General features: G+C 35.8%; 3 protein-coding genes and 2 long non-coding RNA genes across 6 annotated transcripts in view; 2 read left to right on the forward strand and 3 right to left on the reverse strand.

The window, feature by feature from the left end:
- LOC132270257 (flagellar radial spoke protein 5) overlaps window positions 1–4,026 on the reverse strand; it is a 5,757-nt gene extending 1,731 nt beyond the window's left edge. Inside the window, exons 1-5 of one of the 2 annotated variants that reach the window (XM_059771445.1) lie at window positions 3,631–4,026; window positions 1,708–1,792; window positions 1,347–1,463; window positions 175–239; window positions 1–85 (exon numbers count right to left, since the gene is read on the reverse strand). The exon at window positions 1–85 is cut by the window's left edge and continues 4 nt beyond it. In XM_059771445.1, the coding sequence (XP_059627428.1) occupies window positions 1–85; window positions 175–239; window positions 1,347–1,463; window positions 1,708–1,792; window positions 3,631–3,931 (653 nt within the window). In that variant the 5' untranslated portion in view covers window positions 3,932–4,026. Of the gene's footprint in view, window positions 86–174; window positions 240–1,346; window positions 1,464–1,707; window positions 1,793–2,100; window positions 2,542–3,630 lie in introns of those variants that run through there. The other variant, XM_059771446.1, reaches the window with a different exon arrangement.
- Window positions 4,027–5,442: 1,416 nt separating this feature from the next.
- On the reverse strand, window positions 5,443–9,962 carry LOC132268462 (uncharacterized). Its single transcript, XR_009469299.1, has 3 exons — window positions 9,891–9,962; window positions 8,264–8,336; window positions 5,443–5,776 (listed from the first exon to the last, which is right to left on the reverse strand). It is a non-coding gene; the product is annotated as an uncharacterized LOC132268462 (long non-coding RNA).
- A 9,707-nt stretch (window positions 9,963–19,669) lies between these two features.
- On the forward strand, window positions 19,670–21,529 carry LOC132270269 (uncharacterized). The gene is made up of 3 exons (XR_009469549.1): window positions 19,670–19,842; window positions 20,753–20,815; window positions 21,263–21,529. It is a non-coding gene; the product is annotated as an uncharacterized LOC132270269 (long non-coding RNA).
- A 28,159-nt stretch (window positions 21,530–49,688) lies between these two features.
- LOC132269802 (uncharacterized) lies at window positions 49,689–57,743 on the forward strand. The gene is made up of 3 exons (XM_059771044.1): window positions 49,689–50,023; window positions 50,126–50,405; window positions 57,709–57,743. The coding sequence occupies exons 1-3, from the start codon at window positions 49,898–49,900 to the stop codon at window positions 57,741–57,743; spliced, it is 441 nt and encodes a 146-aa protein (XP_059627027.1). The 5' UTR covers window positions 49,689–49,897.
- Window positions 57,744–60,304: 2,561 nt separating this feature from the next.
- Window positions 60,305–62,154, reverse strand: LOC132270304 (cytochrome P450 94C1). Its single transcript, XM_059771487.1, has one exon. The coding sequence runs from the start codon at window positions 62,010–62,012 to the stop codon at window positions 60,498–60,500; it is 1,515 nt and encodes a 504-aa protein (XP_059627470.1). The 5' UTR covers window positions 62,013–62,154; the 3' UTR covers window positions 60,305–60,497.
- Window positions 62,155–72,089: the final 9,935 nt, after the last annotated feature.

The following is a 72,089-nucleotide window of genomic DNA, read 5'->3' on the forward strand; positions in this document are numbered from 1 at the left end:
TTGCTAACAACTGGAATTTCATTCTCCAGGATTATCTGTAACCTCTCCGTATCAAAGTTAGTCAAAGCGATGGTTTTAATCTTACCTGCATGCCATAAAATGAAGTAATTGAGGGTTATCAAGAAACCTGGGATTGAATATGATGGCTGAACGGCAATTGGAAATAAAATCAACCTTCTTCTTTGAGATCTGTAAGGTGCTTTAGTGCATCAAGGTAGCCAGAATTTGCATAGTCCCACCTGTTTCAAGTAGAAAAATGAAAGAAAGATTAGTAAGGAAAGGAAACATAGCTGTGCTTGGGTTCAAATCTTGTCTAACCAAAAAAAAAAAAAAGAGAGACAGTTACAGGATTAGAGAATATGATCCGGCCTAGAAATCACTGAAGGGTAAAAAGAGATTAAATTCCTTGAAGTTTGCCGCTAAGGGATTTTGGAGTTGCCTTCAGACTTTCAAATAAAATGATCAATTCATCTATTACATAGAATTGGCAACTTCATACATAAAAAATAAGCACTAAACAATAACAGAGATTTTTTAAACTCTTTGAGTGAACTGATCAAGGATTGAACTAAATTAAAAAAAAAAAAAACAAAAACAAAAACAAAATTTACTCAGCATTATTGAGGTATAGTGACTTACCCCACCCCAATAGGACAGGTCTAGGTAGGGAATAAACAGGGCAGAAGCAGGGCAATACCTGACCCAGCTTTAGGATGCATCGAAATAAGGGTGAACCCACCCTGTCCTACACTCCTTCCTCATTATATGTAGAATTCATAAAAATTGTTCCAGATCTTTAAGAATTCACTAATCATTCTCTTTATGTACAGGCTATAATTCATTACTCTGTCATCCATTTGCTGACTATTTTCTTCTACGCCAGAGAGGCTCATCACCATTTCTCACTTATTATTGGACACGTGCTGAGATAAAAATACCTCTCCGTCTCTCATTGTTCCACACACACCAACAAGAAAGCACTTCAATCTGAGGCCTTTGTGTTCTAGCACCTATAAAGATGGTAAGGATTTTGATTTAGCTAGGATTCAGATCGATCTCAAGAAGAGTTCAAAGTTTTCTTTGAGCTCAATAAGGTATTGATAATTCAATTCTCACAGAAATCCAGAATGTGTTTATGGAGAGGGCTTAGAGAATGGACTTGGGGTCGAGGATGTGGTAAAATTGAGAAACTCATCTTGGTTTGGGGCAGAGAGACCAGACACTGCCATCTCTGTGCACTGGGGTTTGAGCACACACGTTACATATCTTGCATAAGAAACTGTCTTAGCAAGTTGTGAGAATCTCCCCTTTACCACAAAAAACATAAGCGAGAAGAAATTTAATACCAATGAAATTGAAGCATGTCCAAGGATGCAACATCCATCCTCTTCAGTGAAACATTGATGTTCCCACGGACATAGCTACTTGTCATCTTAACAGGTGGTGGAACCCATTTAGTAAGGCTGCAGTACACAAAACAAACAGTAAGACCAATTATTCGGACAAATCACCAGTCTCCATGCTAACAAAAATTCTCATCATATATTTTCCTTGTGCATGTTACAATGAGCCAGAGGTTCTAGTTTCCTAATCATGTGAACTAAGATGCATTATAAACTAGTTTTCTGTCCAAAAGAACCAGAAACAAACAACAAATAGCCAATGAAGCACCATCTCAACATCAAAGTCTCTGTGAGTGTAATTTACCCTCTGACGTTTTCCAATAACTCTGGTGAGCGTTCTCTACGGACTCGATTAATGAAGATTCCATAAAGATCTTCTGCAGGCCCATCTGTGAAATCAAACTAATCAATGAAGGTCACTCATGATAGGCAGAAAAAAGTTGTAGTAAAAACTGAAAATGATTAACAGAGAAAATTTAAATGCAAGGGTGTGCAGAGTACGCTAAAACTGTCCCTCAATATTACTCTCTTTAGATTCACCTTAAAAACAAATTATGTTGTAGCGATGTATTAGCAAAATAAGCAATGACAATAAAATCTTTTTAACAAAGTTGAGAACATGCTATAACCACGTGTTCTTGATCACATATATAGACTAGTAATTAAGTCATATCCCTGAGGTGCCTCAATGCCTTACATATATCAGCCATATCAAAAGTAGTGAGCCCAGAATCAGCATATCGAAGCATAGCATCAACTGCATTGTCCTGGTCAATTCTTCCCCAACCACCACTTGTCTGCCACATCCCGTTAACAACTCGGCAGATGTTCAATGAATCTTTTCCATTCTTAACAACAGTCCACCGTTTATCTTCAGTTACCGCATATCGGATTGGTCTTAAATGCAGTTTTTGTATCATAGTCCCCCTTTCAGATTTTATTTTGATTGAATTGAGGGTAAATTTGCTAAAAAATTGGTTCAGGAACTCTGCCATTGAGAGATGGAAGAGCTAGAATATAGATAGAGAGAGAGAGAGAGAAAGAGAGAGAGAAGGGAAATTAAGTCCTATAGGCTAGTATGTATGCATATGTAGATATATAGAGAGAGAGCTTAAGTCCTCAAGGGTGGGTTGTTACACACTTATGTTATGAACAAATAGCAGAAAGAAAAATAGTGACTGGTCCAGTTTAGAAGCAGTTTTATCCTATCTGCTTCCAATTCCGTGTCTCAGCCCACCACCATTTTCTTTCTTTTATTACTGTATTATTATTTGAGAATCTTGTTTAAATGCATCTTGTGTTTTTGTATCCTTGTGGTACCAAACTTCAGCTTGACTAAAATACCCTAAAGGGTTGTTACACACCTGTGTTATTGAACAAATAGTAGAAAGAAAAATAGTGACTGGTCGAGTTTAGAAGCAGTTTTATCCTATCTGCTTCCAATTCCGTGTCTCAGCCCACCACCATTTTCTTTCTTTTATTACTGTATTATTATTTGAGAATCTTGTTTAAATGCATCATGTGTTTTCGTATCCTTGTGGTACCAAACTTCAGCTTGACTAAAATACCCTAAAGGGTTGTTACACACTTGTGTTATTGAACAAATAGTAGAAAGAAAAATAGTGACTGGTCCAGTTTAGAAGCAGTTTTATCCTATCTGCTTCCAATTCCGTGTCTCAGCCCACCACCATTTTCTTTCTTTTATTACTGTATTATTATTTGAGAATCTTGTTTAAATGCATCAAGTGTTGTTGTATCCTTGTGTACCAAACTTCAGCTTGACTAAAATACCCTAGTCAATAAATTTTGTTATACTGTTTTTTTCTTTTTCCCAACTTCCAACATTCAATTTTTACACTTCAAGTTCACTTGTTTTTTCTTTTTATAAGAAAAGAAGGAAATTATACCATTGCATATTAGGGGTTAGTTATTAGAGGGGGAAGGGGAGCGTGCAAAGCTGGAACACTGGCTCCAAGGGGAATCCAAGGGGAGCAACCCAATTGCTACAATTGGAAACATTGACGTCTCACTCCATAATTATTAAAAAAAGGAGAAAAATAAAATAAAATAAAAAAACTCCAATGCACACTTAATTTTTAAAGGTAATTTGAAATTTCATTCACTAAAAAAATTAGAGCGCCTGTGGAGAAATGTGGAGTGGCAATATCAAATTCAGAAGAAAAGCAAATAATTAGGGTTTATACAAAAAGAGAAGTATTGAATTTACAGTGATCGGCCATGTCGAAGGTGGAGAGACCGGCGTCGACATAGCGGAGCATGGCCTCGACGGCGTCGTCTCGGTCGATTCTGCCCCACCCGCCACTGGTCTGCCACATCCCGTTCAGAACTCTGCAGATATCGAGCGAATCTTTCCCGTTTTTCACAGTGACTCGCCGGCTCTCGCCGACTGCCACCTCGCACCGGACCTGACTAGCGACGAGTCTCCGCGACTGGGGACTGATCCGAGTTTTGGTCTTTTTTAAGTGATTGAGAGTGCAAAAGGCATGATGGTGTAGGGTCGCTGCCATTTTTATGTTTGATGAAGTAACGGTGAGCTAGAACCACCGGAGAGAGAAGAGGATAAGGTCACCCAATATCTACTCCATTTGGCGCCCTGGTTGGTTATAATTTATATATTTATGTAAGTGTACGTATTATATGTAATTGAGTTGCTTGATTGACGGTTGTAACCCTGTTAGTCATAATTTTGCTAAACTCAATTAGGGTCAGACAATTATTAATAAATGAAAAAAAATGGTTTATAGTGGCTCCAAGAAGGTTCCAATTTTACTTCAATAGCGTTAAAATAATAAATAAATAAATAAATAAAAATTTACTTCAAAATAATTCTTTTAACATTTATTACATGATTTCACACAAAGATTTTTTAAAAGATTAATGCTAATACGGTCATTAGGGTATTATCTTTTCCAAAAGAGTGTACCCGAGTCCTAGTTTAAAAAAAAAATCCTTTTTATAAACTCTCTTTTAAATTGTCATATTTTTTATAACAAAAATAATACATAAATTATATCTTCACCTTAAAGTGATCTCAGAGTTAAATTTTTTTGTTATATATATATATATATATATATATATATATATATATATATATATATTTATAACTTTGACTGAATCATGTGACTCACTATAAATGAATTTTGATACGAAATTTTAATTACATAATCTTTCAATAAATAACTCATAAGAAATGCCATTATAACATTACTTAAGTATGGTGATAACATTACTCAGGAACTTCAGGAAAAAAGAATATATATATATTCATGTCGACAAATCCTGAAAAATCAACCACATATCTTAAAAACTTTTTGCTAAGAAACAAACATGAATAAAGTTTTTTTTTTTTTTAATGGAAGTTCTCTATGGTTATTAAATGCGTTGTCACGTACAATGTCAAATGAAAAATACCTTTCTAAGAATCAATGTGAAATTTTGAAGAAGCGTCTCAGCTGATTAGGACCATGATGTTAATAAAAATGTGACCCATACCGGGGTAACCTTGGCTAGTGATACATGCATGTGCCTATATATATATATGATGGCCCATTCATTTTCTATCCCCAGTCGATGTGGGATGAGCCCAGAGGAATTTGAAAGAAATTTAAGTGCCTAGGGGAACAAAGTGAGTTGATGTCAGCAAGATGATTTTAATAAGAAGTAGATAACGGATGAAACAGCTAGTTTATTTGATCGAACAAATATATGGAAAACTTTCATATATTCAAAAGGTGAAAAATTGTAATCAATTCTAAGACAACATCGAGCCTAGTTTATCCTACACAAGTTCAGCTACTGATACTCCATGCTCCTCTAAAGACCATGCCTAAAACACAAATATAAGAAATAATCCCCTAAGATGGTATTCCGCAGGAATATGGTATGTTCAGAATGTTCTTGAAAAGCGAAAAAAAAAAAATAATTGCTAAGCATTTAACCCATAAGATGCAAATGTCATGCAACAGGGTGTTGCAACATCTTTGGTAGAACTCCATCACTGTCATTTATGAGGATCCATCATCAATGTTGTCTGTCATCATCATAATAACAACAACAATCATTATCATAATACCAATATATTTTTATAAAGAAGTTTCAGGTTTCCACTTTTAGGAGTGAGTATGCAAGCGAGCAACAAGCGCTACACAGACGTTCATAACAAAGTGAAAACATGCAGCTGGGCAAATGAAGTTGTCCGCCAGAAGAACAAAGCTAAATATGGTTTCAGTTTGGATCATTTCCATATGCACAACACTACATCCTTGTGAACTCTCTCATACACCAGGAGGATACGACAGCAGTTAACCTCTATTCTGCTGCTTGTCCTTAAGTCTGATAATCTTTCGCTCCATCTGCAAGTGTCCCGTGGAATAAATTAGCTAAAACAAGTGGATGAACTTCCGTAAGCATTGAGAATAATGTTAGCTACGTAACAGGGACTATTGCACAACATTAATATATCTATATATATAAGCAGCTGATTCATTCCAGCAGGTATTGAAGCTGTAAATTTAAGTATCAGGATCCACAAGATTAACTTAATCTATAACCTAAAGGGTTGAGAGGGATGCACAAGTTTAAACTTGAGCAATTACTTTCTGGCACATTATTTTCAAATTTTATTTCATACAATAATCAGATCACACCCTGTGGATGGAGCCAGGAAAATTCTCAACTTCTTCAAACGTGAACAGTTTGGTTGTTATTTTCTTTGTTTGACCTATTTATAATTTTATATGGTAACTTCCATCCCCGTGCATGTGCATCATAAGTGACCCACCCATGAAATTTAAACAGCGTTAATGTCATCATATAAATTATCGTTTAACCTCAAATAAGTTCCATTTGGAGGGCCATTGTTTGGTTCAGCAATAAGATGCTCGACCATTGGATCCACTGGCTCTAGTTCAAGCCCCTATAGCAGGCACTGAAAGAATATTAAATATTCGGTTTCTTTCGATTTATCCCTCCACAGAATCCTGTCACGGTAAGACTAGCGCTAGGTAATATTCCAATAATAAGTTCCATTTAGTACAGGAAATAACCACACATGGTGGAAGAGTTAATAAAACCCCATTATCTTATCATTATATAAACCACCGACCAGTACACATCAACTAAAAAAAAAAAAAGAAAGGTTTATTTTTTATTTTTTATTTTCTGTTGAGGACCCAATTTTCTTCATTTTCAACAATCCATCCTTAACTCACTCTCTTCTTTGAGATTCTAGTCCTTATCAAACAAGAGGCTGCAGCTTGGTCTTTTTACTTCTAAACTCTGTTAGATACTGTCCAAACAAAAATGGCCTTCCTTCTAAAGTATAACCCACTTAATAGTGGCAGTTTTACCACTAGGCAATTTAATCAAAATCTAGAGTCCCACTTGGAAAAGGCCAATCATATTTCAATTAATCCCATTGCAGATTTTCTATATAATATATTCTACAATTCCTTGACGTGGACCCATAAAAATTTTAAATTTAAAAAATAAAATACTACTTCAATTGCATCCCTTTTCTCATACCTTTCCTTGTAATTCTAAAATTCATCAAACTTGTTATTATCTTTTATTCTTCTAAACTTTTTACTTACCCTGTGTCTATTGTTGTGGAAAATTTAAAAGTGAGTTTTGTAGTTGAAAATTCATCAAATTATCAAAAGGAACCAGATGAAATAAGCCTAAGAATGAAAAAATAATTGGGTAATAGCAATGCTAATTTCACCCCCGGCAACCACATCATTTTTCAACTATTTTTTAAAAACATAGCTGAAACGGTAAGACTGGCATACATTATCTGAACTTTTCAAGGTTTGCTGTTTTTTGCCAAAAATTTCATGGGACCTTAGAAATTCAGTTGGAAGCTCAAAAACTTCGCCTTGGACATCGAGTTGTATTTAGCTGGCCTGCCAATTAACAGGGGGTCATTTATGTAAAAATCATTTGATTAAATAAACATAAACTTCACTGATTGTGGCCCTATCCAAGGGACTTGTCTACATGATGCCTTAGCCAACTCGCCACGCTTGGGGGTGGTCCAAAGCGCTAAGAGCAGACATCACCAAGCCTAAGCGCCTAGGTAACTTGAGTGTCCCAGTACTTCAACTAAATTGGTCAGTTGTACTAATAGCTCTACAACATTTTCTTTCATAAGACACAAAAATGTTGAGAAATAAAGTTTAACACATTATAAACAACAAAAGAAGAACATCCAGCAGAAGGAACCCTCTCTCCTCCTTGCGCATAAACCATATTTCAGAAATCTACTGTCCAAACACTTCTTAGACTTGAGTGAGTCCATAAGTAAAAAAATAAATAAATAAATAAAAAATCTTAATTTGGAGACATTTCAGAGAAGTGGCTGATACTTATTGAATGCTTGAGATATGACTTTCTTTCGGCGTGAAAAAAGCAATTTGTAAAGAAAAATTAAACTAATTTCTAAATAAAAATAAAATAAAGGTTTATACAAATCTTATTAAAAAGTTCGACCACGTATTCTTTATAGCAAAATTTGATAAAAGAAGGTTTTATTAAAGAAGTGGATGTGGACTTGTGAGACTAAAACTCGTCATAGCTGTGTATCTGTGCAAAAACTTATACGTACATACATAAACATATGCATGCACATATATACCCTTGTTAAGTCATTGTCCATGAGACATGATTAAATTTCATGTACAGTCCCAAAATATTAGATTAATTTAGCATAAAGTAATTTTTCCATATATAATACAATTCTACATAAAAGTATGATAGTATATTGCTATATCCATCATGACCAAGTTTAGTGTCGGTGTTCATGCTTCATATAGTAAGACTAAATTTGTTGTTTTAAGTACCTGAGCAAAGGTTTCCAACTCTTTCCGAGTTTCTGAAAATTCTTTCCTCAACCAACTTATCGCTTGGGAGAATCTGAAATGATGATATTTCCCACAAAAGAAGAAAACCGAATATATTTTAAAAGTGTAAAGAGTTGCATACAAAGAAGTATAATTATGAAAGAAGAGAATAGAGAAGAAAATAATGGCATGTTCTTGTAAAATAAAAGGCAAATACTTGATTCATGTAAGATCTGGATAACATTGTAAAATCAGAAGTGAAAAAAAAGAAGAAAAAATATATGAATAAGAAACACGTGATGGAAACAATGATATATTCTTTGACATGGTGGACGGGATCCATCAGGAATCAAAATGTGTGTTCTTTGAGATCTGCAAAGGCAACATGACTTAAATATATATTATATTAGCCAAATTCAAACTGAAATTTAAATTATAAACCCCGCCAACCTTGTTAGACATCACATGTAAATTTCTGATTGGTTTGATCTACAGTGTCAACACAATGATGTAGTCAAACTGGAACATAGAATAGTGTCCCTTTAAAACTAGATCCACAGAGATTAAAATGAATACAGATGGTATTGTATCCACATAGCTATAATGGAATCGGTCAAAAGTTGATTTGCAAAACTATTTATTACAAGAAAATCGAATTTATTAGGAGTTAGTGTCATTTTATTTTGGCAATTTTAGTGTCAAAAAAGCTTTGAGCCCAAATTTTCCGTTTAATTTAAGTCATTAGTAATTTGAAGTTTGTTCGTAAGAGGAGCAAATGGTTGTAGGTCATCAAAGTAGAAGACATTTATAGGACCATGTACGTTTCCATATCTCACACAACAAGATCATGATAAAATTTGCAGTTAGATGACTTGACCCTCAAATATTTTGTTTGGGAATGTTCGTATATGTTTTTAAAATTTCTGAATTTGTTTTACAAATAGTTTAAAATGTTTTTGAGCAAGTTAAAAAAAAAAATGTTTCTGAGATTAACTACATATTGCCAATCATTACTCAAAAAGAAATGAACAACTATGAAAAGCCAACCAAGCAAAAGTGGGAGTTGGTAAAGGGAAAAACAAAATATTGCTCCAGTCCAGATCCCAAAAGAATACTTATTAATTCTTCACAATAGTGGTTTTTATATTTGGACCAGTAATTCTGATTCATGGACCAAAGTGTAGAACCACACAGTTATAAAATTATAAAGATAATAAAATTTGACTGAAAAAGAAGTGAAAAAAAAAAAAAAAAAAAAAAAAAAAAAAAATTTATTCAACTCAATAATTTGTGGGCCTTTGGATTAATTAAGTTTAGATCTTTAAATTATCCTCCATTACCATTACTATGGGCGGCAGCTAGGTTATCAAAGTTGTTCTTAAAAAAAGGGGAAAAGGACCAGTTAACAGTTCAACACTCTTAATTTCAGTCCAACAGTATATGTGGACAAGGACAAGGTTCATGCAGGTCATTTAGTTCATAAGTTATTAGCAACTTTTTGAAATCACAAGAGTCTATGGAGTACTATGATTAACTAATATCGAAAGAAAATTATTAAAAAGAAAGAGAAAAAAAAAAAAAAAAAAAAAGTATGATTGCTAATTGTGTGAGAGAAGTCTTTTCTTACTTTCTCATATGACTCTGCTCACAAGCACGAAGAGATCACCGCATGCGAGTCTCACATGCTCAGCACCAAAACTGTAAAATCATATAAGAAATTAAGATCGAATACTTAATCACTAAATGATGAGAGAAAGAGAGGGGGGGGGGGGGTGTGGGGGGAAGAAGAGAAGAGATTATGCTTTCACCTGACTCCATGGTGCAAATGTACAATACATGCAATTTCCTATTTGGCACCACAATTTATGATTACGATGGACAAAAAGCAATTCAGTATAATACTAATATACCATGTAAAGGAGGGTGAGCCATGGCACAACGTCAAGGTTGCTCCATTGTGACCTGCAGGTCACGGGTTCGAAACAAGGAAACAACCTCTCCACATGTGAAGGTAGGGCTTACATCTATCCCTTCCCAGACCCCACAATGGTGGGAGCCTCATGCACTGGGTTTGCCCTTTACTAATATACCATGTAAAGCAGGTAAAACATAGATGAACAATTCATATAGACACAATGAAAGAGAACAATGAAGTGTAATACTAATTTATCGTGTAAACTGGGTAAACTTTAGATCAACCGTTCATCTAGACACAATGAAAGATAATCTTGCAGATCACCTAATTCCTTCATGACCCTTACTAAAAGTAATATTAGTAATCAGCAAGGCATGGTTCCTGTCTTAAATGAACAAACAGTTGACCATTTAGAAAGAAATCTGTTACCTTGACTAAAATGAACAAATAATTAGCTTGAAAAAGGCAACTTGATTAAAATGGAGGGAAAAAATTTAAGTTTGAATCAGCAAAGCTGCAACTTCAGGACTTCTTGACCCTGCCAAACTAATGGCACATGGATTATGCACATATTTAGACTCTGATGGTCCGATTACCTTTTAAACGATATTTGAACTTGTGAGTATATTATATCTTTAAGACAGTTCAGAACTTCCTTTTTTTAAAAAAGACCAACCTATCTGCATTTTTATCATGTGCATAGGCCCCATTCTCAAGCCCAATACCATACTAACGGCACGTGGTTCATGCACACATTTACACTCTGATGGTCCAATTACCTTTCAAACAATATTTGAACTTGTGAGTATATGCATATCTTTAAGACAGTCCAGAACTTCCTTTTTTTAAACACCAACCTATCTGCATTTATATCACGCGTAACTTTCATCTTTTACACATGGAAACTAAGAGAATGTTCAAATTTCTTCATTTATTGGACCTGACAGAAATTCCATTGAAGTTATCTCATGGATACCCCAAGCAAGAAAAGATACGGCTAATTACCATAAGCTTTTTTCCTCTACTTTGCGAGCCTGTGCAGCCAACTTAGAGAAATCAACATCAGGAAGTTTACTGCAGAATAAACAAAACAGAACCAAAAAAAACCTAAGTACATATCAAAACCAGTAACTTTTTAAACGAAACTTCAAGTTTTGAAGGTACATGCAGCTTTCCAGTTCTGATAAGATTGCATCCACTTCAACACAGTATGCATCAATCAACTGCACGACAAGATCATGGTTACCTGCACTATTCAAAGCCTGAATTTGAGAGAACTGGTCATTTATGATCCCCTGCAAAGAAAATATAAAGACTTTAACTCAAAACCTGAGAATTCTCTTTCAAACAGTATTCAATTAAGAGAGAAGTACAGAACATTCAAAAACACAAGTTCTAATTTAGAAGTTAGTATCTAGTCCATGTCACAAATATATACTTCCAAGCAATATAAAGAAAAATACAGAACAAACAATTCTATTTTCACAACCAAAAAACAAATGTTTCAACAAGATAAAATAGCATTCCACCAATCCAATGCCCAAAAATAATAGCATTCCACTTACCCAGTTCCCACAAAATCATATGTACACAACAAGAACATCCCACATAGCATTCAACAATTTAAGAGCTAAGGAGACGATTTGCAACAAGAATTTCAAAGAACAAAGTCTAAGACCATTTAGAAAAAATTCTGTTACCTCATTGAACAATGACTTCTCATATTCTTGCAGTAGTTCTTTAAGAATAGACAAAGCCATTTCTCATACAAAACACTAACAAAACCCTAAGCAACTTATACCAGAAAAGAGCACTGAGTTACAGTGAGAGGAGAATTCTGCATCCACTTACCACCTCAAGTACAGGCAAAATGAGAAGCAGACAGATTTGTGTCAGTCTGCCAGCAAATGGTATAGTGCCAAATACATATAAAGCCTATGATTTCTAAATTAACATAAATGCCATTGTCATTAAAGATAACATGACAAAGGAAAAACAATATATTTCTTAATAACTTTTTAATATCAAGCAACTAGATCAATGAAAATGTATGCACAAAGGTCCCTAAAATATGAGTAAAATCAATAAATAGACAAATTTTCAAAAAGAATAAATATATACATATATATCAGTGCCATTTTAGAAAAATTGTATTATTGATAACAAACGCTAAAACAAGGTATAAAATGTTGGAAGAAGTCAAAAAACAGATATATGAGTTTTCAAAATATAGATATGTGGATGGATATATCACATATATTGTGACTATTTATTCCATGCAAGTGAAGGTGATTGTAATATTGATTTGTAAGGGTCAGTTGCATCAGTGATCAATAAAGAGAAAGCAAATTAGTTAACTAAGTTGTTGAATGATAAGAACAACAGTTGATCATTACATACCATTTAAAATTTAAGACAGTTGAATGCTATCCTTGTATATTAAAAACTATAGTTTCATGAGGATTCTGATGGCATAATAGCAAATGTGACTACGCATCACTTACCACACAAATAAATTAAAAAGTGATTTTAATACCTAAAGCATAATGTGTCTGTAAAATATTTAATGTTTCTCATACAATGAAATAAAAGATTGGGATAAGATAGAATTATTTCCCCTATTTGGAATTTAATAAGTTTAGCAACAAAAAAAAATTGTAAATAATGGAACTTGAATTCTACACCCAGACGAGTGGGTCCACACCACTCCTTACATGAGAGAATAACAGTTGCAGAACCCAATACACGCTTTTATTGAAGCTGTAATGGTCTAGTGAGGTCCATACCAATGGTGCACTTACAGAACGCCACAACCATTAAGTAAGCATCAACCTACTTATCTGGCAGTAATGACAAATGAAAAGTTGGCCAAATTATAATAGCTGTCATTGTAAGAAAATAGGAAGGAGAAGATAAACATTAGATGCTTAATTAACCAAAATAGAAACAACACCATCACAGTTCCAACTTCCAATATAGAGTTTTCAAACAGCATTATGCCAAAACCAAGGCCTAGTCTTTCCACACAGCCAGTCCCAGACCCTGGCCCAGTCTTTCCACACAACCAGTCCCAGACCCTGAAAAAGGAACTGGCCGGCTTTGGTTGCCAACCATGGTGAAGTCTCAACACGTTACACAGTCCCCATGAAGAAAACTACAATAGAATACTTTTCTCTTTTCTTTTTTGTTTTTTGATAAGTTACAATAGAATAATTTTTTGCGGCAAAAAAAAAAAATTTATTTTTTGGAAAGCTATTTGCGGTGAAACATTGAAACTCCTTACATGTTCTCTTTCTTCTAAGGGAGAAATGAAATTCTGAGAAAATTCAGACTTCTTAGAACTATAATATACTACATTGGTCTTTTTACAGAATAAGTTCAGAAATATATCAAACTAAATTTTTGGACCATGGACAAGTATTCGGTATTGCAATTTTAAGTTTGAAGGTCCTTAAGCAATTAAAATTTCAAAGCTCCAAAATAAAATAAAAATAAAAATAAATAAAAATTACAGAAACCTTTTTCCTATTGTTTTGTTTGGCAGTACATAATATACACACACCCACTATTTGCTCCTATCAAATCATGTACTTTAGATGTATAAATAATGAATCTATCCTAAAATTATCATATAGATGCCTTTTTCTTAGAAATTTCAATCCATTGTTCAGATTCCATCATCATCATCCTTGCCTTTATCCCATGGAGACGGGGTCTTAAAAATATTTCTTAGAAATTTATCCCATTGTTTAAATTATATGCTGATATTTTAATTGATATAAGGAAAACTAAAAATAGATAGATATTATTGTTTCAATACAATGATACTCAAGAGAGCTATAAAGTGAAGAGAATTGTCTTAATTTAGAAAAAGATAACATCAGAATGTAATCATTCTCCAAACATCTCAGCACGCTGTCAATGCCATTATCTTAACTAATGTTACCTAAATCACTATTTCTGGTACAAAAAGAGAAAAAGAATACAATATTGTCATTTGCTTTGGACAGGCATGTCCCTCACACACTCCAATCTCCAAATCTCCTGTTTAAATTGATGATTTATCAAATTTTGCAACATATGGAGTTCTTGCCACTCTTACGCAGGGCAATCTGACTAGATTGATCAGTTAGAATTTTTGCTATTCGAATAAACTGCCACTCCTCCTCACTAAATATTTGTTCAGAATGCTTATGTAAATTTGAAGAACGTGTAAATTATGGTAGTACCAGGAGCCTACTCAGGCTTCATAAATTGAGTATCAATCTTCTTGTACGAAAAACAATTAAAATAGGCAGCAAATGGAAGGGGCAAGTCCAACAAATTGGGCAGGCAATGAATCATCACGAACAGTGAAGGGCTAAATTACAAGGTCTTCGAGGCTTACTAACTATTGGAGCGCAGGTGCAGAAACAAGTACTCACCCTAATTTAGTCAAGAGCCAAAGATATTCTTAAAACCTTTACAAGTAAGATAATAGAGCAACATTTATCTAAATCCCTACTATTAATCACCGAAAAAAGAAGAAAAAAAAATCTCAATACCCTGCTATTAATCATCGAAAAAAGAAATAAAATCTCAATATCATTCACTTCAGAGTACCAGGTCACAAATGTTTCAGAATTTTGTACATTTGGCTCTGAGATCCACTAACATCGAAGGATTAGATTTTAGATCACCCCCCCTTAACACAATATTTGTTCTATTAGGAATTTTCATTTCTTATTTTCTTTTGTACTTCTTTTTCTTTCCAATATTCCTCCACTTTTCTTTCTCTCTTGTTCTTAAAAACATGATGTAAATGACATCGAGAACTCCAACAAGCAGCTATACTATTAATGATAGTAATACCTTTGACAATGACATATGCTCGTGACCTTCAATGGAAAGCTATGGACGATGACATCCTATTATAAATGCAAAACAATAACATCAAGAAAGACAATTAGGAAATAAGCTTTTCCCCTTCTTTCAGTTTATCTGAAAGTCCTCTTTCTCAATCAAAGAAAGATAAAGTTCATGTCAAGTATTGAAAATTTGAGTGCTGAGAAGAACAAGGAATGATAATATATCAGTATCAGAGAAAATACTTGACATGAACTTTATCTTTGAAACTCCACCACAATGGTAGATTGCTTGGATTACATCAGACTGGGGCTGCCTAGCACTAGTGTGATTGCCCACACAACAATCTCTGGCGCTTCCTTCATTTCTTGTATTTGACTAAATTCAATATAAACAATTCCCTGCAACATATGAGAACTAATCACATAACCAAAATCTCAGCACTCCATTCCAATAGTATTCCAACATGAAATAAGTCCTCCTAACTAAACAAAGTCATGAAATTTTAACCCGTTTGTAACTTACAACTTAGGAAGAAGACAAGAAATTCCAGTTGTGAATGTTATATTTTCCGTAATGTAGAATCCAAAATAACAGAAAAAATATAGTTGGAATTTAACTTTCTCCTTTTTTTTCTCTCTCTCTTTTCGCTATTGAGCAACCAAACAGGTTGGGAACTGATCTAAATTGAAAATGTGTTCAAACGAGAAAGATAGCAGAGTGTCTGAAAAATAAAAGGATATATCCTTGGTTCTGAAAATTCTAAACCGAAATATATCAAAGAAAATTTAAAGAAAAAATGTTGGATTAATATCAACAAATGAATCCCCCTGAAACATCAGCATGAAAACAGCCAAAATGGAGTTAGGAAATCAGAAAACATTTTATGGATTACATGAACGAAATTGAGTAAAATAGGAAGTCATTTTCATGAAAATGAAAATAAATCATAAATTTGAACCTAATATTTTTCTTTATTCAGGACTGGAGAAAGCAAAAGCCTCTGGCCAGCATAACATGATACAAATACTTGGCTTTATCACACTCTAAGAAGCACGGACACTTCAATGAGGTGCCATGTACATGTCGGACACTGACACTCCTAGACACGTGTCTGACACCTCATGACCGTGTCCATTATTTAAAAATAAATTTAGTTATTTCAGGCACTTGGTGAACACATCTTGGACACTTGTTCGACACATCTCGAACACTTAGTCAACAAATTCCGGACACTCAACCAACACATCGTACAGTTTTTGTCTTATATAAAATAAATACGTTCTGGAAACAACATTATGAACATACGTCAAAGTGTTCAACCTTTAAGGAACAAAAACAAAACTAAAGGACAAGATAGGATAGTAATATCATAGATATAATATATCCTTTTTGATATTCGAATAACGTCATCTTCTAACTTATCTAACTTTAGTAGATAATTTATAAATTAATTAAAGTTCTATGATTGTCTCATTCAATAGATATATAAATGAAATTTATATTTATATTAGCCATGTCCACGGTGTGTCCGTGTCCTACGTTTTTTAGAATTTGATGTGTCGGCGTATTCATGTTGTATCATGTCAGTGTCCCATGTCTGTATCCGTGCTTCTTAGATAAAGAAACATGCAAATCAGAAAGTAAAAATATCATGGACTGACTGGTACAACTCTAACTATATTATATTTCATTTAAATTGTCAACAAAACCCCCCAATTGATTTAAGAAAGCATTTTATCAAGTACACAAATGAAATTCAAGCAAAATGGAGTGCTCCATTAGGAAAATGACAAGAATGCATCTTAGACTTTCATAGAAAACAGAAAACTCTCATCAGCTGACTATGATACAACTACTTGGCATGGTTTGAATTTGCTAGTCAATGGAAACCAAAAATACCATGTCTTAAACAGCAACCGCTTACTTTCTATCCCTCATGCAAAGGAACACTGAGGAGTGAGGTAGGAACTGATCCAAACATCAACTGACAAAAAAACATAGCAATGAGGAGGAAAAAAATAATGACAATGGACTGTTCTGAAAAATCAATTAAAAGAAGTATATATTATGTTTCAAATAATGTAAACCAACATAAACAGAAAGAACTAAAGAAGAAGAAGTTATGTCACGACCAAATGCCAATAAACTTGTAATATGACGCACTTTATTTTTTATTTTTTTCTTATTCATTAATAAACTAGAGGGTTAGGGCGTGATATAAACATCAGACCTAGAAACACGCTTAAACAATAATCAAAACGAAGTTTTTTTCCAATAAATAAAAAATCAACTAACTTATCCTCTCATTTATAGAAACAATAACAACAGAAATCAAAAAAAATAACAAAAGAAATCAGAGAAATCATGAAAATCAAAGGGTTGTGTGATCTTCAACAGATGGATACCACCAAATGATTTCACAGAAGTTGCCAAAAAAAACTGTTCCAAAGTATATACTGGCTTTGGAAGACAAGAAAAATAAAAGAACTAGGGGGTGAAATACCAAACACATCAGGAAAGTGTTATTTCCAGCAAATTCAAAAATAAAATCATAAATTCTCTGAACAAGAATCATAGCGAAGAAGAAAGAATAGGTTATACCTCATTCTAAATGTTCTGAATTAAACGACGACAGTGTTCTTTCTGGATTGCCAATGCCATTTTCCACAGAGGGAGACGGAGGGAGTTTTAACCAATGCAGATGAGAAACAATATATATTTACACAGAGAGAAACATATAGACATGTAGAGAGAGTATGCAGTATGCATGGAGCGGATGAGTAATATAGAAGGGGTTTATACATACATATACACACACACACATACATACATATATACACATGGGGTTTATTGGAAGCGGAAAGGTTCGGTGAATGTTGATTGGGCAGTGCTTGGTAAAGCAGGAGAAATAAGAAAACAAAGTATACTACGTAGTAATTTGCAAAAAAGTATAAAATCCCCGACACATTCGATTTGGTACAAATAATCCTTGAAACTTAAAATGACTGTAATACTTTTTAAGTCAATTAATATGTGAAAATGTAGGCCATGTAAAATGGCTGTTTTGCCCATTTTGTCCCTTTAGCATGTGTTGGCTGTCAGTGGTGGTTTGTTTAAATTAAAAAAGGTAATTTAGACAAACCTATCCTATAATTTGCCATAATTACACGGACATCTCCTCTGATTTGAAAATTTTCTAAGACTTTCCGTGACAATGAAAATATCCTACATGGACCTTCCTTCTGTTAGAGTCAACGTCAGTCAAGGACGGAATGTGCTGACATGTACAAAATTTATTAAAATTCTTATAATACCCTTGTCCCTACCAATTGATATATATATGTGTGTGTGTGTGTACGCCACCGGTGTGTAACCCGTATCCACAACCCCTGTTGTTGGTATATATTTATATATATATATATATGTACGCCACCAGTGTGTAACCATATCCACAACCCCTGTTGTTGGTATATATATATATATATATATATATATATATATATATGTACGCCACCAGTGTATAACTCGTATCCACAACCCCTGTTGTTGGTGTCGGTAGCCATACAATTCCAATACCTTCCATGTATGCCACCATCTTCGATACTTAAAGCGACAGTGTAAGTGGCGCAGCAACCAAAGGTGGCATAACACTGTACATCGTGTGGTCCCGATAAAATTCCGGTGGCATCCTCTGCACCGCGTAGTATCCCTGACTGATTGGATCAATCACCAGCCTTGCAATCGGCGTGTGACCTGCTCAGAGCTGGAATCATGTATACAGGTTAATCTGTTCCAATCGTAGTCACCGTAAAACCTCCACTCACGATTTGTTTTTCTGGCTAATACAAAAAATCTAAAGTTTAAAAAGAACAAAACCTAAGTACTGCATCTAACTAAAACCATATAGAGATAATGTGATTTAGAAAGTGTGTGTGTGATTTAGAAAGAGAGATGCCGCCTGCTGTTGCCATTATGAGCTTGGCGTCACCCGCAGCAACCACTGCTCTCTTATCCTTCACTCGTTCCCCACTCTCTCCTCCGGCAACGCATGCACCCTTACAACATCCATTTTGTAAAACTCCGATACAAAAATTAATTTCATTAGCTTAATTTTATTTTTAATTAAACATATTTTAAATATGGATACTTTATAGAGTAGTAGAAAAGTAATTAAATAATAAAGTTCTATGATTGGATTTCATGTTATCATTTTATTTTCTTCCAATGCAAAATGGCTTGGTATATGTATATCTATGTGTGTGTGTGATGGGTAGAAATCAGATTCTAGAATTTATGTTGCTTATTTTTATGTTTTAGTAAGTAATTGATAAAGGCTTTACGTGGGCAGCTTGATGACTTAGTGTGACACATGTTAAACACTAAGATTTGCATGGGAATTCCTTGATAACAATATGTCTTGCCAGTACATCAATAAGGCACTTAAAACATTTATTTATTTGTGATGTGTGTGTTTTATACATGACAATAAAGCTTCAGTAAAAAGCTTGTTTTGAGGACTGCTGCTTGTATACATAATAAAATAATATTAGTATGTTAAAAATTTCTTCAAGAAGCTTATTAAGGCGGTGGTGTTTGTACCTGTAACACGTGTAGCAAGTATATGCATTTATTGACAGCATACTAGGGTAGTTCGCAAAGGAATCAAAAACTACACTTTCCTATTCCAGAGCATTTATAGATAGTAATACGAGAAAACATACAATAAACTATAGAGAGAGATTGTAGAAATGGAATCAGAGAGGAGAATAAAGAAGAAAAGAAAAGGAAAGGGTGCCGGAGAAAGCTCAGTGGGCAGGTATATAGATATTTATTTTTAAAAAAATTTCATAATATAGATTTATGATTGGAAGCTCGTGTAGTGGAAGTGATAAACTGTTCTTGGAAGAAATTCTATTTCAATTGTCCTCTTTCAATTGGGTTGTAAACTTCTTACTGGGTTGTGAGTATTATATAGAAATTTATTCTAAATGTTCAAAAGTGGAATTTCCATTTCAATTGTCTAGAACAGTTGAGATTTATTTTAGAAGTAATGATTATTATTAAGTTTTCCTAGCAATCAGTATAACTTGATTTAGGGATTTTGCATAAATTGCATATATCCTGATTATTTCACTTGATTTATTCAATTGTTAAATTATCTAAGTTGAGATCATGGTTAGTTGTTGGAGTTGTTGACTGGTACAAGTTGATAAAATATATCAGTGAAATAATGTGGGGGGAAAAAACGCTAGTGAAAGAGGAAGAAAGAAAGGGAGAAAAAAAAAAAAAAAAAAAAAAAAAAGAATAAAAAAGGGAACCCAGAAGGGGCTCGGCAGAGAAGGAATGAAAAGAGGAATAGGGGAAGAGGAGGAGATAAATAAGGAAAGCTAGAGAAATTAAGGAAAACCAACTTTAAAGGTAGAGATTTTTGTATTTGAGATCTTTATGTTAGGAGTATGGAATTAATTACTCAAATAATTAAAGTACTGCGTTGTTCTTAAATTAATATCATGTTTCCATTAGTTTTCTTCTAATTGCATTGATAAATTGAGTGAAGTAATATAATTCTGATTTGATTGGAGTTTTATCAAGGAAAACTTATATAAATTTTTATGATTGCAAATTTTATTACAATTGTGTGCCATAGTGGGGATTTAATATTAAAATGAGTAATATTTTTTAATGCTCTTTAGAAATGAATATGACGTGATTATATTAATGTTCAGGCACGGAGAAGGAAAGGACCACATGTACCGAAAGAAAAATAAATAATTTGGAAAGTAATTAAGGTGAGTGTACTCACTGGAAGTTTATATTTGGATATATTTAATTGAAGTATTGAAGTTGTTATGTGAATTGAAGATGAATATTTATATAACTTGATTATATTATATAAGGTCTGTACTCTGGCCTGGAAGGAGAGTAATATATTATATAAGGTCTATACTCTGATCTGGAAGGAGAGTACTACCTTAAATAAGGTACATACTCCGGCCAAGAAAGAGAGTACTATATTTAAATAAGGTCCATACTCTGGCCTAGAAGGAGAGTACTATATTATATAAAGTTCATACTCTGGCTTAGAAGGAGAGTACTATATTTTAATGCTTGTAATATGTTAATGAAGTTTAATTGAAGTTGTTAGATAATATTTGTTTATATTACTCTGATGTGGTAGTGTTGCATATATTGGGCTTTAAGCTCATTCCTTCCATATTTATATTTTTTTTTTTCAGGTATCAGGTTGGGTTGCTACTGCCAAGTCTAGAATCTTGTGTGTGAATGGGGAAAAGAATAATGTAATGTCTTTTGTTTAAGATATAAATATTGCAGTAGAATTTAATAGTGTAACTTATCATTAACGATTTAGTTTGTCAGAATTTGCATAATGGGCCTATAATTTGTTTTAAATTGTAAACTGTTAAACAGGTATTCTGATGTAGGATGACGTTATGTTTGAATGAGGTTAATGCAGATGGTTATATGCATTCCAATTTGTTCAATTTATTAAATAATGTAAATTGGGTTGGGGTGTGTCACATTTTCTCTCTCATACTCCACCAACTCTGACCTCACTAATTAGCTATACCAAACGCCTCCTCGTACCATACAATTTTCGTTCCTCAATCACCGTTGCCGCCTTCTACAGCGATGATGATGGTGCATTTTTGTAGGATGCCGGAGAGACGACAGCTGTCATGGTCAGCGCTTACGGTCTCGTCTCCGTCTACGATAATCTTACTCAGCGCAACCTCGTCGAACGGGTCTTTCTCAATCTCAATCTCTTTATATATATATATATATATATATATATATATATATATATATGTATATGCACACACAGATACATTACGGCTAATATGCATGAATATACACAGATATCGTTGACGGCGGCGTTGACGATTGTACCACAATGGAATTCAAAGCATCCATAAACTGTCCCTATCTAACTTCCCCTTGTTTAATGCCAAACTTGATGGCGTTGCCGACGACAGATTCACCTGGAAGAAAAATAACCTTAGCCTCGCCGGTTTCGCCGTAGGCTGATACAATCGATCGTACTCGTGCATCATGTGGTCGAGATCGTCGTTATTGGTGATCGATATCAACGCATTGAGATCTTCTCCGGGTAACTGGTACTTGAAGTAAACGTCGGCGTCACAAAGATCTCAGAGTTTCATATGGGTACTTTAGTAATTTTAGATGGCAACGTGAGGGTATTTCAATAATTTTGATTGGTCCGTTAGTGTATTTGACGGTCCATCACACATAAGGGAGGTCTGTGTTGGATATTTTCATTGTTAGGGGAGGTCCGAGTAAATTCCCAAACCAAAGGGTAGGTCCGTGTAATTATGAAAAATTATAGGGGAGGTTTGTGTAAATTACCCTAATTAAAATGATTTTTTTTTTTTTTCAATACAAATTGAATTCAAACGATGATTCAACTGATTTAAATATATATGATTACAAAATGTGTGTGTGTGTATATATATATATATATATATAGGAATTCGATTGAGTCAGTGATTGATGGTGGAAGTGGTTCGATTAAATAAGTTATGAGTTATAAACATTTTTGTATATGTATATGCTTATAGGGTATGGCGGTGATAGGTAGTGGCCGGTGATAGAAGTGGAGATTGAATGAAGAAGAGAGATAAGAGATTGCGATGGTGGTGGGAGGAGGTCAAAGGTGGTGTCTTTCTCCTGTGTCCTCGCCTTCGACGTGGGTCAGCTCCGCTACCTCTTCAACTTCACCCTCGCCTTCGACGTGGGTCAGCTCCGCTACCTCTTCAACTTCACCCTCGCCTTCGACGTAAGTTACCTCACTAATCAGTTCTCCGGTCCACCGCTGCCCCAACATTATCGTCGAGTTCCTCGTTCGCCAGAAGCTTATTGTAACAGGCAAACTTACCAGCGTCTTCCAAGTTCATCATCACCAACCACTCGCCCACGCGCCAGACGCTCCTGCAAGTAAATCTGACTCACCCTTCGCGCACCCACGCGCTCCTTCTTCTGTAATGTTTTTTCGTTGCTCTTCCATTTGTCGCCCGTGTTCACCACCTCTGATGAGCACTGAAAAGTGCGCATTTAAGCCAAAGCTTGAGTGTTCTATGACCTTTATCTATCTTATTTTTTCGTTTTAGATTAATTTCGTGTTATTTCCATTTTCAGGTCAATAAAGTTAAAACGAGCTAAAAATGGTTTCTTAAGGCCTTTTTGGAGTCAAACTAAGTCTTGGTGAGAATTTGGAGCAAATGGAAGCTGATCTGGATCAAAAGGAGGCTGATGTTGAAAAACTGCCAAGTTGGATCGATCCAAGAAAAGTTGGATTGATCGAACCCTGATCGATAGAAGAAAAGTTGGATCGATCGAACTGTTCGCGAAAGTTATTAAAAAGTAGATCTGAATCTCATTTCGAACCAACTCGGGCTGTGCTTAAAAGAGAAGATTCTGGGGCCGAGTTCTCACCTTTTTGGGCTCTCAAAGCCTTGTATATAAGAGGGATTCAACCATTTTTATAGGGGGATTCATTATTATTTCATTATAATTTCTATATTGTTGGAGTTTCTCTCTCTAGAAAGTTAGATATTAGGGTTAGAAGAAAAGAAGGAAGTGGAGGCACATCTCATGAACCCATTCTAGATCCACATACTCTCTCTCTCTCTAGAGCTTCAAAGAATTAGAAGAAGAAGAGGAAGAAGAAGATGGAGCTATGTTTGGAGCTTGCCCTTAAGGGTTTCAAGATCACATCCACCTCCTCCATGATTGGCTAGATCTACACTTAGGGCTTGGATGAGCCCTAATTCTTGTGTAATTTAAACCCTTGTATTTCTATTTTTGGGGATTTATATATATATTGTTGTGATTAGTGCTTAGCCATGTGATTGTTGATTTAATTCTTCCTTATGATTCTCTATTTTAATTACATGTTGTCTTATGTATGATTATTTGGGAATTAATCTCTACCCTAGATTCTCTGTGTTTGTTGCATGTTTATGTGTGATTAATTAAGGATTTAGTGATGGTTAAGCATGAGTTTTCATTAAATGGGTTTGTCAATTAATTTGATGGATTATTCTTATGCTTAATGGGTTGTTTTACAATTTAATTCATGCTTATAGGTAGGTAGACAATCTATACTTGATTCGATATTCCATGGCTTATTATTGCAAATTCCATGATTCTCTAGATTGATGTGTGCTCTCATTAGACCCATTTGTTGATTAATTAATGGATTATGCCTTTGTCTTGGTGGGTTGTTCTACACTTAGTTTATTTGTTAGTTAGGTAAACAATTCACTCTTGCATTAAATAGTTCACACTTTTATATGCAAATTGTGTTTATGTTTGTAGCCATATCTTGATTGCAACAATGTATTCCCCATTAATGGAAAACAAGTGGTTAATTACATGAGTTTAGTGGTGATTCCAACATCCTAAGACCTTTATTCATATCTCTTAAATTCCTATCTCTCACTTAGTTTACTTTACTTGCATTTTAATTTAATTGTTTTCTAGAGTAATCAACCAATCCAACTCTTTTTTGCAATCTTTTGATACGCTAAAGTCGAAGTAAAATTCCAACACGTATAATCTTTGTGGACGATCCCTACTCGCTATACTTCATTAGTTGTAGTAGTGGTTTTTATAAATGTAAATTTGACTAGAAAGGCTTTCGAAACCACATTCATATTTTGACCTTGCGAAGGGACCTCTCACATTAAAAAGTCCGTTTTCTAAACACATAGGAAGGGGCTTATCAACCTCCTTCACGAAAACCGTTGTAAGTTGCAAACGAGCTTCCAGTGATCATTATTTGCCGCCGGTGCTTACCACCATCTTGTGTGACCCAACCGAAAAATATCTTCTCTTCACATTGTCTTACCCGGATTCGCGTAGTGGGCCTGCTAGTGTTGCAAAACATCACTTCTCTCTCCGGAAAATGTCGCCTATAATGGTGGTGGAGGTGGTGGCTTGTAATGATGGTGGGAGGAGGTGGCTCATTGGTGGAGAGGAGAGAGAAGAAAATGGATGAGGGGCAAAATAGGAAGAAAAAAAAAAAGAAAGGGTAAAATCGGATTTTCAAATTTATTTTTTGCGAAAAAGTAATCAAATGGGCTTATTTGTACCTTTTTAAATATTATGAACTGAAATGCATATTTTAAAAAAATATGGACTAATTGTGCACATAACCAATATTACGGGTTTTTTTTGTTGCACTTAACCAAATAAATTTACTTTTAATAACTAGGATGAGGTTATTAAACAATAATTTTAAAATTATATATATATAATAGGTAATTTGGCACGTAATAGAAAACTTGGTTAAATATCTTATGTGAATTGGTATAGAAAATTGATGTGGGGACTCTATTCATATGGAATTAAGATAAGAATAATGGTGATAATGATTTAAGAGCATAAATCTGGATGGATCTTGTGATAGCCCTGGTTTTTAGGCCAGTGTGTCCTATGTTAAACCGAACGAAAATCAAAGAATGAATCAAGAATGTGGAAGCTAAAGGGAAATATGGCCTCTAGAGATGTACATCATCCCTAAGACATAAGGATGGCTTCCTAAGAAGTCCCAAGACTCAATGGAAGTAAGAAGAGAACAAAGGCTTTAAAATCCTATAAGATATGGACTAAGGGTATAATAATCATTTCACCCAGAATTGAATGCTACCAGGTACACCATTGGAAACACAAAAAAAAAAAAAAAAAAAAAAATGAATTTAGACCCAAGAATTACCTAATTCGTAGTCCGGACGGAAAAGATATGAATTTTTGAAGAAGAGTATTCTCCCCTCTAAAGTTGACCCAAAAGTTCTGTCCGAGATGCTGAGAGTGAACCATGCATCAGGGAGGATCAATTGGCTGAACCTCCATCATCAGCCGACCGAAAGTCAATTGTCAGCCAGCTGAACCCCAATCATCAGCCGGCTGATAGCTCATTTTTTTCTAAAATGGCTACTGGAATGCTACGAGACCATCATCAATCGACTGATGATTGCCATCAGCCGACCGATGGAACCTGCTGCTGCTAAAAATGTCTGCTATACTCACTGTAATCCAAGGGGAAAGATGCTAGGATCATTTCTAAGGTTATGCATGCTTTCTAATTGATTCAAACAAGCTTCAAAACATCATTGGACCTTAACTGAACAACCATTACATGTTAATTCATAAGCATAAATAAAAATATTTACAATGGCATGGTTGATTTGCCAAAGCATAATTACGTTGTTATGTGTTAGATGATTAAAATATCATCTATGGTTGTTGTATGTATGGATTGGATTAGGGTTAGATATTCTTAAATGAGAATAGTTTAGTACTTACTGGTTAGTGTATTATTTTCCATTAATAAAATAATATTGGGGAAGACGTGGATGATTTGTCAAAACTTGGATTTTGGATATGTGATTTAAACAATTAAAATCATTATCGGGTTGGGATTAAATAGAGTATTTCTTTTATTATAATTTGTTGTTTAAATGATTAGACAACTGACTAGGATGGGATTAAGGTCAAAGGAGTTTTTATAAAATGAAATGGTAGATTGGTCTAGGTATGAATATTATTTTAATAATTATTTAATAGGTATGGAAATTTAATAAACCTATTAATGGATGTGATTAGTATAGTATATATAATTATATATAGACATGTATATCGTGCTTTATTAAAGTTAAAACTTTATTAGGTTTGGTTTTGATCAGAGATGATCTGCTTATTGGTTTTCAGAGGCCTGGTAGAGTGAACTTGCTCGTAGGGTTTAACCCACGATTTATTTTTCAGGTTATTAGATGTTCCAGTCTCGAGGTTGAGGATCCGCAGCTGGGAGACTATCATTCGTCTATTCATCTTGTGTACTTTTAAATAGTATTGGATTATTGGATAATGTTTTAAGGGGTCCTTGAGTTATGGGATTTCCGAATTGTAATTGTTGGAGAATCATTAAGTAATATTTATTTATTAGTTTTCTTCAGCGGTTTATTTATTCTTTATTATTCATCTTTGTATTCTGTGCTTGTTAAATACTTAAATTGTTTTGATATCCCTTGATTTTGTGCGCGGACTTGATCAATCCGTGTTCCAAAATTAGGGGGTATCACAGTTGGTATCAGAGCACTCCAGGTTCAAGTGTCCCTAGGGTGTCTTTCGTTGTGTGACTTCCGCGTTGTGTACTCTTTTACTTAGAGCTTAAGTTTAGGATTCATTGTATTCTATATTCGGTCCGTTAGTGTGTCCTAATGGTAAATCATTGAGTCTTATCAGGAAAATGGTAAGACACCGATTTAGAAGGTATTGGTAAATCGTTGAATCTTTCCCTAATTTTGAAGTATGGGTTTTATGGATTTATGCACCAATAAAATAATATGGAGGTATTTTAGGAACGGATTAACGGAATAGTTAAGTCCTACCTATTTATTTATGAATTGTATGGTTTAATACACCGGTATGGGACGGTGGTATTTCAGGGACGGATTAACCAAAGAAGTTAAGTCCTACCTATATATTTATAAGGGAACGGATTAACCATAGCGTTAAGTCCTACTTATTCGTGTCAGGTCAACGGAATAGTTGGATGGTATGCCATTGAAATAATATGGTTGGATAGTTTACTTTTATGTGGATATAATGGATTATATATATATATATATATATATATATATATATATATACATACATACATACACACACACATATATGGGCCATGATATAAGCTTGAGTCTCAGGATCAGTGGTTAGGATGGAGGCGTATATTGCCGATTGAGATGGGTAGCTGGGTTTAAGGATGTGTGGGCTCTGGTAGAAGGAGGACTCGTAACCACCTTTGTGTGCGTTTTACATGAGATACCCACTATCCGGTTGAAACTGCTTTAGTCCAGTGAGAGTCTCTAGTGTGTACTTATATTTATCAATTATATAAATATGGAATTAGCTAATTACGTGATGTGTCTGCTAATAATGAATATGTGTGGATGGGTTAATTTCTACACGGATAAAAGGAATAATGAAATTTGAAATTAAATAATCAAAGTTTTTATTTCATGGATTTGTGAATTCCGAGGACGGAATTCCGTTTATTAGGGGGGAAGAATGTAATACTCCGATAATTTTAAAAGATTTATTAATTAGGATTAATTATTTTATTTTATTTTTCAATGATTTATTTTATTTTATTGAGTGCTAGATTAATTATCTTATTTTAATTAAGTTATATTTCGTGATTATGTATGATGATTGATTGTTTGTGTGGTTGATTATTGATTGAATTATTGGTGTGTTGATTTTATTGGTATTATATGACTTAGTTGTAAATTCTTGTTTGTTTATGTGCTTCATGTAATTAGTTATTTTAATTTCTGTATTTAATTAATTATCTTATTTATTTAAATTAATTGGATTGGGCTTAAGGAAAGTTGGACCAAAAGATGTGGTCTTGGGCTTGTATGAAACCTTATTGGGTTAATTAATGAAGGTCCGTGGTTATTTAATTATTTAAATGATCACTTTTGTATCAATTATATTTATATATATATATATATATATATATATATATAATTAATTAATAATTGTTATGGAAAGATATATATATAGATATATATTTATTGATATTTATAAGTATATATGATTTAATTAACTAATGAGTTAATTATGGAAGGAATATATATTTATATATAATATATGTTTATAGATATAAATTATTTAAAGGTTATTATTTTAATTCATAATACTAGTTGAAATAGGATTTGGAATTTAAGGTGTATAAAAATACACATAAAACTTTAGGGTTAAAGGTTTTACACGTTAGAAAAATAAAACAGACAGAGAGAGAGGAAGAAGAAGGGCTGACAAGGAGGAGGTCGGATCTGAAAAGGAGGACGTCGGAATTGGAAGAGATAATTAAAGCTTGAAGCGTCGGTTTCGTTTCGAAACCTTCAGGCGAGTTTTCTCTATTTTTCCTCTTAGAACCTATAAGGATTTCATCTTAAGTATTAAGGCTCTAATTAAATTATTAATTTGGATTAATTAAAAGCATCAAGTTAATTTATTTTATTAAATTGTGTTTAGATATGATTATTTAAAAGTATGAATTATTATATATTTTTAATTTTGGATTATTGGATTTTATTTGTATATGTAGATGTTGGATATATATATTAAAATCAATGTATAGGTGGAACTGTGACCTAAGGGGATTAATTTTGGTTTTTATATTTTCTGGAATTTTTCTGTACTTTTCAGAATATTTTTAGAATTTGTTTTGTAATTTTTTTATATTCTGGAATTTATTTTAGAATTATTTTTATTAAATTTTAAATTAATTCTATGCACTCTGTGTGAATCGGCGCATAAATCAGGAGATGGGTGATTCGAGGTATGATCTAGTATGGTAGAATGCATAGTAAAAGGTTACATCACTGATCTAGGCCATTGGAATAGTTTAAATATAAGTGGAATGATTCGGTGCATTACGGTGTACATAAAAGAGTGCGCATGTGAATCTGGACCATGGATTAAGTTTGGTCAATAGAAGATTTATCTAGTGTGGGTGCATACATGTGAGCTCAAGTGAGCTAATCTGGTGTGGGTGCGTTTGTGTGAGCTCAAGTGAGCTAATTAAGTGTGGGCGCGCTCACAGTAGTGTTTGAGCTTAGCCAATTATTTTGTCTGTTTGTGACATAAAATTAAAACGGTCATAACTTAGTCATCTTAAATTGAAATTGGGTCATTCTTGAGCTCAAATTCAAGGATTTTTCGTCCTCTTTCCAATGGTACCAATTTCATTATCAGATTCTTATCCTAATAAGAGATATTTACGTTTTAGTGAGACGGTGTCGGAAAACTATTTAAACCGGTATGGAGTATTTAAAGGAAACTATTTCTGACATATTTAGTTGCACTAATTTGGGTAAATATAATAAATTAATAATTTGTTATGGAAGGAAGTGTATATATATATATATATATATAAAATTATTTATATATGTGTATATATAGTTTAATTTGTCTATGAGTTGTGTGGAAGGATGAATATATATATATATATATATATATATATATATGTATGTATATTGATTTTAAATAATCAAGGATTATTAAAGAAGGTGTTAAACACATATATACATTAAATAACATATGTGTAGGTATATATATATATATAAATCATTTAAGATGATTAATATTATCATTCTTATTTGGCATATCTTAATAGGCTAGTTGTTAAATTAATGATATGCGTATAATATGCATGTGATGGCTATGTATGATTTAGCGTATTGTTAATTTTAAAGTTAATTCATGGTTAAAGTGTGGGCATGGATGAATTGTCAAATGATTAAATATATTACCTAAATATTTGTATGAATAGAATACATATATGGAAAGTATGGATGAATTGCTAATTAAATGTATGAATAAATATACCTGTGGAGGTATGGTTGAATTGCCAATGTATAAATATACATACACGGAGGCATGGTTGAATTGCCAATGTATAAATAAATATACTTATGGAGGCATGGTTGAATTGCCAATATATAAATAAAAATATTTACAATGGCATGGTTGATTTGCCAAAGCATAATTACGTTGTTATGTGTTAGATGATTAAAATATCATCTATGGTTGTTGTATGTATGGATTGGATTAGGGTTAGATATTCTTAAATGAGAATAGTTTAGTACTTACTGGTTAGTGTATTATTTTCCATTAATAAAATAATATTGGGGAAGACGTGGATGATTTGTCAAAACTTGGATTTTGGATATGTGATTTAAACAATTAAAATCATTATCGGGTTGGGATTAAATAGAGTATTTCTTTTATTATAATTTGTTGTTTAAATGATTAGACAACTGACTAGGATGGGATTAAGGTCAAAGGAGTTTTTATAAAATGAAATGGTAGATTTGTCTAGGTATGAATATTATTTTAATAATTATTTAATAGGTATGGAAATTTAATAAACCTATTAATGGATGTGATTAGTATAGTATATATAATTATATATAGACATGTATATCGTGCTTTATTAAAGTTAAAACTTTATTAGGTTTGGTTTTGATCAGAGATGATCTGCTTATTGGTTTTCAGAGGCCTGGTAGAGTGAACTTGCTCGTAGGGTTTAACCCACGATTTATTTTTCAGGTTATTAGAGGTTCCAGTCTCGAGGTTGAGGATCCGCAGCTGGGAGACTGTCATTCGTCTATTCATCTTGTGTACTTTTAAATAGTATTGGATTATTGGATAATGTTTTAAGGGGTCCTTGAGTTATGGGATTTCCGAATTGTATCACAGGAACCTTGAATGATGCTCAATGCATGAGTTTTTCATGAAAATTCATAATGTCCTCCAAAATAGTTCAAAAGTTGGATTCAATGTATTTTTCTTGATATGAATATGCACGCATGTGTAAAATGATGATTTAAACGCGCTAGAATGGCCTACGGCCTCATGGCATATTATATGCAAAATTTGATCCTTCAATGGATGAGTTTTCATATACTTCATAAACAAAGTATGAAAATTAAGTAGCATACATGGCTTAAAGTATCTTTGGCCCTTGGCCTCATTACAATACACATATATAGAGTAGCAAAAGGTGTACTTAAGTACACATTACATAGTTGAGATAACCAATTACAAGTTTTTATACAATACACCAAAAAGATCATAATATGCTAACAAGTGCATATCAATGACACCAAATATACTTCAAGACCTCTATCTTGTCTAAGAGTGTTGTGTATCCCACAACAAAGCTTCTTTACCTGCAAAACACCCAGTAACTTCGGGGTGAATAAACAAGACTAACAAGTTTATTTGTAGGGGATGAGCATGCACATGATTAAATTTTTACAAAGTTTACAATTTAATAGTATTTGGTCCATGCTATTAAAATGACATTGAGATTTTAACATGGCACATTGAAATGCAATATCACAAGATTATCAAGTCTAAGGATTAAAGAGTGAAATCAAATTAAGGTGGATACTTGGATATCGCCAGGACTAAAACCGTACTCTTGAGATCACTTTAGGGCTATTAACCCATGGGTACATTTCCCCTAGTGCGCACTATAGTTTAGGAGGATAATCCCCCGTACTAGAACCAAGCTCTAGCCATGTCAAGTTCTTGATGATATCCCAAGTTCCCAAAATCAACATATAGAGCAACAAGTCATAATATGTATTAACACACAATAATTTCCATGAATTACATGATTTAATCATAAGATCAACATGATAGAAATTAAATAGACCAACTAAGTAATTTCTCTAGATTTCAAGAATTGTCCAAATGATTCCAATTAAATATATAGCAATGAATAAGTCATGATCATGCCATATTTCAAGTCTAGGATGGAATTCAAGTATGATACAATTAAATAGTATTTAAATCAATTCATACTAATTAATTCTCTAGATTTAAAAGATTATTCAAATCATGCCAACTTGATATATATCATGGTTCATGTCATGATCATGCCATATACAAAGTTTAAAGTGATTTATATGCAAGCTACAATTAAACCCTCAATTTCTCAAGTTAGTACTAGACATGCATACAATTAATACAACACTAAAAAGACAATGGTTTACTTGAAAAATAAACATTAAAACACCCACTACCTCACAAGAGGATTGACCCTCTTGAATCCAATGAAAGCAAAGGAAACTCAAGTTCTCCTTCTAGGGTTATGAAGATGATGATGAGGCAAGGCTTTTGTATTCCAAGCTCAATGATCTAAGGCAAATGGAAGGGCACCAAAATGAAGCTTCAAACCATGACTCAAGCTTTGCTTTAATGGTGGTCAAGTTAGGGTTTGAGAGGAAAAGATGAAATATGCAAGAAGAAATACAAACCTTAAGTTAAATAAGGTGGTGGGCTTCTCCACTCACTAGGTGCTCTTGTACTACCTCTCACACACACACTTGCAAGACTTAATCTTGTGCTTACATTTCTCATGAATCCAAGGTGTCTCCCTACACTAAATCCCTAGCCTACACTTGTCATGAATCTAAGCCAACATATGCTCCAATCCTAGGCCAACAAATGAGTGAATCTCTACCCTCCATGTGTCAAGGGATAATGGCTCCAAGTGGTTTCACAACCAAGCTAACAAATGGCACCTTAGGAATGTGACACTTGTCACATTTTTAAAAATTGCAAAAAGGTCCTTTTTGAAAATATTTTTCAAATTAAATTGCAAAATGGTCGCTAAGACGAAAAATAATTACTTTACTTAATTACACAAAACCCCTCAAGTTTAAGGAATTACCAAAAGTTGTTCATCTACGCCATTTACAAGGAAAGGAAACATTTAACATGTTTTTCTACAAAAGTGCAAATGTAGATATCACAGTATTCAAATATCATGGATGTATGCAAAGTTGGAATCAAATCTGAGCACAAAAAGTGAGGTTATGCAAGGAGAAACGAAAAACGACTAAAGGACGAAATAGAAAAAAAGACGAAAAAAAGAAATTTGCCGAAAATGGAAAGGAAAGAAAATGACCGGGTCATTACAATTTCATAGCTAGTGCTATTTATTTGTATTTTTCAAAGTAATTTATTTAAAAAATACTAATTATGTAACCATACCATAGTTAGCCAAGGTCAAACAATTATTTTCACTTTTGTTTGTTCCTTAAAAGTATAGATAAAATGTTAAACACATAATGTTATTTCTATATAGAAGAAATTGGACATAGTGTTGACACCCTTTTTGATAAAATTTGTATTAATGACATGTCAACCAATTTTGGTATAAATTGACATGTGGAAAAGGTAACAAAAGCTGCATGCAAAGGTGGAAGATTGGAAAAGTTTTAAATTAACTAATGGATAGGGATCAAGTGCTAGTATTTATCTGTTAGTTGGTTTTAATTAAATATTTATATTTATATCTAGGATTAGTTTAATTTAAATTAATAGTTGATTAAGTGATAGAGTTGTAATACAAGTAAAATACTTAGGAGTTTGTTTCTATGTTTTGTTCTATAAATAATCAAAAAGGCATGCTGAGATAGAGGTCCAGTATCCTCAGAATCTTTAATTTATTGTGTTTGTTTTCTCAAGTTTCTTTCCCAAAATAGCATCCTTACTATCTCTATCTCTCTCATTCTCTATTTCAGTCTCGTTCTATTTCTCTCCCTATATCTCTCTCTCCCTATCTCTTCTCCCTATCACTTTCTATATCTATAATTTATCCCCTTTCTATTATCAAATTGTTACTATAATTATTCACTGATAAAGTCCTTTTAATTAAGGCAATCCTGAACTTAAAAGAGGAGTTTTATTGTTTTCTTTCTCCTCGTATCGCCTAATAGTCAATATTCTCAAAGAGACTATAGTTGACAACTCACACTTAATTTATACAATTGGTTTTGGCACGCTCGCAATAGATCAATTTAAGATCGGCTAAGCCAACAAATTTTAGCGTCAACATTATTGGCACGCCCGATGGGACCCCACTAGGTGAGTGATTTATAGTAAAAAATATGCAGTCGGCTTCTCAACCGACATATAAATATTCTGATTAGTCAAATAAGCCAATGTACCAGTATTCTAATCAGCCATATAGTTGGCCAGACGATAATCGGCATGTTCCAACAGTTGATTATCGGCAAACGCCAACAGCCGCTGATTATCGGTATGTTCCAGCAATCAATTGTCCTCAACCAGTTGCTGATTATCGGCAGATGCCAACAGTTGATTATCGGCAAGTTCCAGCAGCCGATTATTGGCAAGTGGTAAATCAGTCACAACGGATGACTTATCAACAACAAAGTTGGATAAACTATCAGCCTGGTACTGAAATCGGCTAGCCTTGCCAATCTCGGCAGGAAATTTTACCAGAAAATCAGCAGCAAAGTTTGCTAGAATATTACTAGTTACCAGCAGTCGATTATCAGTAAGTGGCAAACCAGTCACCAGCAGCTGATTTAAATCAACAAATAGGAGAGTTTAATCATATATTTGCCCAAATGAGGAAGATTAATCATGAGTATTATCAGAGGATGGCAACACTAATGGCTCAGATACAGGAGGAGATACTCAAGGAGCAGAAGGAAAGAAAAAATTTCTCCAAGGGTATTTACTACAAAGACCCTAATTATAAAGTGTTCTCGACTAAAGTTGATGATGAACTGAAAGTTGATGTTGCCGAGATTAACATCAAAAAGCCTTACATATGTAAATCAGCATGTCACCATAGTTGCTGCCATGAATGGAAGGTACAAATCAACTGAAAGTAAAACGGCCTATGTACCAGCATTCCTTACCGATTATGACATCTAATAATCAACAAAAACATTCATCAACTGAAGTAAATTACTTTAACTCGCTGTCCTCAGCCCAATTTCAAGAAAAGAAGAAAAAGACTAGCCGATGTTAATTTCAAAAGGGTAGTTGAGCTCGGTTGAGAAAATCGGCTAAAAAACTAGTGGCTGCTGGGGGGCATGTGATTGCAAACCCCCAATAAAAGTTAGTTGATCCATATAATCCATTTCAGCCTACCGATTATAGTGTGGTCATGCTTGCCGATCAATGGACTTTTGGGCATGATGTTGTCCTGCCGATTGAGCTGAATGTAAAATCGGCTGAGACAAAATCGGCTGAAAGGAAATCAGCTAAGAAAATTCCTTGTTGGCACAATTTCATTCATCTAGTACAACTAATAAGCAAGTCGGCTAGAATGACGCTTCATAATAATTTAATTTATGCCGATCATGATCATGATTTGCTAGCGGAGTTGGAAAATGCACAGGGGGCAAGTCCTTCATTGATTTATAGGCTGGCAATATCGGCAAACTTTCTGAAAATCTAGGAAGAAGCCTAAATCGGCAGATTTGGCTAATATGAAATAAAAATCATCTTAGAAGTGATTCAGAAGAAATAAAGCTTTAGAGCTCGTTAATTTGCAATCTGATTCCAAGTGACTAGTGCAACCTTTATTCAAAATTTCCTTCCCATGTACTTTATATTTCAAATATCTTATCGGCTTGGGCGGCTGACAGCCAATAAGACATTTAAAATTGGGGGCATTGTTGACACACTTTTTGTTAAATTTTGTATTAATGACATGTCAACCAATTTGGGTATAAATTGACATATGGAAAAGGTAACAGAAACTGCATGCAAAGGTGGAAAATGAGAGAGTTGTGGGATCAGATTCAGCAATTACTCAGCCAGGGTTTCATTCATAGGAGTCCTTCACCCTGGGAGCACCGGTTCTATTTGTGAAGAAGAAGGATGGTTCACTTCGCTTGTGTATTGATTACAGGGAGTTGAACAAAATTACTATTCGTAACAAGTATCCTTTACTCAGGATTGATGATTTGTTTGATCAGTTAAGGGGAGCCACATATTTCTCCAAGATTGATCTGCGTTCTGGGTATCATCAGCTGAGGGTTAGGGAGCAGGATATTTCCTAAGTCGGCGTTTTCACGCGATATGGTTCTTATGAGTTTTGGGTCATGCCTTTTGGGACGACTAATGCGCCAATAGTGTTCATGGATTTAATGAACAGAGTTTTTTGGGTTTATTTGGATCAGTTTGTCATTATTTTCATTGATGATATCTTGATCTATTCTCGGTAGAAGGATGATCATGCGCGACATCTTTGAATAGTGTTGCAGACGCTTTGTGCACACCAGTTATATGCCAAGTTCGAGAAGTGTGTATTTTGGCTGCAATAAGTGAGATTTCTGGGTCACGTGGTGTCAGAAAGGGGTATAACGGTGGATCCAGCCAAGGTTTCAGCGGTGGTTGAGTGGGGACAACCTACTTCACCTACCGAGATTTAGAGTTTCCTCGGATTGGCAGGGTATTATCGTGGGTTTATCCCGGGGTTCTCCAAGATAGCAGGACTATGCACTCATCTGACTAAAAAGAATGTACGGTTTGTGTGGGATGAACACTGTCAGAAGGCTTTTGATGAGCTAAGTGTAAGTTGACTTTTGCACCGGTTTTGTCTACCCCACAGAGTGGGATAAAGTATTGTGTTTACACAGATGCTTCTTTGTAGGGTCTGGGGTGTGTTTTGATGCAGGACGAGCGACCGATTTCGTATGGATCTCGGAAGCTTAAGCCTCATGAGCTTAATTATCCAACGTATGACTTAGAGTTGGCAGCTATGGTCTTTGCCTTGCGTATTTAGAGGCATTGTCTGTTGGGTGAGTCCTTTAAATTATTTAGCAATCATAAGAGTTGCAGTATTTGTTCACTCAGCGAGAGCTGAATATGCGATAGCGTAGGTGGTTAGAGTTTGTGAAAGATTATCACTTTTCTATACAATACCATCCAGGGAAAGCGAATGTGGTGGCGAATGCACTCAGTCGCCGACCTGTTGGTAGTCTTTCTGCTTTATTCACCATTGAGTGGAATGTTTTGGGGACGGTGGATGAATTGTAGGATGCTTTCATGGTTTGCATGGTAATTACACCTTTTATCATTCACAAGGTGTTGAAAGCACAACTTACGGATTAGCAGTGCATTGACAAAAATAAAAAAAAAATAAAAAAAAATTCAAAGATAACTTCTGGTGAGGTTCCATTTAACTATGTTGGGGCTGATAGAGGTTTGAGGTACAAGGGATGGTTGGTAGTATCTTCTGTTGATGGTTTGAGGAAGGATGTGATGACTGAGACTTAACACTCGGAGTTTTTTGTTCATTTAGGAGGAGACAAGATGTATCAGGATATAAAGCGGCAGTTTTGGTGGGCCGGTATGAAGAGGGACATTGCTATTTTTATCTCTTGATATAGTACTTGTCAAATGGTCAAGATTGATCATCAGAGGTCGCCGGGAGTTCTACAACCACTGCCAATAACGGAGTGGAAATGGGAGAGCATTTCTATGGATTTCGTGGAAGGATTGCCAAATTCCTTCAAGGATACTTTTGAACAGATTGCTCTTATGAGGGATTGTATGCACACTGCCCAGAGTAGGCAGAAAGGTTATGCAGATCGTCGTACTCGAGCGTTAGAGTTTCAGGTTGGGGATCGGGTTCTACCCAAAGTGTCTCCTATGAAAGGTGTAATACGCTTTGGGAAGAAAGGGAAGTTGTCACCGCGAAAGGGATGGATCAAATCCTTCGTAATAAGAAAGAGAGGGATCAAATCCTTCGTAATAAGATTTTTCCTTTGGTGCGTGTTCAGTGGAGTCATCCCAATGAAGCTGAATTCACTTGGGAACAGGAGGATGTCATTCACTCGCAGTTTCCATAAATTTTGGAAGAAGGTAAGAGCGAATTCCGAGAACGGAATTCCTTTTGTTAGGGGGGAAGAATGTAATTCCCCTAAATTCAAAAGGATAATTCTGGTATTTTATTAATTATTTTTATTGCATTTTTAAATTGTTTAAGTGTGTATTTTCATTAATTGTTGAATTTTTTTAATTTGATTTAATTGTGATTATTTGAATTACTAGAATTAATTGTTTTCTTTTTATTATTATTGCTTTAATTGAATTATTTTTAAGTTTAATATTCTTTAAATGCGTTTATTGTAAAGTAGGGTTTTATATTGTTTTAGTTGCAACCGACTCTGTTTATAGGCTTTATTAATTCATACTTGTAATATTATAAGGATCAGGGTTTTGGTTTTAAAAGTCTATATATATACAATAATATACGTTGGTATAGGGTTACGAACAAACCCTATTGAGAGACAGAGAGAAATAGAGCGTGAACCTTAGGATACACAGAGAGGTTCAAGGATTCTTGGACAGAGTGCTTCTGGGTTGAACCAAGAGCACCTGAGGTGTAGAACAGGAGTCTCAGACGTGGATAGAAGTTTCAAAGACGGTGGTTTAGAGTTTCAAAACCGAAACTCAAGGCAAGTCACTGTTCTTCTCTTTCACTTTAATTCGTGTTCTGTGCATGCCTAGTTAGACTCCAGGGATTTAATAAAGGTTAAAATGGTTGTAAACAAACATAATAACATGTTTTATGCATATAAGAATTTTGTTTAATCTCGTGAATTAACTGTTTTACATGATTGTTGATTTTTCTGTTATTTGTTGTTTACGATTAAGCATTGCTTGAATTGAGATTAGTAATATGTTTGGATGCCTTGTACTTAATCTGGAATTGAGTTTGAACTCTAGAACAAGTGCTTAGAACAGTCTTTAATTGTACTAAAGTAATATGCATTAAGTCTGTTGTGATTTGCTTAAAAGATTTCTAACGATGGTTCTGTAATCGTTGTTTTAAAACTTGTGTTTCTATGCATGTTAGGATTGGATCTCAGTGGTTTAAATTTATCTAAGACTAAGATTGAACCTAGAAGGAGAATTAAAACACATTACAGAGGCTCTGTTAGTCACCGGAGTTGGAGACGACAAACAGAAACGGACGACGGCTCTCAAAGGAAGAGAGCAGGCTCACCAAAAGAGGGAGCCGGCTCTAGGGCTTAAGGAGCCGGCTCTAGAAGGGCTAGAGCCAGCTCCACATGAAGTGGAGGAGGCTCCACTAAGGGGGGAGCCGGCTCCAACCTCTTTTCTTGGGTTTTTCCGTGGTTTTGGGTCCATTTTGGTCTGTAGAAAGGTTTCTGGGTTGTTTCAATGGGTATGGGTGATTTGTATAACTATTTCAGAGATGTAAAAACTGTTTGGAAGCATGTTAATGTTATTATGTTGAAACAGGAAACAACTTAAGGATTAAACAATGAAACTATATATGAAAGGTTGGTTAATTAATCTTAAAACTGCTTACTACTTTGAGCAAATTTGGTTTCTTCTGCATAATTTAAAATTATCAATCATGTCTCAGCTGTGTTACAATTAATTGTTATTTATCTGGAAACCTAAGCATGTTTAGTTGAAATTAATTGATGGTGACCTCTTTTGATTATTGCATCAATTGTGGTATTGTTTGGAGGAAATAAATGTGCAGCCTTATTTCACTTATATAAAGAACTGGAATGTGATTTCTAAATCTTACTGAATGCATTAATTGACCATATACATGTTGGACTATATTTATGCTAAATCTGGAATATGGTTGACTAACGTGTATTACTGTTTTGTTAACTATGTTGGCTAGAGGATTGTATGCACCGGTATGGGACGGTGGCTTACTAGGTATGGATTAGTTCAAACACTAAGTCCTACCTATTCTAAAATAAGTGGATTAGCTATAAAGGTGAAATTCTACTTATATGTATGTATATGTACCGGTATGGGACGGTGACATATTGGGGACGGTTTAGTCAAAACACTAAGACCTACCTATATTGGGGATGGATTAGTTCAAACACTAAGTCATACCTATTATGAAATAAGATGGATTAACTACCAAAAGTTAAGTCCTACTTATAACTATGTGTCAGGTCAATAAACCATTTGAATGACACACCTTGAACGGACTTTATATATTTATGTTATGGTGCCATGGTATGAGCTTGAGTCTCAGGACTATGGTTAGGGTGCATATATCGCCTAGGATGGATAGCTGGACAGTGGGTTTTGTTCCCTGGTAGGTCCAGATACACATGACCACATTACGTGCGATTTGCATAATATCTCTACTCAGGCTGAGACATACCTATTGGACTAGCAAGCGTCCTATAGTGTGTACTATATATACATATATGGACTACTCTAGATATTGTTGAGTCTTTCTAGGATGTATCTACGTATCGGATTCCTGTTTGGATTGTAGTAGATCAGGACTTGCATGTGGGCCTGACCCACTCTTTATTTTTCAGGTGTTCGTTAGTTCCAGAGTTAGAGCTTGGACGTGCAGAGCAGATACAGACACTCATTCCTCCGACTACGTAGGAATCTTTTCTATGTTTAGTATTAGATTAATTTCAGTTGAGATTTTAATAAGGGGTCCACTGGATAGATTTCCGAGTTGTTAAACTTATAAAGTTTGGATTATCGAATTTTAATAATTATGATTTGAGGATTTTTATTTTAGTTTCTTTCATCTTATAATATTTATTTCTTAAATCATTTTTGTATTACGTGTTCGTTTTAACATATTGATTGTTTGATATTCCCTCGGGTTTGGGCCTGGGCCTGATCAACCCGCGCTCGGATCCAAGGGGTATCACAAAGACCGAACAACCCCGACATGTCTTAGTTAAGATGAACAGAAATACCGATGACAGAGCTATAGTAGCGAACCAGGCCATCGTCGTGAGTCAACTATGGCCGAACCAGCCCATCACTGTTCAGCCCACCATCTAAGCTCATCCCCACTGCCATCTCTTCATTCGCAAGCTCACAGCCGAAGTCGCAACCAGCCCATCGCCGTTCAGCCCACCTTGCTCGCCGGTCCTTTCCATCATCCGAGCTTGTCCCCGCAGTCGTCGCTTCATCTGAGCGCTGCCGAGTCATCCACGGCCGAGCCACCGCCGAACTAGCCCGCCGATCTCACCACTGCATTTCTTCCCCACCGCTGCTGCCGCCACTTCACTGCTGGTCCATTCCACCTCCGTCGCTGTGCAGTTCCTCTGTCACCACCACTGGGGGTGTAAAAGATTGGCAGAAATCGATCACCGTCTGTGAAAGTGATTGTGATTTGGGTTTGCCCAGCCCTTGGTATTTTGATTCGGGGTTTTATTTTTTTCTTGCGACCCAATTTGGAGGATCGTAACTGGAGGGACAATACAGTAGCCGAAGACTTCTCTGTGTGTTGGCGTTTTCATCATCGATGGCCTAGTTTTTTCAATTTTTTTTTTCAGAATTTTTTTTTTTAGTTCTACTTTTTGTGGATAAAATAATATAAAAAAATTGGCAGTTGCTAAAATTTTCTGAAACGACGTGGTTTTATATAGGGGTAAAATTGTCTTTTACTATTTTCGTTATAACTAATTGGTCGGAGATGTCACTTGGGGGGTTAATTACATCAAATTTAATTCAAGGGGGCAAATTGTAGTTCAGGGGGGTTAATTGCACATGGCCAATAGTTGAAGGGGGTTTTTTGCACTTTACCAAAAAAAAAAAAAAATACTACAGCACCATGGACATTCCCCCAGAGAAAATAAAGGAACAACAAAGGCCCAATTGTCATAACCCATAAGACTATACGTAAGAACCTATAAAAGACCCCAATTACGAAAGACCCATAAAACCTCGAGAACTACACATGAAGCGAGAGACCAAAGATAAGGCCCAAGTAGTCCCAACACCAAAAAAATAAAAAAATAACAAAAATAAATATAAATAATAATAATAATAATAATAATAATAATAATAATAATAACAACGATGATGATGAAAATAAAGTAGTCCCAGTAGATCAGTTTTTTTTTTTTTTTTTTTTTTTTCAAATCTTGTTTTCTTTTTAGTTTTAATGATCCCACAAACTATATATATCAGTCAAATTACTGACCGTGAAATTTGAGTAATACTTAGGTTCTCACTAGGGAGGATCTACACCATCCTCATTAGTGATGTGGGCCAATAATAAATAGACATGCTATTTTTAATTACTAAATTTAATATGGTGGGTAAATATCTACTTACCAAATCACAACCAAATCACAGAGATGGTGATTTATTATTGGTCTACATTACTAGTGAGGATGGTATAAATCCTTATTGGTGAAGACCTAAGTATCGTGCTGAAATTTTATCATGGGAGCAACGCTGTTGACGAAAAAATTGTTAATTATTTTTTACTACCTATATTTGTGTATAATTAATAATCTTTCGGTCTCAAAAAGAAAATCTCTTTTCACAATTTCCAAAAATAGACTTTATTTTCGTGAGTAACTCACAAGGATATATTATACTAATTAATTAGAAGATAGTAATATATGAAGCTACAAGTTATATTTTTCATTTGTCCCCGTAATTCTTGGCACATGGAAGCCCCTTAATTGTGAAGGTGGTGGTTAGATTTCTTGAAACAACAATGCTTGAAGTTTCAGGATCAAAGCAACAGTTGTGCCAATTAATTACATAAAAGGACTCAAGGGTACACAATTATATTATGGTGTTACTGAGGAGGACTGTTTGGCTCATCTTGATTTGAGCTTCAAGTTCTACTCATTGAGTGGCGATGTGAACGATGTTTTGGGACAGACATATGGTAGCAACTATGTGAGTAGGGTTAAGATAGGAGTGGTGATGCCTGTGTTGGGTGGTGACAAGGAGTTTGCATCTTCAAGTCTCTTTGCTACAGATGTGCTGTTGCGAGATTTAGTGGTCATTCCAATTCTTCAGACAGTTTTTGAGTATGCTAACCTCAAATGTGCTAGTGGGATGGATGGTTGCGGAGTTGTCTTCAAGAGGTAAATTAATAACTTTCCTTCTAACTCAGTGCACGAAACTTCTGTTATTGCGTAACTTTTGCGTTGTGATCTTGCAATAAGCTGGTTAGGATCTTTGGAAAGTGTATTGTCTGGACAGTTCAAATTTTGTGGTTTCAGAATTCTTATTATCAAAAATCTGTTAATTTGTGGATATTGTGGTTTCAGAATTCTTATTATGAAAATTTGTTATACTTGTTATGCTGGTGGTAACAACCTTATAAATAACATACAATTAATCTTTAAAAAGAATGATATATACATTTAGCTTATAATAATTTTTATGTGTGTAATCTCATTTTTTTCACTTTGCCCTTTCTGGTTTGGTACCATCTCAAATTTCTCTAATACGAGAAGTTCTACAATATTCACATAAATACCAGGGCCGGCCTTGGCCCAAGGCTACCAAGGCGGTCGCCTAGGGCCTCAAAATTTGATTTGGCCCAAAAATGAAAGCCTATGTTTTTGCTCAGGTATGACAAGTTTACAATTAGTTTTTGGCCCACTCACTCTTCTTGCTTGTCTATTTTGGAAGGCCTCAAAATTTGAACATGGGCCAAAAAAATAAAAGCCTGCATATTGGCCTAGTTTTAACAAGTTTAGAATTGGTGTTCTGGTCCATTCACTCTTCTTGCTTGCCTTTTATTTTAGGGGCCTCAAAATTTGAACATAGGCAAAAAAAAAAATTAACGCCTAACATATTGGCCCAATTTTTACATGTCCCACTCACTCTTCTTTCTTGCCTTTTCTCGCGAGGTGGGAGCATAACCCACACATTCTTCCCCGTGGCATTTTTACCTCTCTTATCCTGTATCTGGTTCAATTTATTTCTTATACATGATTACATGAAAGTTTGGGTTTTTTCTTTTTTAAATTTTGGTATGTTTATAATATTCTTTTGATGAAACGATGATTTGGATTTTTGGATTTGGTGACAAATTTCTGTTTAGATTGTAATATGACGATTTGGTTGTTTTTTGAAGTGTTATTTGTCATTGATTGTAATGTATTTTGTTCAGGCATAAAAAGTAAAAACGGTTAAAATTTTGTAATAAATTTTAGTTTGATGATAAATTCATGAATATAATTATTTAGCATATATGATGATTTTTGTTTGTGATTTTCTGATTTGGTGCACTTTGTTTGGCTTTTGCAACAACCCCTCCAGTAAACTTTTACATTTAGTTGGTTCCTTAGCCTCAAAATATGACTTAATTTGCAGCTTTCTGGCCTTTATGTAAATTTTCTTCATTAACTCGGATTTGGAATAAAAAAGAGCTTGAAATGTTTGATTCTGACTTCTGACCTTAATTTGTGTTCCCTCTCTGGTATTTAATTTATATGTTAATACTTCTAGTTGTTGGCCTTTTATGAAAATTCAGATTCATTACTAATTGATTTTGATATAGGATTTTAGTTTTTTTCTTGTACAAGTAAATTAATTATTTAATATTTATATGTGATTATGAAATTTTGTTCCTCTTCCAACATTGAGTTATCCATCTAGAATTTGATAAGAAAATGCTGTCATTGTCGAAACTTGGAAATCAAATCTTAAGCTCATGGACTTTATAATCATGGCACACTAACTCCATCTAATTATTCTTGTTTTTCTTCTTCTTCTAGCTTGCTCTATTTGATTTAATTTTTTTTAATAATATTGAATATGTACATTGTACGGGCGCACGCAATTATTTGTTGGTGCTGATAGATTTATATTTATTACTCCAGTTGTCTTATGCACATTGCACAAACACACAATTATTTGTCGGTATAATTTTTAGTTATTAGTTATGTGTCTTTTGCACATTACATATAGACACATTTTTAAGATATAAAAAGTCGTCAAGTACAATGAAATTTAAAGTTCTTTTGCTCATTATGATGGGTTGATAATCAAACACAATCGTTTTCATTCATTCTTATAAAGATTTTGCGCATGTGAAATATTTTCTGTAAAGGCCTCACATTTGAAAGTTCGCCTAAAGTCTCTAAAAAATTTGGAACTCTCAGGGCCGGCCCAGGTAAAAACTCCCTAAGTAGCTATTAATATAAACTGTACAAGGACACAGTGTTGAGTGGATTGGGCGAAAGGGAATACAATGTTAACCCAATACGAAAACTCAACAAGAAGCCCAAAAGTATTAAACCAACATCTAATCGGCTAAGCGCAAGTAAGGATTAACCAACAAAAACAAGGAACCAGCCCAAACAGCCCATAAAGAGCATTTTATGATTTGGGCTGGTGGACCAAGGGCCGTTTAGTTAATACTTACTTTACGTCATCCTTATTTAATATTTGTTTGAAAACTAATTTGAAGGGCCCACACCCACTCTTTTTCTTTATATTAAACATTTTTAAATTGTAAATATTTTTTCTCTAACATGTAAGTGAAATGGCCTTTTCAATGAATCCTCTTTAGATATATTGATTAAAAATAGTCTTTTTTTATACTTCATGAATTTAAATATTATTAATTTTGCCTCAGTTTATGCTTTTCTATCACGTTTATAGCCAAATAATATGAAAAAATAATCAACCCAAGGGGTGTTTGGCTTTAGTAGCTGGAGTTCATTGGACCAAGAGAAAAAAAAAAAAAAAAAAAAAAAAAAAACTAGTATTGGAATTCAAAGTTTCGAGCATTCTACTTATTAAATTATACTTAATTTCACACAAGTGCAGAGGTGCAAGGTCTTCCTCATCAATTCAATGACTAACAAAATCAATGAAATAATAAGATTTTCTAAAAACAAAATGAAGCAACATTCAAGAAAAATATATACCACGTGATTAGTTATAAGAGGCAAGAGATAATAATACTCATTTTGTCATGATAAAGTAACTGTTTTGGATATGAAAATTTTCTTTTGTTTCAAATGGGAAAACTCTTTCAAGATTACTATGATATAGTTTAAGTTTAAGAATCGGATTATCTAAGGATATTTTCCTATTTAATATTGGTTGATTTATTATTATTAATTCCAAAACAATGCCACCTACCAAAAAGCAATAGGCGATAGAAGAGTCCTACACCATATCTCTCTCTCAGTGGCTTGTCGTGTGAAATATACTTATTATAAATTCAAGTAAGAAGATTACAATCAAGAGAAAGAATAGAAAAAACACCAAGTGAAGCTCTCACACTCATAGTAGCTTTTTTATATGTTTAAAGTTTAAATTAATTCTCTATTTCTCGGAGAATAAAAAAACAAAAAACTCCTAAAATTGAAAATTTTGGATTGTCTGTGTTCTGATAGAATCAAAATTCTTTTCAGTGATTTGGACATCGCAGCATAATTGAGATCACTATGAATAATTAATATGTTCAAATTACTCTCTAATCAATTACAATCACAATTATGTCTTAGAAGTAATCCACACGAATGAATAATTTTAATCGACTGAAACTAGTATGAAATCTAGCTATCTAATTAATATGAAATTTCGAAACGAATACCACAGCTAAAACTTCAGTTTCTACTTATAAATTTTTGTACAACAATTATAGTTAATAAAAATTAAAAGTTGCAGAAATCATGATATTTTTTTCTTCTTCTTTTCATGACACCCATAAAAAAATAATTTCATTATGGAGTCAAGGACCCTTCTCATTTCGCATCGCATAGATTTTGTATATTGAAAAGATTCTGCATTAGGTCCCGCGAAGTTCCACTTGAAATACAACATAATGTTTCAATAATTAATTAAAATATTTCAAAAAAGTTCAATGTGAATCAGAAAATTATTACTATTAGTTGAATAGAATTGAACAAAACATACAATAATTGTGATTATGCACAAATTAAATGTTTACACAGCATACGCACCCAAAAACACACTAACGCACACACAAAGAGAGCGAGGGAGATTCCCAAGAAAATGACATTTTCGTGCCATTTCACGCTCTGCACATTCCATTCCTTCTGAATATGAAATTTGAATCAAATTGCAACTAATTAAAATTTGTCTCAACGGTTTTGTCATGTGCAAGGCTCAAACAATGTTTTATTAAAATAAAACAAACTATGTTCACACGCCAATGGAAACGCATGAAAGCATCTTTTGTCAATTAACCTGTATTACAAATAATCATGAATTCCATTATCATTAATTTACCTCAAATCTTGTACTATTACTAAATACTACAGTAGTAAATAATTTACACGACATAGTAATGTATTAGCCAATATTCATGGCATATTTTATATTTATATTTTAAGGAAATTGAAAAGTGTGACGGTATATATATATCATTGCCCATTAAACATGGATGAGATAAAGAATTACAATGAGGAAATTTATGAAAGTTTAATTGTAACAATTAATTGCTCAAGTTTACATGTGTTCAATGTCATTTGATGAACTTGTTTTGATTCATGGAGACTCGTTCTATGATTAAAATTAGTTTAATGATTAAGGGCATGTTTAGCAACTAAAGACGTTTTGTTTTCGTTCGAAACAGGGACAATATTTTTATTGTAGAGTGTGTTCAATAGTGATTGGATGTATATTTGATAACGTAAAATTTGTTACCAGATTTCAAAAACTAATGTAAATTTTTTTTTTGAATACTGTTCATCGTTGCAATACTAAAACAACTAGGAATATTAATTTATTATTTTATGTTTTAGTCTCTTTTTTGAAAACAAATACGATAATATGCAAATTTGTTTATGAAGATGCAAGAAACTCCTTCTATCCTTTCTCTCTCTAGAATTCTTACACCTCAACCCGAATCAAGATCCCCCTCCTCTTCATTCCAACTCCTATTTATAGATACTTACCAGATATTTACAAGATATTTACAAGATATTTACTAATTGATGGACCTGGGCCTATTCCTCAGTAAGCCCTGGTCACTCTTGATGGGCTTACTCCCGCTCGGCCCATATGGCAGTGTCTTTCTATGGGCTGACCCAGCTGTTCGGACTGAAGGTTGTGTTTTGCGAGTCGGACCTGGCCCATGTCATCCAGGGCCTCCTCAACTGCCCCCATAATTGCCCCTTATTTAATAAGGGGTAATTATTGATGGCGTCTCATCATGACGCTGACGGCTCGAGATAACCACGTGGGGGAGCGAACGGTCAGATCCAGAATCAATGTTCCGGGGTTCGAGGGATTTCTTGCCTTCCCGACGCTTCGGCCCTCGGGCCCCCTTGCCTATATAATGCTCTAGAATTCCACTTCACTTCCCTTTACCGTCTCCATCATCAGCCAAATCTCCCTCTTTCTAGAACTGTGCTAAGCCTTTTCCGGTGAAATCCTTCGAGAGTCATTCTCCCAGCGATCTTGCAGTCCTCCGAGGTTAGTTTCGTTCTTTTTACTTTCGGCAGGCTTCCATTTTCCCTCTTTTAGATTCTTCTTGCACTTCCACCATGGTTGTAGATCTGGGTGTTCTTCGTATGAGACTTAGACTTCCTGACAACATCGTAGTTAGGGTTTGCCCCCAAGACGTTAATATTACGACCGGCGCCGACCTCCTGCCCGGCGAAGTCTTATTCACAAACCTTCAACTGAATGTTGTTAGGTTCCCTCTGCACCCTTTCTTTAGTTACGTCTTCAACAGATTGGGGATATCCCCTCTGCAGGTCAACCCCAACTTCTTTAGGATCATATCTGTTATGCTCTTATTGATGCGTGACAGAAATCTGGACCTTGACCTCATAGACCTCCTTCTGTGCTATAAGGTCAGTAAGATCCGTACTAACGAGCCCTTCTACCACCTCTACCCGTTCGAGAAGATGTCCATATGCACTGACACAATAAAATCTGAAAAGGGTTGGAGGGATAGCATAGTGGGTATTAGTGGGGCTTGGTCTTCGCCGGCTGCAGAGGATTACCCAATCCCGAGCGCCTTTGGTGTCTGCTCTGTCTCCTCCTATAAAAAATTCAAATCCCATAAACATGACTGCCCCTGTGAAACATGCGTTCCTCGTTTTTGCACTTACTTATGCCGCTCCTTGGGAATACCTTGTGATGACTTGAGCTACAGTGTTTGCAGGGATAGGATTAACTACTTGAAGAGATACGTTCTGAACGATATTCCTTCCTGCTCAGATCTCCTCACTTCAGACAACCTCTTTGCGCTCTCATCACTCGGCTACAATATGAGCAGACTGCAGATTCCCTCTTTTGGCAGGAGGAAAAATACTCCCCCAGTCATTCCTGCTGCTGGGGCGACCTCCTCTCCAGCGTCGGCTTCTTCTTCAGCCACCATATCGGACACTGTCCCGAGCGCAGTGGCTACTAACCCTGCTGCCAGCGCCCCTGCGGCCAACCAGAACGCGCCCTCCCCAGCTACCATAGCTCCTGCTGCTGCGGGGGGCGGTCGGGACAAAGAGCGAGGCAAAAGGCCTCATCCTGACAGTGAAATCGACCCTGAGGAGGAGCCTCTTATTAGAAGGCCCCGAGTCTCTGGGCCGGGTACTCTCTTGCACCGAGCGATCAGAGCTCCTTCTCACTCTGGGCCTCCTGCAGCTGGTGGCTCTGCTTCTGCTTCAGGCCCCCCTTCTATCCCCAGCTTGCCGCCATGGGCCCCTCGGTACACTCGAACGGATGGGACGTTCGTGAAACCGAACGAGACCATGCTGAAGGATGGCCAGACCGCTATGGCCTACTACAGGAGCATGTGGACTCCGAAGGACATTGAGGCGGCAAAGGGCCTTTCCCAGAAGGACGTGTTCAGTCGCTTTCCCCAATCTGCTATGGAGGTGACTTTTATTTTCTAACTCATGAATTCTCTTATATTACTTGGTCTTGCCTTCGCCCGTTCTGACTATTGGTTTAACCGTTCTTATTGTGCACCTATGCAGACATTGTTCGGGATGATGGCCATGCAGAAGCAGGTGGAAATGGGGAACGCCAGGGCCCGAAAGTATTCTGACAGCCTGGAGGTGGCTAATAAAGAGAACGACCTCCTTGCCATGAAGAATACCGAGGTGCTGGTTCGGCTTGACAAAGCCGAGCAAGAGAGAGATGTCCTGAAAAAGGAGAATGATTCCCTTCAGGATGAGAAAGACGCCCTCCAGCTCGAGAAGAGCGTCTGGCAGACTGAGCATGAATCACTCAGAGAAGAGAAGGCAGAACTCCAACGTCTTCTAGCTGATGAACAGTCTGCTCGGATGGCTTTTGAAAAAAGAGCTCTGGACGAGCGTACCGCTCTGATCGACGCTATCAGCAGAGTGGGTGGTGGGATGCTGGCCCTTCATGCTCGGTTCTCCAGGGTCGGTGCTCTTCGGTATGCTCAAGGATTCCGGGAAGGTTTCGCCGACCGGGTTCCGGATGAGGGACAGACCAGCTCCACTCCGGATGAGGTAGACAAGGATCTGGGGATCGAGCCTCTGGGGGTCTATGTCGACCCAGAACCCACCGAAGCGGAGCGTATATTTGATGAGTGCCAGGACATCGCATCCTCAAGGATCATCACAGCTCCTCCTACCGCTCTGCCACTGACCGCTCCCCAATCGTCAACCGTGGCTCCCTCTGTAGCCACTGCTGACGCTGAACCCCAGCCGAACGACTCAGTTATTCACCTGGATTCCCCACCTCATGAAGGTGAGGCGGCTGATGGGGCCGAGGAGGCGAGTCGGCAGGACCAGGATGCTGTTGGTACTGAGGCGTCTAGCTAGGGCTCCTTCGAATTCTTCCAGTTCATATCTTCTTGTAATGATGGACACCTCTCTTTTGTAAACTAAATGTTCAATATTAATGAAATGGCCGAACTCTTTTTCTCTATGTGTTGTGCTCTGTTCAACTTATCTTTAGTACATATATATCTTTTCTCTCTTTTTCTTTTTATATTAGCTTTGCTGTGTGTTTGTACGGCAAGTGCCTGGCGCTCGGCTAGAATGCCACTTGCCACTTGGCTTTAAATTTTTAGCAAGTGTCTGGCGTTCGGCTTATAGTGCCAGCTGCCACTTATCTTGCTTAAGTGCTTGGCGCTCGGCTAGAATGCCATTTGCCACTTGGCTTTCAATTTTTAGCAAGTGTCTGGCGTTCGGCTTATAGTGCCAGCTGCCACTTATCTTGCTTAAGTGCCTGGCGCTCGGCTAGAATGCCACTTGCCACTTGGCTTTCAATTTTTAGCAAGTGTCTGGCGTTCGGCTTATAGTGCCAGCTGCCACTTATCTTGCTTAAGTGCCTGGCGCTCGGCTAGAATGCCACTTGCCACTTGGCTTTCAATTTTTAGCAAGTGTCTGGCGTTCGGCTTATAGTGCCAGCTGCCACTTATCTTGCTTAAGTGCCTGGCGCTCGGCTAGAATGCCACTTGCCACTTGGCTTTCAATTTTTAGCAAGTGTCTGGCGTTCGGCTTATAGTGCCAGCTGCCACTTATCTTGCTTAAGTGCCTGGCGCTCGGCTAGAATGCCACTTGCCACTTGGCTTTCAATTCTTAGCAAGTGTCTGGCGTTCGGCTTATAGTGCCAGCTGCCACTTATCTTGCTTAAGTGCCTGGCGCTCGGCTAGAATGCCACTTGCCACTTGGCTTTAAATTTTTAGCAAGTGTCTGGCGTTCGGCTTATAGTGCCAGCTGCCACTTATCTTGCTTAAGTGCCTGGCGCTCGGCTAGAATGCCACTTGCCACTTGGCTTTAAATTTTTAGCAAGCGTCTGGCGTTCGGCTTATAGTGCCAGCTGCCACTTATCTTGCTCAAGTGCCTGGCGCTCGGCTAGAATGCCACTTGCCACTTGGCTTTAAATTTTTATAGTAGACCATTGGAAAAGAAAATTCTTCTCTTCTTTTTTTGTAAATTCCGGTAACTTGCTCATTCATACGTATTTGATTGACAACAAATAACATCCAATTAAAACCAGAACTTAGCTTCTATTGATAGTACCTCTTCAGAGACGTGGCGTTCCAGGGCTTGCTGACCAACTTTCCCGCCATGGTTTCCAACGTATATGCCCCTTTGCCAATGACTTCTGCAATTCTGTATGGGCCTTCCCAGGGTGGCATCATTTTTTTGACCATCCCCACCTTTCTTTTCAGAACCAGATCGCCCGGGGCAAAATCCCTGTGTTTTACTCTCTTATTGTGACTATTCGCCAGCACTTGCTGATACGATGCTAGCCTTATAGCCGCTGCGTCCCTCCTTTCGTCTATCATGTCGAGGTTCAATCTTAACATCTTGTCGTTCTGATCTCGACTCCATGCTAAGCTTCTGATAGTGGGGACTAAATGCTCAACCGGTATAACTGCTTCGGTACCATACGCCATCGCGAACGGGCTCTCCCCAGTCGGCCGCCTTGGGGTGGTTCTGTAAGCCCATAGAACGTTCGGGAGTTCATCCAACCACTTCCCCTTATGATCTTCCAGCTTCTTCTTAATGCAGGCGAAAATGGTTCTGTTTGTGATTTCTGCTTGTCCGTTAGCCTGAGGATGACTTACTGCAGCCAACTTCTGGTTGATTCCATACTCCTCCAGCAGCTTTCTTACTTGCCTGCTGTCAAGGTTTGTGCCATTGTCCATGACTATTGTTCTGGGAACACCGAAGCGGCAGATAATGTTGTTCCAGATAAATCGTCTCACCTGAGTCTGAGTCACGCTAGGATACGGTTCTGCCTCCACCCATTTAGTGAAATAATCCGTGGCCAGTAACACATACTTGTTCTGAGCTCTTGCAGTTGGCAGAGGACCGACCACATCCATCCCCCATTGCGCGAAAGGCCACGGCGAGGCCATTACGTGCAATTCTTCAGGTGGTTGGTGGATCATTGGTCCATATCGTTGGCACTTATCGCACCTTCGAGAGAACTCCTCCGCATCTCTTGACATGTTTGGCCAAAAATACCCTTGTGTCATTGCTTTATGCGCTAACGATCTTCCCCCAGAATGATTGCCACACACACCCTCATGAATAGCTCGCAATACCTGCTGCGACTCCGCGGGGGTGACACATTTCAAGTACGGGCCAGAATAGGACCTTCTGTACAGCTGGTTCCGCACGATGGCGTACTTGGCAGCATTCTTTTTGAGTTTCCTAGCTTCATCCCTTTGCATAGGCAAAACGCCATCTCGAATATAGGTAATGATTGGGTCAATCCAACTCGGTTCATACGGTATGACGTTGACTTGCCAAGGGTCCGAGACCATCGGTTCTTCGAAAATGGATGGCTGGGTCACTATTCCCACTGGAATCACCCTCGCCAATGTTTCACCGCAACTTGAAGCACTGCATGCTAAACGGTCTGCATCTGCATTCTGTTCCCTTGGCAACTGTATGAATTCAATCTTTGCAAAGTCCTTGGCTCTACGCAGAACGGCAGAACGGTATGCCCCCATCATGTCATCCTTGGTTGCGTACTCACCATTTACCTGCCGAACAATCAGCTGCGAGTCACTATACACTGTCAAACTTTTGATCTGTAGCTCTTTGGCCAACTTTAATCCATTTAGCAACGCCTCGTATTCCGCTTCATTATTGGTGGCTCGGAACTCAAGTCTGAGTGCTTGGCTCAAGGAAGTACCCTCTGGGGTTTGCAGTTTGATCCCAATCCCAGCCCCCGTCTGGTTAGAGGAGCCATCCACAAAAAGTTTCCAAGAGCCGCTTCTAAGGTCCTCTTCCGTATCTTCGGCATCACATTCTAGTAGGAAATCGGCCACCGCTTGCCCTTTAATAGCTGTTCTCGGCTCGTACGTTATGTCAAATGAACTCAGCTCTATGGCCCACTTTGTCATTCTGCCCGAGAGCTCTGGCTTGTGCATGAGCGTTCTGATTGGGAAAGTTGTTAGAACAGCTATGGGGTGGGATTCAAAATAATGCCTTAACTTTCTTTTTGCATTTACAAGTGCAAGTACCACCCGTTCGGCCTTTGAGTATCTTTTTTCTGCCTCCATCAGTGTTTTGCTTACATAAAATACCGGGTATTGCACCCCTTCCTTGCAACGAATCAGAACGGCACTCGTCGCGACACCAGATACTCCAAGATATAGAAATAACTTTTCTTCCGGTTCTGGAGCTGACAGGACTGGCGGATTCTGCATATATTGCTTCAAATGAGTCAATGCCTGTCGTTGCTCATCCCCCCAGACCTGCCTTCCATGGCTCCGAATCGTGTCAAAGAATGGTTTGCAGTGGTCTGACAACTTTGAAATAAATCGACTTAATGCAGCTATTCGTCCTGTTAGGGCTTGCACCTCTCTGATCGTCTTTGGCTCGGCATTCTTAATCAAAGCCTCTGCTTGAGCGGGGCTAACTTCGATGCCCCTGCGGTTGACCACGTGTCCCAGAAACTGCCCGGAACTCACATCGAACGAGCACTTGGTCGGATTGAGCCTCTTCCCATATCGCTTTAGTACATCAAATACCTCTTGCAGATGCTTCAGATGATCATCCTTTTTCCTACTTTTCACCACCATATCATCAATATAGGCTTCGACAATCTTACCCATTTGATTCTTAAAAACTTTGCTGACAAGTCGTTGATAAGTTGCTCCCGCGTTCTTTAATCCAAAAGGCATAACCTTGTAGCAGTATGTTCCTCGCTCGGTGACAAAAGAAGTTTTTTCTTCATCTGCGGGGTCCATAGGAATCTGATTATAACCTGAATATGCGTCCAGAAAGGTTAAACGCTCATACCCCGTGGTGGCATCCACCATTTGATCAATCTTAGGCAACGGGAAACTGTCCTTCGGGCAGGCTTTGTTTAAATTGGTGAAATCAATGCATACGCGCCATTTCCCATTTTTCTTCTGCACCACAACGACGTTGGACAACCACTCAGGGTAGTGCACCTCTCTGATAAATCCCGCATCAAGCAGCCTATCAACTTCTTCCGTTATGATCTGATTACGTTCTGGAGCAAATCTTCGCTGCTTCTGTTTCACTGGTTTGAAATTAGGATTGACATTCAGGGAATGACAGGAGACGGAAGGACTAATTCCAGGCATGTCGAGGTGACTCCATGCAAATACGTCGACATTGTGGGATAAGAAATCCACTAGCTCTTGCTGCTCTTCTCTGGTCAGTCTTATACCCACTCTGGTAGTTCGTTCTGGCCTGGACTGATCGATCTGCACATCCAGAAGGGGCTCCTCGGTCAAGTCGGCTGACTCCTCCACCCTATTCTGCTCGAGTGGAGGTTCCTGTAATTGCTATCTGGGGCTTGTCGACCGGACGGGCGCCTTTCCCTTCCCTGCATGCTTTAGTGTGACGGAATAACACTCTTTGGCTGCGACCTGATCCCCCCGAATGTCTATCACTTTATCTCCATCGGGCCCGAGGCACCTCATGACCTGATGCAGAGTTGAGGGTACACCTCGGACTCTGTGAATCCATCCTCTTCCCATCAGGAGATTATACGAGGGGTGAATTTCCACAACCACAAAAGTTTCCATAAGAGCTCGCTCTGCAGCTTGAACTTCTACTTCCACCATCCCGACGGGTTCCACCCTCTTCCCATCGAACCCTAATAAGGGATTTCCGGTGGGCTTGAGCCTCTCTGGTTTAATGTCGAGCCTGTCAAATGTGTCCCTCGGCATAATATTCGCACTGCTCCCAGGATCGATCAGAACTCTGCGCACCAAGCACTCTGCCACTGTCAAACTGACTACCAACGGGTCGTCATGAGGCAGTTGAACACGTTGCAGGTCTGTCCAGTCGAACTTTATCTGCATTGACGGGCTCTGTTGGTGTAGAGTGGTCACATTGCCGACCCTTTTCTTCATCTGCGCCTGCCGCAGGCGCACCCGTAGCAGCTCATCTGGCTCTTCACTAGGCTCGGGTCGACCATGGATAGCATTGATTATACGAACTGGTTGCGAATTGTGGGAGCTTTGTTTATGACTCCTTTTTATTTGTTCCACTGGTCGATTCTGCTCCATCGCCGAGCCTTGAACATAACTCGCAAACTCCCCTCTAGCTATCAACATCTCCACTTGCCTCCTCAGGTTCCTGCATTCGTTAGTCTGATGTCCGAAATCAGAATGAAAAGCACAATGTTTAGTTTGATCCCTCTGTTCGAGGGGTTGTCTAATTGGCAGTGGTGGATGAAACTTGTCCTTGTTCTCCTGATACAACCTCGCCAGAGTGACCTTCAGCGGAGTAATCAACTCTTCCTCCCTGGACCTTTTTTCGGCCTTCCAAGTGGTCTGACGTTGCGGCTGAGCCTGCTTCTGCCTGATCTTTGCCTTGGACTTTTCCTCGGTCGACACAAGCGACGTTGTCCGAGCATTAGCTGCCTCCTCTTCTTCGAGGCGCACAAAGCCATCGGCTCTCTCATTGAGTTCATCCATGGTAGCTGGCGTATTCACTACCAGACTGGTGTGAAACGGAGTTCCGCGTGTCATGGCTAACTTGAAGGCTTGAACTGCCGTAGAAGGATGGCATTCGATTACCATACTCTTAGTGAGATTAAACCTGGTAAGAAAGGCCTGGAGCCGTTCATCCTTGTGTTGCCGCATCGTGAACAGGCTCGAGATGTCCTTCGGCGGGCGTTTGTTCCCATAGTACTGGCTTATGAACCGATCGCACAGGTCCCTGAAACTGCCAATGGAGCTCCTAGGCAAGTTTTTGAACCAGCTGAGCGCCGGTCCGGCCAGACTTGTAGGGAAGCATTTGCACATTAAAGAGTCGTTTTCCGTATTCAGGGCCATTTTCAACTGGATATGATACACATGATCGATCGGATCGGTTGTTCCGTCAAACAGAATAAAGACTGGCATAGCAAACTTCCTTGGATGCGGCGCATTCAAGATCTCGTCGGTGAATGGTGAATCCACCGTCCGAGCTGCGGATCGGAGAGCTTCATTCTCTCTCTGGAGTCCAGCGGTAGCTCTGTGAGTTACGGTTCTGCCCTCCGAACCGTGATGAGTGACAGTAACCATGGAGGGCCGGTAAGACGGATCGAACGACCGTTCCTCTATGAACTCTCTCTGCCAAGGCGACGCTACTCGACGGCGATCTACCTCCATCACTTCCTCTCGGTCAAACCTTTCCCGCTGCGGATCAACGTGAGTCGAGCCTTCGTGATCTTCAACTCGACGAACATTTGGCGGCGAATTGTCCATCATCCTTTCATCACGGTGGTGAGCTGACTGATTGTTCTCGTTTTGATCGCCTTGATGCGCGATACTAGATGGAACACCTCCTTCTCCGACCGGAAGCGGATGCGAAACTGCGGGTATTTGCCGATGCTGCAATCCAGCTTTCAATTCTGCATTTTCCTTTCTGAGAGCTTCAATCAAATTCATCAACTCTTCAAGCTTTGTTTGCTGGACAGCCTCCATCGGATTGGAGCTTTCACCTATCATTATTCCCGAACGGAGTAAAGGCATTAATCTCAAGTTCGCGAGTAGATCTAAGCTTCGTGAGTAGGAATTTTTAGATCTGGCTTCTAATTCTCCGAATTATGCTCACTGTTTACAAGATCTGAATTGCCTGGACTCTAAATCCGTCAGATCCTGTCACAATCGAGCAACTCGCGGTTGCGTAGATCTGAAGTCACTCCTGCCAAAGCTTCAAGAATCGTAATTCCTCCAGAGTAGGTCACAATCGCTCAGATCTGGATTCAAATCCGCAAGATCGAGTCTCGATCAACCGAATTGGTTTGAATCCATTCGATACTCCTCATTGATCAACCAAACTTTTATGCGTTTCCCACAGACGGCGCCAATTGAAGATGCAAGAAACTCCTTCTATCCTTTCTCTCTCTAGAATTCTTACACCTCAACCCGAATCAAGATCCCCCTCCTCTTCATTCCAACTCCTATTTATAGATACTTACCAGATATTTACAAGATATTTACAAGATATTTACTAATTGATGGACCTGGGCCTATTCCTCAGTAAGCCCTGGTCACTCTTGATGGGCTTACTCCCGCTCGGCCCATATGGCAGTGTCTTTCTATGGGCTGACCCAGCTGTTCGGACTGAAGGTTGTGTTTTGCGAGTCGGACCTGGCCCATGTCATCCAGGGCCTCCTCAGTTTACGTTTTTGACTACTACACATTATCCCCAACAATAAAAATATGAAATAAAAACGGTTATCAAGCATAGCCTAACTGTATCAATTTTGTTTGTGATACACGCAATTTTTATGATCTGCACATTTAGTTCCTTGTGAATAAGAAAATGGAATCAAATTGCAACTAACATTCTCAACGGTTTAGTCATGTCTGAAGAACCACCAAGTGTTATTAAAATAAACTATGTTCACACGCCAATGAAAACGCAAAGAAAGCTCTCTCTTGTCAATGAACAAGTAGTTTAATAATCATGAATTAGTACCATATTAGCTCATTTTTAATGTTATTTTTGCTAAATATTATAGTTGTTAGTTTATTTCGTTATGTACATTATTTTTCTATCAAATTCCATCATTTAAATTTTTATTTTTATTTTTTTTTTAAATCATTGTTGGAGGTCTTACTCAAGTTTGTAAGGGTGGAGTTGAGATTTCAATCGGGGTAGGAGCAGTGTAAAATAAAAAAATCCTCCCTTTCTCTTTGACGAACGAGACATTATAATTTATTGGATCCAACATCCATGGTTTCGTAAATTAAAACCACCGTCACGAAGATCAATTGTGCTCTTTGCCCACATGGGAAAACTTTAAATAATGCGACTCTTTTCTAGATTATAATTCAAGTTTAATGAATTAATTGAATCATAGTAATTAATTAATTTAGGTCAACGATGGATTGTAGCATCCATTAATAGCTAATGACCACAAAGCCCAAATGCAAAGAATACAACACTGCACGATAACTTGTCGATCAAAAAACAATATTAAATTAAGTGGAAGAACATTGGAGAGGCAACCCACCTTATCCTTAGGCACATGGGCAGCCATTGGAAGTCATGTATAGCCCCCCTCCTCCTTCAAACTACACCTCTCGTGGTAAAAGATAATGCGAAACACATTATATGTAGATATTTCAAGAGTCAAGACAATTACATTCATTGTATCCACATAACATGCACATTCCAGTTTTGTAGTTCCATCTAACTTTTTAAACTCTTTCAACTCACACCCTTTGACTTAGACATACGTGTTCAAAAGTCAGAATTGAATTCTAAAACCGTTGTGAAATTTGAACCACACATTAACTTGCATTCGTTCATAAAATATGATATATATATATAAGTTGATGGGGGTCCAACTTACACTTCGATCTCCACCAGCTTTCACACACAAACAGATGGGCAAACAGAAAGAGTGAATGCTTTGTTGGAGATCTACTCAAGGCACTTTGTGAATGCCAACCAAAGGGATTGGGCCAAGTTACTTGATCTGGCTCGGTTTTCATGTAACTTATAGGGGAGTGTATATCATGGTTAGCTCAATAGGTTACGTTCGTAACTCTTTTTTAAGGGATCGACACTGTTAAACACTCATATGAACCGATTGGTTCGATCAGTTTATACCGATATTCGTTTAAGTTCGTTACAACGCAACTGCAAATCATAATATATATATATATATATATATATATATATATATATAACATACTTTATGTTAGAGAGGTTTTTTCCGAATATGAATGAAAATCTCTCGGATTTATTTGAGTCTAATAGCAAAAACATTCATAGGTTTTGTCCTAAATCAGCTTTTGGTTATAAAAAAGTGATTAAGCAGCACTTAACGGTTTAAATTTTTAGATCGAATTACAAGCCTTCAATTTGTTACGATTGATATCATGATCCTACCCATGTCGGGTCGATTACAATTGGTCTCACGACAAGTTCGTTACAATTGCTAGTCCTAACCAATATGGAAATTCTTTTGGGACTTATAAAGATAGATAGGTTTTTCCACACGTACCCGTATGACACGTGTCCAACCAGTTACACATAGATTTAATCCATACCCAATTCCATAATAAATAGAAAATGATGCTTAAACCAATGAGCCATCCTAACATAAATATATCCCATATATATGTATTCCATACCCGATTCAATAAACCCAAAGAGCCATTAGATCATAAATTATAGTCCTGATACTTTCCCCGTTAAAATGACTAAATTCGTGTAAAAATACACTTCCAAGTCTACGAATATACAGACTGCATTTTTGGAGGGTACATGAAATACATATCTATATACCAGAGTGGTCTAGTATCACTTCTCGTATCAAATTTAGATGTGATACGAAGAGTTCAATTTTTCTTGAGAACATTACGAGAGTTTGAAAAAAAAAATGTATTATATACGGAGTACTAATTTTACAACAGTGGTGGTGTGATTAGGCTTTCCGTTCTCGGATAGAAACCGGAAGACCGCCACTCACGGTGGCAGTTAGACCCGGAGCAAACCGCAGTCTCTCACTCGGTGTGTCAACTCGGATATCGAACCGCCGAATCAACGTAAGTGCAACAATCTTCATCTGAACCAGTGCCAATTCCTTCCCTAAACAAATCCTAACACCGGCTTGAAAAACCGGGTACTTGAATGGACTTTCGGGGGTGAAAACTCCGTTCTGCAACCACCTCTCGGGCTTGAATTCGAGGCAATCCGGACCCCAAACCCGTTCCATCCGACCCATTGCGTACGGATGGTATGTAACCCTAGTGGCTTTTCGGACAAATGTACCATCTGGAAGAGTATCATCATCTTGAGAGAACTTTGAATCAAATTGAACTGGCGGGTAGAGTCTCAAACACTCATACATAGCTGCTTGTAAGTAATGCATGCCTCTCATTTGTTCCAAGCTCGCGAGTTCCTGAGTCGTACCCATGACTCGGTCCGACTCGGCGCGAATCGCCGACTCGACTTCCGGGTGCTGTGTCAGCAACCAGAAGAAGCTGGTGAGGGCGGAGGCGACCGTGTCACGTCCCGCCAAAAGGAAACTGATGACAATGTCACGAACGTATTTGTCATCGTCGATTGTGCTCAAGAATCTTGATAGAAGATCATTCCTGGTAGAGAAACCCTTTTCTCGCCTGTGCTGTATCACCTCGTCAGCTAGTTTGTCGACCACTTTAATGGCTTCCTTCAGCTTCTTCTCTGACCCTAAATTTAACAACCGTTTGATTTTCCATACCAACGGTGACACGGTGATGGCTCGCTCTGCTGACAATTTTGACGCCAGGTCAAATGCCACTGCAAAGTCCGAGGCAGGGAGGGACAGCTGTAGACAACCCGGGTCTAACCCGAATGAGAATTGACATATGTTATCGAATGAAAATCTCCGGAAAACATCTTGTAAGTCCAAGACAGTGTTTTCTTTACAAGAAAAGCTTGATAAGATAGGAAGAAGTCTCCAATGGATCTGGGAGGTGACAATCTCGAACGCATACGATCGTATTGAGAGGCTCCCGAACTCTAGACTCGCCATTTTCCTCTGAAACAGCCACGAATCGCCGTCGACGTTGAAAATACCACGACCCAGAAGATCACCCAAGATTGCAGAGAAGGGTTTCCCTTTTGGGTAGTTCTGGAACCTTGTTTTAAGCATATGCTCGACGTTTTCAGGGTTCGAAGTGATGGTGTTGCCGAGAACATGGACATGGATTGTTCCTGTTGGCGATTTCCGGAGAAGATGAGTGTACCAGTCGCATAGATTATCGAATTGCGAGGTCCAACTGCGACTCAGATAGCTCTGGCATACTTCACAATCACACCGTGGCTTGAACCTAAGAATGAAGAACAAGATAGAGACAAGACTGAATAAAATTGTAAAAGAGAAGAACAAGTATATACAAAAAGTTGTGGTTTGCAGAGATTGTAGCCACAAGGAAGCTTCAGAGTAGAAGTCCATCGATGTTGAATACAAAAAAAAAATCTAGAGAGAGAAAGTAGCTAGGAAGGGGGTGGGAAAGACGTAGTAAGAGAGAAGTTGATGTGTGAATCGTGTGATCAGAAAGAAATGGTTGGGTCTGATTTATATGGTGGTTGGGCTTTTCAACTGTAGACACATAGAGTCAGTCATGTGTAGTGCTGTTTAAATTGTACTAGTTTCTACTTTTGAAATATGGAATGGACGCGAGTGCGACGCAGAATGTATTTGTTCACGAGTAAAGCGTGCGTTAATTACTAACTTCACATCACGTAGACAGGTCATAGCTCATTGTACTAACATTTTACCCACGTGCTCTTATAATAGAGAGACTGTTTCACACACACACACACACAAACATATACTACGTATAAGTAATACTGTATTACAAACATTGATCATTTTTCTGTGCGACTCAAATCTAGACTATAGTGTCCAACAATTTATGTTCGCATGTTGTGTTCCCCACTAATTTTTCCTGTATTTATAAAATTATTTATAATTTTTGTTAAATTTTTAAAAATATTTTCATTCAATTTTTAAAAATATTCTACCATAGATTATTATTGTTTAAGGTGACCCCTCCCATAAGATTCTTTTAGGTCCATAAACAAATACAATATAATTATTTCACAAATAACACGATACAACAATTCATGCTTAATTAAAATTTAATTTTATAAGTTTCATTTTTAACAAAAGATACGACATGTTTATATGATACATTTAGTTAAACATTTTATTTTTAAGATAAGTTACACTAATCTCTCCTGACGTTTGGACAAATTACATAATAGAGTAACCTTTATTATTTTGACCTCTCCTAAAAATGTAAAATGTCTTTCATACCTTTATTTAATTTTAAAAGACTTTAATAAAAATAAATTTGGCAAACCAAAAAAGTATATTACCCTTTTATTTTCCTCCCATCTTGTAAATTTTATGGTACCCTACTTTTTTTTTTTTTTGAAATAAAAAAAAACCCTAATCAAATGTCATTAATGTGAAATATAAATTTGTATTTTGACAAATTTTGTTATCAAAATGAGTCCGGTCAAGTTGTAAATTTTTTGTTCTATTTGTCAAGACTCAATATTGGAAGCTAAATTAAAGAAGTGATCATGTTTATGCTCCGATACAATTGATGATGATGGAAACAACGTTCTAGGAAGGTAAGTGAGTATATGAGGACACTTCGGTGGTTCAAAATTAGGTTTTTAATGAAAATTTTCATTCTGCCTAACTTGAATTGATTCATCCCAACTTGAACCGGTTCAATTTTTGAAGGCTTTTTAGTGATGTTCAAAGCTGGACAACTTGAACCGATTTAACTCTAGCCTCACTTGAACCGATTCAAATGGTAAAATTGATTTTCTTAATTTCACTTCTGACTAATTTGAACCGGTTCAATTAATTAATTGTCACATTGAGTCTCTTTTTTAAGGGTATATATATGATTGTCACATTGAGTTTCTATCAATTTTTTAATTTATATGTTTGTCTTTACTATATAGTGATAGTAATAGAGCCACACTGTGACAGGCTGTTGGTTTTGGGCTCACACAAGCGGAGTTCTCTTACTTCATGCATGTCGGCCCAAGTTAATGCAAGCTGGATATTTATGCAACAGTTATAAGGGTCCCATATTGAATTGTCGATTGGCACTGAATGCATTGTCTTTATTTCAACATCAAATACGTACGATGTGGAAAGTTGAACCAAAATATTAGATTAACATGGTCTGATCTGGACACGGTGTATTGTGATCTGGAAGGTGTAGTTTTAACACGAGGAATAAAAACTCAGAATCGACGTCGACGAATTCAAGGCTCAGTCTAAAGTCTCATATAATATATATTTCAAATATTTTGCTAAAATACTCAAGACCTGTTCCTTAAACCTAACTAGATTCTTCTTTCAAAATGTAAGATAGACTGTTCAAAGTATTTTACGAATCACGAATATTGTAAAGTGTTTTTTGTCGAAACAAAATAAATAAGTAATAAAAAATTAAAACATTCTAGGTACTTACCTGAAGAAAAAAAAAATATTCATGTATCCAAATTAATCATTATATTTGTTTTAATCAATTCACTAATTTATATTTTTATATTTTCATTTTCGCTACATGAATAAGTTGTTCTTGTTTATTTTTAGACCAAACAGGAAAACACTATGTTCCATAGGACATTCAACATTCTGTGTTTCAAATTGAAACATATATAGAAGGTCTAAAGTATTCCAAGAACATTGTATGGGAGTTCTCTATCAGAAAATAATAATAATAATAATGATGATGATGATGATGATGATGATGATGAGTAATGAGATATTAAAACTATTTTAGGTAGAAGGAAGGAATCAAACAAATGAATTACAAGGGTTTATGGACAAAATTGATCATCGAAGCTAAAAAATTAATTAGTTTTTCTAGGTCAAATATTTTAGAATTATTGTCAAATTAATTAGTCTGGTCGTATTTAGATAGCTGGCCAAATTTGAGCAAAGTTATTTTTCCTACACCTTACACGTTAATATATTTTTACGGTCGAGTGTCTATGGCCATCCAGGCACTGACATGCACCCATTGAATTTTATTTATTTATATTATTATCTATATATTTTGTTAAAATTTTAGAAATGCCCCAACTCAATTTGTAAGAATACATCACTTTACATTCTTTCATTGGATTCAAATGATAATCATCTATTATTATTATCTTTTACTTTCTACCGCCCCACATTCATGGCAATCAATTCTCTCTCACACACTCATATTCCCACCCAAATTTAGAAAATACCTCACTATATAATCAAAGTGGGCTACAAAAATCAAAGGACCAATTGACCTAGCGGTATCACTCATTCCCTTTCAAAAGAGAGATTGGGAGTTCAAACCTCGATAGAGGTAGAGTTTAAAAAAAACACTTGTCGAACAAGACACAAAATATTAATATTTTTCTTCAATTTTTATTATTATTTTTTTCTTCAATGGAACCCTAAAAACAAATCTTAAGTCGGCCACGTTGGCCATCCTACAAATAATACACAACCAAATTAATAAATATATACACACGCAATCTTATAATTGTCTCTACCTATTGTGGCTATAGTTTAAAGAATCTAAAAAATAAAGGCAACACATCCATATGGCAGTTATTTAATTACCAAAGTCATGAATTTTTACTTACACGTTTAATTAGCAACTAATAAAGGCGCATCACCATATTTAATTACCAAAGTCAAGATTTTTTACTTACACATCTAATTAACACTAATAAAGGTCATGCGCGCATCACCACCACCAACCATAGTGGGAAAGTACACTCCTTTCGGTTCTCAGACATTTTACAGACGTTGAAATTCCGGAGGAAAAAAAAAAAAATCAATTGCTCGACCCTTTGATAGCTTTTTCCAACAATTTTTTTTTTTATTCTTTTCAACTCACAATTGTTAAACGTTTTTCTTTCTCTGTCCACAAACCTTACTACTCCGTAATATAATTTTCTAGCCGTTACGTAACTTCCTTGCCAATCTGAAAATCTCCCCTACAACATTTGCTTTATGTCTATCTTTTGAAAATTTGCAACAAAATATTAATTGCTTGAAACGTTTTTCTTTTCCGACAAACCTTTCCACTAGCGTTTATTTTTCTTGCCGTTACGTAGCATCTTTGTCAATCTGAAAATCTCCACACTATATCATTTGCTTTATATATATATATATATATATATATATATATATATATATATTGTAGTCAATCATATAATTAATCAAACTAAGATATGTACTTGAAATTAATAATTCAAAATTTCTAAAATTTTATTAGTTTTGGAACATCTGCTTCTTATATTTATTGATCACTGTTTTTCTGCATGCATTGGGTCTAGCGATGTAACTAAAACTCAGTGATTCCAAATTATATACATACATACATATATATATATATATGCATGTGAAATTAATTGTTGATACTTAATTAATGAGTGGGCTACTTAGATTAAAGGCTCGAGTAAAGCATGGCTATTTGGATACATAGGTTACTTCATTAATTGGCAACTTTAATTTTAATTAGGGTTATAACTAGTCTAAGAAATCGGCATATACGTCAGGCGCATGATAGAAAGAGAGAGACGAGACTATAAAAAGCTTACTCAAAAATCAAACAGACACTATGAATTTTCACTTAATCTTATCCATTTAATTATGTGATTAAGCACTTACATCACTGCCTCCTCCACAAGTCTTTCCTTAGAGTATATATATATATATATATATATATATAACAGGCTTACCTAGTTACCTTTTTCTGTTGTCGACTATGCATGTCATATGGGATTTAGAATCCGGGTCCCAATCTCTCTCTGCCACACACACATGCACACACTTAGAATATTCTGGTTTCAACATTGTCTTAATTTAAAACGTGTTGTGTTTGGTATATACGAGAATCTAAGCTAAAGCTAGTAGCAATGTACACAGAATATTGGATCCAATGGTTATTGGGTTATTTTTATTTTATTATTGTTATTATTATTATTATTATTATTATTTTATCAATACGGTTATTGTGAATATATCAATGTATCATTAATGTTGTGTTTAGATATAATGAATTGAGTTCTTTGATTTGAAATTGTAAAATATTTAGTTTAATTTTAACTCAAAAATCCTGAATTAGACTAAATTTTTTATAATTCCAAATCAAATGACATAACGTAAATATAATTAAGCTAAGTTCAGCCATTTAGAAAAATATAGTGTAAGATATATACAGTAATGAACTCTTGTGCGCTCATTGGTGAATAAGAAAATTATATTTATAAATTTTGGACATATAGCATGGTGACCATTCAATATGATTTAAATGTAAAAAAAAAAAAAAAAAAAAATTATATATCTATATCTATATCTAGATCTATATCTATACTATTATTAAATGTGCAAAGTGTTTCAGTATTTCAATATTTATTTATTAATTGATAGAAATTCTATAAAACTCAAAATTACCCAATAAAATTAAAATTAATTCAAATTAACAAAATATAAAAAGAATTTAATTCAAATTACAATGTCCCACATTGGTTTTAAGTAAAAATGATTACATGAAAGTCTCTTATAAAACTATAGAGCTAAAGAAATAATAATCACACCTTCTCGGCCTTTAAGCTAAGATGAAGTGTAGTACTAAATTTTTTTGGGTCGGCCTTTTAGCTAACCTTTCTTAGTCTATTGGCTAAAATCAAATGTAATACTACTTTCTCGGCCTTTGTGCAAAATATTTAAAAAAATATTTATATAAACTGATAATGATTATGTCATTATCAGAATGAAATCCAGAATTTCAGAGAAAAATACAGAAACTCTACCAAAAGTATTTCAGTATTTATTTATATAAAAAAATATTTATTAATTGATATAAAAAAAGTTTTTATTTGTACTATTATTAGATGTGCAAAGAGTTTCAGTATTTAGGTATTTATATAAAAAAATATCTAAAATACTAAAATCTACAAAATAAAATTTAAATTAACCTATTTATCTATTTATTATTATGAATTCTTTAATAAATATATAAAAAAGAATAATTTTTCTAAAACTTTATCACAAATTAGCTTTTATTATTAGTTTCTTAATAAAATTAAATATAATTAGACAATAATATATTTTAAAAAAATAAAATAATTTATATAAAATTCTATCACAAATTACCTATTTTATTTTCAATAAAACTTTATTACAACAAAGATATATTTAAAGAGTTTCTGTGAAACTCTAACACAAATTACCTATTTATCTATTTATTATGAGTTTTTTAATAAAAGAAAATCTAATTAGACAAATATTATTAACATAAAAAAGTATTTATTAATTGATATAAAAAGAGGTTTTAAAAGAGTTTATATAAAACTCTAACACAAATTACTTATTTATCTATTTATTATGAGTTTTTTTTTAATAAAAGTAAATTTAATTAGACAAGAATTATTAAAATAAAAAATATTTATTAATTAAAAAATTACCTTAAAAAATCAATCACATTCTATATAAAACATTTATTTTTAGCTCAATATAAAAAGAATAGTTATTTTTTATGGATAATTATTACAATATAAACAGGCCCGGCCCAATTACGATTATGTCATTATCATAAAAGTACATATGTCATCATCCTATTAATCAAAAAGTCTATAAATAGAGGCATGGAGGAATGAAGAAGGGGTACAGAAATTGAGAATTCTAGAAATCCGGAATTTCAGAGTAAAATACAAAAATTCTGCAAAAGAGTTTCAGTATTTATTTATTTATATAAAAAAAATATTTATTAATTGATATAAAAAGAGTTTAAAGAGTTTCATTATTTATTTATTAATAAAAAAAAAATTTAACTGATGTAAAAAGAGTTTTTATAAAATAATAAAAAAAAAACTCTATAGAACACCAAAATCTACATAATAAAATTTAAATTAACCTATTTATCTATTTATTATTATGAATTTTTTAATAAAAGAAAATCTAATTAGACAAGAATTATTTATATAAAAAATATTTATTAATTGATATATAAAATAAAATAATTTTCATAAAACTCTACCACAAATTAGCTTTTATTATGAGTTTCTTAAAAAAATTAAATCAAATTAGATAAGGGTATATTTAAAGAAAATAAAATAATTTCTATAAAACTCTATCATAAATTACCTATTTTATTTTTAATAAAACTCTATTACATAAGACAATGATATATTTAAAGAGTTTCTATAAAAATCTAACACAAATTACCTATTTATTGTGAGTTTTTTAACAAAAGGAAATCTAATTAGACGAGTATTATATATAAAAAAAATTATTTATTAATTGATATAAAAAGAGGCTTTAAAAGAGTTTCTATAAAACTCTAACACAAATTACCTATTTATCTATTTATAATAGTTTTTTAATAAAAGTAAATCTAATTTTACAATAATTAATAAAATAAAAAATATTTATTAATTGATACAAATAGAGTTTCTAAAAGAGTTTATATTAAACTCTAAAACAAATTACCAATTTATTTATTTATTTTACGCTTTTTAATAAAAGAAAATCTAATTAGACAAGAATTATTAATATAAAAAATTAAAAATTCAATAACCAAGTTGAGCTACCCACCCAAGTTACAAGTGCACCATCCAAGTCTAGTGCATCAGACCCACCCAACACCAAAGAGGACCAAGGTTCCAAATCTGATCCAATCCATCTTCAATCTTATGTTCCCCCCACCCCATTTCCTTCTCGACTAGTCAACAATAAGAAGGAGTCATAATACAGTGAGATCTTAGATATTTTTCAAAATCTTCAGATTAATATTCCATTTCTCACTACTATTAAACAAGTTCCTTCTTATGCAAAGTTCATCAAAGATTTAGTCAAAAGGAAAATTAACATCCCAAAAGAAGCTTTCATAGCTTAAAATTATTCTTCCTTCCTACAAAATCAAGCCATGGTTAAACATAAAGACCCTAGGAGTCCAACTATCATTTGTAGGATTGGAGAAAAGTTTGCTGACCATGCTTTGTTGGATCTCGGTGCTAGTGTGAATTTGTTACCATATTCAGTGTATTTGGAGTTAGGCTTGAACAATTTGAAGAAAACTGATGTTAGGATCCAATTAGCTGATCGTTCTATCAAAATTCCAAGGGGTATAATTGAAGATGTGATAGTGAAAATAGCTGATTTCTATTACCTAGTTGATTTCATTGTTCTAGATACCCAACCTACCCAAGGTACGCAAATTCCTATCATCTTAAGTCGACCTTTCTTAGCTACCGCTAATGCTGTGATCAATTGTCGAAACGGTAGTATGACTTTAACCTTTAGGAACATGAAATTGGAAGTCAATGTGTTTAAATTGATGAAGCAACCTGTGATACCCCTCGGATCCGAGACACGGGTTGATCAGGCCCAGGCCCAAACCCGAGAGAATATCAAACAATTACAGTATTTTAAAGCGAACACAGATGACAAAATGAAACAAAAGTGATGGAATAAAACTGAAAGTAACATTAATTATAAAATCCTCCATGTATAACTGAAAATTAAAAATCCAATCCTCCAAAACTTCAAGGTTACAACTTGGGAATCCACTAATGGACCCTTAACCAAAAGTTCAACTGAAACTGAAAACTGAAAATAGATAATGCTAAAAATATCGAGAGAAGTCCTACGTAATCAGATGAAGGTGAGACTGTCCTCGACAAGCACGATCAAGCTCTAAGGCTGGAACCGTCCTGTACCTGAAAAGAATAATAAAGGAGTGGGTCAGACCCACGAGCAAGTTCTAATCTAACTGCAATCCATACAGTGACCCGATACGCAGATACACCGTAGACACCTCACAATATCTATCTAGTCCATACGTATAAATATATCCACACTAAGGGACATTCACCAGTCTATAATAGGGGTCTCAACCTGAATAGAAGGCAACATGCGAATACGCACCCAAAGGTGGGCATGAGTACCTAGACCTAACAGGGTACACCTCAACCTATTATAATCAGCTACGCATCTACTGCATATACGCACCCTAACCAACGAGTCTGAGACTCAAGCTCAACTCGTGGTACCATAACCTTATATATAAAGTCCGTCCAAATCCTGGGTATGCAGTTCAACTATTTATTAAACTGTCATACAATAAACCAACTAGTTAGTCATTCAACTTATTCAGTTGATATGACTTAACTACCAACCGTTAATCCAGGAAGTCATCCAACTTGTTTACAGCTGAGCTGACTTAGTCACAATTAGGATTCGATATCTTTCAATCCATTCCATTAATCCATTAGGTTAGGTTTATGCGTTTTGAGCTAAACCGTCCCTAGTATGTCACCGTCCCATACCGGTACATACCATCCTCCATATCCATGTAAATTACAACATATATAACAGTTCAATAATTTACAGACCAAAACTACCATCCAAACAATTGCAGAAAAATATTTAAAGCTTCAGCAATTTAAATCCAAGCATTTAACCCTATAGTTGCAGGAGACGATTTAACAAATCAACAACTAACATCCAGAGCATGCATAGACCAAATTTAATATGTCAGGGACTCCATCATGCATGTGAATAGGTTAAATAATCCAATTATTAACCAATAAATTGTTAAAACAATTAAGAAGATTGTTTAAATATTTCAGCAGTTTAAATCCAAGCATTAACCATATAGTTGCAGTAAACAATTTAATAATTCAGCAACTAGCCTCCTAAGCATGCATAGATCAAAATTAATAATTAAATGACCTTATCATGCACTTGAATGCATTCTAAAACAAGTTTTATAAACACATTATGTTCCATCAAATTGCTGAATTTTAATTCAACAATTTATTCAACTTCCATTTGTTAAGTGCCTTAATTTTTACACTGTTTGTCCCGACAACTTAGAATTAAACTTTACTCAATTTAGGGTCTTAATAACACTCAAAATTCATTCCTTGATCCCTCTGTAAAGTTCCAAATTCATTCAAACAGTCTCCATGCTCCAACAGTGAACATAGTATGTAGAAAATTAAAAAAATCGTAAAATAAATTAAAAATACCAAGGGAGCCTGCTCCAGAATTTGGAGCAGGCTCTTTTCCAGCCTAGAGCCGGCTCTAGGACTCCCTAGAGCCGGCTCCACTTTGTTGTGGGAGCCGGCTCCCACTTCCATGGAGCCGGCTCTCACTTCCTCTGAGAGCCTTCGTCCCCGGTGCTTCGTTTCAGTCCGTCCGCTCCTTCTCTGATCAAATCCAACCACTCTGTTGGTCTCTAAAACTAATCTTAGGACTCGTAATTTAGTCTAGAAGCATTCCCCAACATTGTTTACAATAGTTTTGCAAACAATTACAGAGTTTAATCAAGCCATTTAAACTAGCATAGTTGAAGAACAATACTGAAACTAAATTGCGACATCAGTTTTATCCCAACCCCTCTGTTCTTCCTCCAATTTTAAATTTGAAGTCTTAAATTACATCTAGTATCCAATCAGACCTCGGTTGATTTCAGTAAGATTCAAAATAAAAATTAAA

Source organism: Cornus florida, unplaced genomic scaffold (genome assembly GCF_030987335.1).
Source record: "Cornus florida cultivar Cherokee Brave unplaced genomic scaffold, ASM3098733v1 CherokeeBrave_3.0.0_Hap2_Chr08, whole genome shotgun sequence".
NCBI lineage: Eukaryota > Viridiplantae > Streptophyta > Magnoliopsida > Cornales > Cornaceae > Cornus > Cornus florida.

Coding starts and splice junctions, on each gene's coding strand:
- LOC132269802 (XM_059771044.1), top strand. CDS start 49,898: ATGCTGAAGGATGGCCAGACCGCTATGGCCTACTACAGGAGCATGTGG. Junction 50,024..50,125: donor TTCCCCAATCTGCTATGGAG/GTGACTTTTATT, acceptor GCACCTATGCAG/ACATTGTTCGGGATGATGGC. Junction 50,406..57,708: donor AGAGAAGGCAGAACTCCAAC/GTCTTCTAGCTG, acceptor TAAATCCGTCAG/ATCCTGTCACAATCGAGCAA.
- LOC132270304 (XM_059771487.1), bottom strand. CDS start 62,012: ATGGACTTCTACTCTGAAGCTTCCTTGTGGCTACAATCTCTGCAAACC.